Here is a 71,942-nt window from a genome sequence, read left to right on the forward strand (position 1 = left end):
CCGGTGACCTGACCTTGGTGCTGGGAACCCATGTGGTCAGAGGGGAACAGACGCCATGAAGTTGTCTTCTGACCCTAGCATGCAAGCACACGCACGCACATGCACACACACTAGGTAACATGTAGTAAAAATTAGGGGCTGGGGAGTTGGCCCAATGATTAAAAGCACATACTGTTCTTCCAGAGTCTGCATCAGCTCTCGGCACCTACATTTAGCAGCTCACAACCACTTGTAACTCTGCCTCCACAGGATCTACCACCTTATGGCCTTCTCAGGCATGAATGTACATATAGCACACACAGACACATACATAAACATTAAAAAAAATTTTTAAATATAAAAATTAGGGGTATGGGTTCTGAGGCTAGGTGAATGATAGCATGTGCAAAGTCCTTATTGTAACGCCCTACAACACTATCAAAAACCTACAGGAAAAAAAATCAAAACTATGTTGAACAGTAGGATTAAGCATTAATTTCAAAAATAATAAAAAATTTAAAGGACTAATTTAATTTTTATGTTATAATTAGGCTTGTCCATAATTCTCACCTGTTTCAAGCCCATATATGCTTTTTATTTATTTACTTATTTTTCTTATAGGAAGATTTGTCTCATGGTTTGAGAATATAGTCCCCTTTATGGATGGGAAACCATGGCAGAGGTTATGGCAGCAGGAGTCTGTGACTGGCATATCTTTTTGTTGTTGTTGTTTTTCGAGACAGGGTTTCTCTGTGTAGCCCGGGCTGTCCTGGACTCACTCTGTAGTCCAAGCTGGCCTCGAACACACAGAGATCCACCTGCCTCTGCCTCCTGAGTGCTGGGATTAAAGGCATGCGGCACCATGCCCAGACTGACTGGCACTTCTCAACAGGGACTGTTCATATTGGCTTTTGTATGTAGATATAAATTTGCTATTATTTTGTGTCTTAAACTTAAATCTTTAATCTTAAACTTAAGTCCCATATAAGAGTTTGCTGAGTATCTTCTTTTTTGCTTTTCAGGAACATTATGATCCAGAAACATGATGGCATCACAGTGGCAGTGCACAAAATGGCCTCTTGACATCTCATGTCAGCTCTCCAGCAGCCTGTCACACTTAATGACCTGAACCTGTGTCACATAACTTGTAAAACTATTAAAGCTCCAGAAGTTAGGTCATTCACTTAATGTCCAGTGTGGACTTTCTTATTTATATGGCAACCAGTTACCAAGATACTAGTTAGAAAGGACCATACTTGTTTTGTTTGGGCTTTTGTCAGTTTGCTCTTTGGTGACAGCTACTGCAGTCCAATATTGCAGCTCATTGTTGCCTAGAGCTGTGTAGCCCAGGCTGACCTCAGATTTGTGGTCCCTGCTTCAAACTCCTGTGTCCTGGGGTTGTAGGCATTTGTCACCAAGACCCAACTCACTGTATATAGAACTCTGTTGTGGTCAATAAATCTATCTGTTCAGAGAAAAGTTTGGCTCATTTCTGGTTCTTTAAACTCTTACTTAATGCTCATTTCCTTTTTATCAAATTGTGGGGGGTTTTTCACCAAAATGATCTCTATCCCAAACAAACTTGCTTCTCTTTCAGAAGTTTCTTAAAATATCTGTGTTCTTATGCAAGGATGCATGGACCAAACATTTCCCTCATCCTAGGTGACATAGGTAATATCCTCAAGTCCTTAGTAAGACAAGAAACTATGTGTCATTGTATAATACGGTAGGCACTCTTCATTGCCCTCTTCCTTGATAACATCCTTCTACCTGTCATTCGCTGTTTTGTCTGTCTAACTGAAGCTGAGGGATTAGCACAGTCACCACTTGAACGCCGAGGGCCTGCATTCTTAACACCGCCCACACCATCCAAGAAGCTTTTACCATTTCAGAGTAAAGGGAGTCTTCAACCTTAAGCCATTCTCAACAGAGTACTGCACAAGCAGGCAAAAAGACTTGTTCTCTCTCTCTCTGTCTCTCTGTCTGTCTGTCTGTCTGCCTGTCTCTCTCTCTCTGTGTATTATGTTACTTCTTGTATGGTGTGTGAATTCTGACTTCTGTATACGTGTTGGGATCAGAGAACAATTTTGGGGATTTCATTCTCTCCTACCATGGGTTCTGGGGATCCAACTCAAGATGTCAAGCTATACAACAAGTACTTTTATCCACTGAGCCCCAGCTTATTAGTTTAAATAGTTCCTACTGTTCTTTGGCAATTTAATATTTCCCAAATTAAAAAAAAACTAGAATATTAGTGTTAGGTGCTGTTTGTAGCATAAGGACTTTCAGTAAGATACGCCCAGCTCTTGAGCTGGTACTTATGTAGAAGGATATGTATAGATACCCCACTTTAGGTATACATTGTTTATCTGCACCACTGACAAACCTGTTCTGAGAGCATGACCTATGCCTTACATCCCAAGTGCCTAGAACAGTTGTTAGTGCATAGTAGGCACTAAATAAACACTTGCTGAATACACAAGTATAAGGGTTTTGTGGTATAAACGGGGCCTCCTAGAATAGAATGAATGCAATGAGCAAGGGTTTTTAGCAAGAAGAAAGCAATGGCAGGGCAAACCAGAAGGAATACTGTTATGTAACAGCAAAGTCTTCTGTTAGGCAGGAGGTGAAATGACTGGAAGGCAGCTAACTCAGGGAAATGGCCTCTTAAGAATTCTAGACTTGCCAGGCGTGGTGGCGCACGCCTTTAATCCCAGCACTCGGGAGGCAGAGGCAGGCGGATCGCTGTGAGTTCGAGGCCAGCCTGGTCTACAAAGCGAGTCCAGGACAGTCAAGGCTACACAGAGAAACCCTGTCTCGAAAAACCAAAAAAAAGAAAAAAAAGAATTCTAGACTTGCAGAGCATGGTGGTGCCTTTAGTCCCAGTACTCAGGAGGCAGAGACAGGCATCTCTCTAAGTCAAGCCTGATCTACAGAGTGAGTCCAGAACATCCAGGGACAGAGAAATCCTGTCTGGGGCAGGGGAGAAGAATCCTAGACCTAGGCGGTGTATGCTTTTATTCTCAGCACTTGGGAGGCAGAGGCAGGCAAATGTCTGAATTTGAGGGGCCAGCCTGTTTTACAGAGTGAGTTCCAGGACAGCCAGGGAGACAGAGAAACCCTGTCTAGAACTCTGCCCACCTCTCCCTGAAAAAAGAAAATGCCTGACCTAGCCAGGCATCGTGGACCTTGCCTAATTTAATTCCAGCTCATGGGAGATTAAGGCAACTGTGGGTTCAAGGCTAGTCTGGGCTAAATAGTTCCAGATCAGCCTGTCTCAAAAAGAAAAGAAAAATTCTAGGGGCCAAGTTGATTTTTTTTTCCAATGAGAAAAACTGTTTTACTCATTATTCTCCAATTTCTAGCCCAAATGAAATGAACCATTAAAACATAGACACATACCAGGGTCTTGTATCCCAGGATGGCCTTAAACACACTATTCAGTCAAAAGTGACCTTGAATTTCTGTTCCTCCTGCCTCACTTCAAAAGTGCTGGGATGTAAGTGTGTGCCACCATGCCTGCCCCCCCCCTTTTTTAATTGATTATTTGGGACTCTCACATCATGCATCCTGATCCTTCCCAGTCTTCCCATGTAGGCTTCTCCTGTGACTGCCCCCCCTAACCCCCGCAAAAAAGAAAAACCAAGTCCATTTTGTGTTATTCAGTCAAATTCCTAGTGGCAATCCTCCCCCAGAGAAGATGAGTGTTTCTCCACCTGTATCTGCCTCAGAAGCATCAACTGAGGAGAGCAGAACAGTGGCAGCAAGGGGTGGGGCCAGCTCTCTGGCCCCCAAGCCACCATGCCTGGCTAAACAATTCAATCTTTAGTGAGGTTTTTGTATGCTAGTGTAAACTAATTTATGTGTATTTACTTGACTTACTCTTATGTATTATCCCAGTTTAGAACAGAATGGGTTCCATATAATAATCATCTTGGTACTAAATACAGAACAGGCAACAGAGCAAACAAAGGAGAATAGGTACCAGGACAGAATTTTCTGGTCCAGAAGAGAAGGAAAGTGACTGACTTCAATTTCAGCCTTGCTGAATTTGACAGGGCATCCTGGTGACAACAGTGCTCAAGAACACAGTGGTGTAAGTGCTCGCTGCACACCAGGGAGAAGTCCATACTGTCAGGTACCTACCATGACCTGCGAGAACCAACTCCTGCCCGCTGCTTGAGCCACATGCCATGCTACGTCCCTTACCTTACAACCCCTTTCTTTAGAGTCTGAAGCGAACATTTTCTCGTTTATTCACAGTAACCATAAGAAGTAGGAAAAAAGTATGTCCAATTTTTTTTTAAAGATTTTATTTGAGGTATGAGTGCTCCGTCTACATATACATCGGTATGCCAGAAGAGGGCATCGGATTCCAGTATAGATGGTTGTGAGGCACCATGTGGTTGCTGGGGATTGAATCCAGGACCCCTGGAAGAGCACACAGCTGAGCCACCATTCCAGCCCCCAATGTCCAATTTATTAATAAAACAAGACTTGTGCTGGTAAGTCCTGAAAGCTAGATGTCTTGTAACTTTTCTATTGCTGTGATACAACACCATGGCCAAGGCAACTTAGAAAACACAGCCTTTAATTGGATTTACAGTTCCAGAGGGTTAAGTAGACTCCGTCATACTGTAGCAAAGGAATGGTGGTAGGAGCAGCTAAGAGATCACATCTGGTTCCAAAAGCAAAAGGCAGAGAAAGGCACTCTGGGAATGCCAGGAATCTTTTGAAACCGCGAAGCCTACACCCAGGCCATACTCTTCAAGCAATGTTACACCCCCTAATCCTTTGCAAACAGCTTTGCTGACTGGTGTTGGGGGCTGGGGTTTCAAACACTAGCTATGAAGTCACTCTCATTCAAATCACCACATGGAGATAGGGAATTTACTAGTCTGCACAGAACTACAGATGAAATATGGCTAGTTGCATGGGGTTTCCCAAGCATGTCTCCTATGATGGTTAATTTTGTATATTAACTTGCCTGGACCTTGAGATGCCAAGATGCTTGAAGTTAAGCCATTTCTCAGTATGTCTGGACAAGGCCATTTGAATCAATGGGCCTCCTGTGACGCAGTGAAACCCTGAATAGACTAAAAAAAACCATTTGTTTCTTTGACCAGGGCACTGGCCCTCTATGCACAGACTGTGATTGGAACCCACACCTCAGATTTGCTGACCTCATTTGGAATGGAACCCTACCACTGACTTGCAGGTCACAGGCTTGCTGATTGCAGCCATGTCCCTTCTTAGTCTCTGTGCAAACCAATTACTTATAGTAAATCTTACTGTCCCCGTTTGTACGGCCACCTGTCTCTGTCACTGGAGAACATTGTAACTTGGAAAAATCCAGGCAAGTTCCTCAGTATGCTGGACAGTTTTAGGTCAATTTGACACAAGCTGAGGTCATATGAGAGGAGGGAACCTCAGTTAAGAAAATGTCTCCGTAAGATTAGGCTGTAGACAGGCCTTTAGGGCATTTTCTTGATTAGTGATGGACTGGGGGAGGGCCTAGCTCATTGTGAGTGGTGTCATCCCTGGGGTAGTCCTGGGTTCTATAAGAAAGCAAGCTGAGCAAGCCAAGGAAGCAGCACCCCTCCATGGCTTCTGTATCAGCTCCTGCCTCCAGCCTCCTGCCCTGTTGAATTCCTGTCTTGACTTCCTTTAATGCTAAACAGTCATATGAGAGTATAAGTCAAAGAAGCCCTTCCCTCCCCAGCTTGGCCTTTGGTTACAGTGTTTCACTGAAGCAACAGAAACCCTCACTAAGACACTTAGATATGATGATTCATTAGGACTTCAAGGCTTTGGCACTTCCCTGCAATCAAACAGTAAAAGGAGAATTAACAAAAAGAAATGGTGCTTGGGACAAAATGAAAAAGAAATAAGTCACAATGTCCCAAAAATTCTTTCAGCCATGTCACATGGAATGTATTTCATTTCTCCAGCACTGAGTTGTGAAGACATTTATGTAATATCTTCAGCTAGAGATGTTCATTATACACTTAGTGCCCAGAGGAGGCTGATCATGTGAATATTTTCTACTAGCAAATGCCAAACTTCCAGGTTCCCAGAAAGGGGCGTGTTCAGTACAAGTCAGACCATCTCCTCCCTATAGGAACAGTGTTGGTAGGAATCCTCCTGAAGGCTAAGTTCCCAAATGCCAGCTGGAGGCCATTATCTATCCATCCATCCATCTTTTAAAAAAAAAAACAAAAAACAAACAAGCAAACAAAAAAAACAGGGTTTCTCTGCATAGCCCTGGCTGTCCTGGAACTCACTCTGTAGACTAGGTTGGCCCCAGAAATCTGCCTGCCTCTGCCTTGTGAGTGTTGGGATCAATGGTATGTGCCACTATGCCCAGCCTTGTGAGGCAGCCTTTTGTTTGTTTTTCAAGACAGGATTTCTCTGTGCTCTACCATAGCCTGGCTGATGGATAACTTTCTTAATGTAGTGTTGTACTAGACTGAGTCCCAAAAGCTGAAAATTATTCATTAGTCATCTGACAGTAGAATAACAGTAATAAGAAATGATGGTAAATTCTTACCAAATAGCTTTAGAGCGAAGAGGTAAAAGGTTAGAGATCGGGAAACTGATCATGTTTAAGGCCCCTGTAAACTTCATTACGTCAGTGGGTATGGGTGCTGAAATATTAACTAATGTCCCAGATAGCTTAACAATTATTTCTTCTGATTAATAAGAATGATGCATGGGTTTTTGCCTTTTCTTTTTCTTTTTTGGAGTATGGGGGTGGAGATGGAGGAAATCTGATGTAAACCAGATTTGCTCAGACTCACAGCAATCCTCCTTGCTTTCTCATCTGGTGTCCTGAGACTGTAAGTGTGCGCTACCACACATAGCAGTAAGAAGTATTCTTAATCCTAAACAATCTTGCAAAATAGCATTAGACACATTTTATAGCTTTGGAAACAAATTAAAAGAGGTTAACTTGCTCCGAATGTCAAGACTCAAAATGCAAAGCTGAGATTTTAACTGAGCCAGCATTACTCACTACTCCACTATCCCTCGACGGCTTTCATATAAAAGGTGTGTCTGAAGGAGCTCACCTCTGAGGACCTCAGAATCCTCTTAGCCCATATATGACTCTGTTCTACCCCATTTCAAAGCTAGTGCCAGGGCTCCACGCAGAGATATCAGTGTCCAGCTCAACTTCACCTCTTGTGACTAAAGCATAGGTTTGCTTTAAGAGTAGTGAGCATGCCACCAAAGACCTTGAAACAGTTCCATGGATGGTCACTAAAAACATTTTCTGGGGTACATAATTACCACCGAGCTCTCTGAAAAGCATTGCTCTTCGTCTGGGCTTTGCCTTCTGCTCAATGGTTGTTTGATCTTTCCCCCCACCGCCACAAAACTGCATCCTCTTTCTGTGGTTGCAGTCACTGAACATCCTCCCAGACTAGGCTGTCCTTCTGCAAGCAAGCATTCCAATCAAAAGCATTGGAGCTGGCCTTTAAGAGGATGAGAAGCCCCTTGCTTAAAAAACAAAACAACTACCAAAAAAAAAAAAAGTGCAGATTTCCAAATTAAACAAAGAATTCATACTTTGGCTTAAAATACTCTGGTTTAAGATCTGGAAAGTTGGTGTAGGGAGATCAAAGGCGCTTTCTTGTTGACTTTTTTAATGTGGAAGGTGGAGCAAAGGGAAGGAAATTGGACTGGAATGTCGAATTACTGAGGTAATTTTCTAGGACTCAGCCATAATCATTTCCAAAATTCAGTAAGAAAAAAACTTTCATTAAATTCACTGTAAGTATACATCTTTCATGGGAAGTATTTGAAGTTAAAGTAATCGGGTTCAAAAAAAGCAATTAAAATGGGACCTGAAACCCTGAATTAGTAATCATACTATTTAGTCAGTGAGCACAAAAGAGCACAGAGCAGGCTGCACTTACTGAGGACCACTATGTGTTTGCTACCAGGCACTAAGCCCAGGTACCCCAGCATGCTATCACGGAGACACAGCTGCAGCACTGCCATCACGGCCCAGTAACAAGCTTGACCACCTCTGGAAGTCTTTTATGCTTCTCTTACAAAGCAGCCTTAAGACTCCCTGAGGAACTTTGGACAAGTGTTTTAAAAATCTGGACTCCCATCCCCCCCAGGAGGATTTTCTCCTTGGTTTACTCCAACTGAATCTGGCCGGTGGTGAAAAAAGTCTACCTTGTGGGCCGGCTAGAGGCTGGCCTGAGTTGTTCTCAAGTTACAGCCTTCCTCCTCCCTCAGGAAGTAAAGTCCACTGGCGGTAGGATAGGGCCTCAACCGCTGCTCTGCCCTGCTTGACTACAATGCCTGGCTGTTTTCACAAGAAGCGGAATGAAACGCCTTAGAAAAGGAGTAACATTTTAGGAAAAGTAACTAATTTTTCCTCCGAAATTCCCTTGTTTATAGAGGACTCCTCAGCTGAACACATCTTTAAAGGTAAGGTAAAAATGGAATTGGGTGTTGGGTTGGTCATCTCAGGAAATACTGTCATCTTTCTGTCCAGCCTAATCACCTAACAGACATTTTACTCTCTCTGTCTCTGTCTCTCCCCCTCTCCTTCTCCACCCCCCCCACCCACACACACCAGCCTGCTTTAAAAATGGGAAAACATGGTAACATCCATTCCTCAGAACACATACATTTTTTTCTCACTCTTTCTCAATATATAGGTATTTATTTACTCAACTCTCTGATTGAAGGTAGCATACTTTGACATTCTAATCTTGAATACTTAACATTTCCCTCCTAAGGTGGAGACTAGTCTCCTGCAGAATCCTAAGTCCACCCTCATAACCAAAATATCTGACCTCTATACAGTACTATTTCACTTCGCTCATATTTCACAAGTGGGCTTTCCTGTTTCTTCTCCTGATCTAGTAACCAGTTAAGAGATAATGCCCTTTGTTGGGCACCTAGTTCCTTAAAATACCTAAGTGCCATATAAAAGGGCTATTTAAACCCAATGCCCTCACCCATTTTGTCTTTAGAGTCAAGGGCTGGTCCACAAGACTGGAAGGGTAACTAACACACGGCCTCCTCTAGAATTGGCTTATGGCTAGTGGAGATCCTGGGCACAAGTGGAGTGGCTATTCCTGTCAGGGAAGTGAAACTGAGGCCCCCTTTACACCAGGTGGACTTCATATAACTAAGGGGGAACAAAAAAGTAAACTCGCAGAACCATTAGCTTTAATACCATGGAGAAAAATAAAATGTAAAAGTTTATCCATACACATCTATATTCCCAGCTTTCAGGACTGCCATGAGTTCTAGACCAGCCAGAGCTCCTTCGCAAGACCAGGTCTTAAAACCAACCAAAGAAACAAACACAAACCCCACATAAGTTCAGATCACTTTCTTGACTACTGAGGCAAATGTTTTGGATCTGTCACAGTGATCTCTGTGTGCCACACAGAGGAAGCATCATGAGGAGGGAAGAGAACGCCCTCCCTTACCCTAAACCCCTGGACGGAGGATGGGGATGGATGATTGTGTTTCATTTTTTCCTGGTAAGTGTTTCTTTTACCTTTCCAACTGCTGAACTGTCTGAAGAAAAGCTTGAAGCAGCCTAACAATATCTCTTAAGTAATCATGAGATTTGAGTGGAAAGGGAGCCAGGAACTTCCCCCAAACTGCTAAGACCAGAGACTAGCTGGGCTGAACCCCAGAAGCTGAGCTGTCCCCCTTGAGAGAAAGTAGACATATCCTCTTCCAGTCCTCTCTGCCTCTGGAGAATGCTCCAGGCATGACTGGCAGTTCTACCTTGGCAGCATGGCAATTGGGATTTAGGGACATTGCATTTGTGACTTAGCTGGAGCTATCCTGGGCATTCCTAGGAAGTACTCAGTCATGACAGGGGTGAGATCGTGCTTGTGATCCCAGCACTCAGGAGGGGCTGAGAGGTGATTGCTGAGAGTTCAAGGCCAGGCAGTCATACATGGCAAGACCAGATCTCAAAACTAATGCCCATTCAACTTGACATGTATACAATACTTCACAACCCCTGTGCCGGTTTTTGTCTACTTGACACAAACCTAGAGGTATCAGACAGAGGAACTGCCAGAGGAGATGATTCCATCAGACTGGCCTGGAGTCCAGTTCTGCGAGAACGTTTTCTTGATTAAGGATCGATGTGGGAGAGGCCAGCACACTGCCACCCCTAGACAAGTGGGCCTATGTTGTTTAGGAGAGCTAACTGAAGAAAACAAGCCAGTAAACATTATTCCTTCATAGCTTCTACTTCAGTTCCTGCCTTGACCTCAAGTGTTCTGTAAACTATAAGCTGAGATGAACCCCTTTCCTTCCCAAGTATCTTATCACAGCATCAGAAAGCCAACTGAGACGGTCCATGTCACTGCTAGGAACTGGGGACATTTCAGTCTGCTGCTCACACCCCCCACATAACTTAAGCTATATATCTGACATGTGTTGTAAAGGAAAGATGTCTTACCCTCACCTCTGGGACACCTTGGGGGCTGCTATGTTAAAAAAGTGGTGATGTGCATTATCAGCACGCCCATTCTAGAACATGATGGGTAGACCCCCTCATAGCTGTGCCTCAAATAACCCTGTGCACAGTGGTACTAGCCCGGCAATCCTTAAGCATCTCTAGATCATTCTATTAACTTTCAGACACATTCACAAAAGCACCTTTCTTCTTGATGTTCCTCCCCTGCTTGGATTTACAATAAGCAGTCCACACAATAGGAGTGCAAGTCTTGCTCAGTAACAGACATCAGTATGAAACTGAAGGTGGGAAAACATGACACATTCCTCCTCCCTAATGATAGAAAAGGGGAACAGAGGGCAGAGGGCCTCAGCCAAGATCTGTGTATAAAACTTACAAATAAAGCACAATTTGCTAAATCCTGGCTCCATTAACAAAGAATAAGATTTCTTCTCCCACCCATTGAAACATTAATAACAGGAACACTAAAGATGTCTTAAGCCTGAGAGCCCTGCCTGGTTGGGTTCCACTCAAATGGTATTCAGTGTTGCTGTTGTTAAAATCTGGTTCTCTTACTTTTTTTCTGCATTATTCTCAGTGGATGGCAAGTTATTTAATTAGTTGCTTCTAATTAAAAATACCTAATTATCAGGTTACTAATGTCATTTGGGTAATATGATGATGCTTATTGAAGCACAAAAATATACCAAAATGTTAGCAATGAACTTAGCTCACAGCTCACAGTGATAATGTACATCCTTACAGGGCAGTGCATTTATTTCCATGTGAATTACAAGAATACTTTTCTATAAGAATTAAACTTCTGAAAAAGTGAAAAAAAAAATCTCAGTATGCTTTGTGAGCAGGAGGTTACATTGTAAGGTATGATACTTTACATATAACTGTTTCATAACTGTTCCTGTGTTTAATCTCTCTTACCAGACAAACTATTCAATGAGGGTAAGGAACCACATTTACATTGCTCATCAGTGATGTACTGTTACATACCAGCTCTGAATATACAGCCTGAAACACAGTAGCCAATCATCAGATACCTGCAGGTGGTGGGGGGTGGATAAACTGATACACTGTAAGAAGCCAAGAGGATGGATGAAATCAAAGGTGGAGAAGCTACTGAAAACTTAAGAGCCAAGTGTGATAGTGTACACCTGTAATTGCAGCACTGTGGAGGCAGTGGCAGGAGGACCGTGAGTTCAAAGCCAGCCTAGGATGCACAGCAAAATAACCTCAGAAAAATAACCGACTAAGAACATTGGTTGTTCTGAGGGTATGTTTTATTGCTGTTGTTTCTGAGACAAGGTCTCTCTATGTTATCTTGACAGTCCTGGACTCATTTTGTAGACCAGGCTGGCCTCGAACTGACAGCGATCCACCTGCCTCTGCCTCCCAAGTGCTGGGATTAAAGGTGTGTGCCACCATGCTCGGCAAGGGGTATGATGTTTTAATAAAGCAAATTAACAGGAAAGTGTTTCAGAAATACATCTGTAGCTGCAGGGTCAGTAAATGGATTAGGAAGGCTGGTACTTAAGACACAGGGTATAATTTAAGGCAATAATCAGAAATAAATGAAAATAGAGATCTGACCACATTGAGAGGTGGATCTCTAAGATGTGGAAAATCTGACAGCAAGGAATAGGTGAGGGCAGCATTGTTAGCTTAAACACTCTGGTAGGTGATGAATGCTGTTCATTAGTTAGAAGGAACAGGAAAAAAAATCTGGACAGTTTGAATGGCTTAATCTTGGACACTGTCCAAGAATGTGCTTGATGTAGTCTAGATGCATCTCAAGTAGAACAGCCTGTGTCTCCAATATAAACCTTGAAGGCAAAGTGGGTAAAATCACCAGAGAAATGGGGAACAGGACAAAAATCTTGGGGGAGATCCGTGTGGGGATGAACAGAACCATCCAGAGGAAACAAAAACAGCAAAGTAGGCAGATGCCTAGAAATTATCAGGAAAAAAAAAATGATGTGTGGACACTGCTGAGGTCACAGAATAGAAATGGCAACAATCTCCTGGCTTAGCAACAAGGAAGCCTGTGACAGCCTTGGTTGGAGTCCTTAGAGGATGGGTACAAAGCAAGTGAACTTCTGTTTGCAGGGGAATGCAGCAATAAGAGGAAGGACACAGTAGATTTTGAAGAAACTTATCTATGAAGGCCAGGATAAGCTAGGATAATATTACAGAAGGATCTGGGATACAAAGAAGCTGTTATTAAGTAAAACTAACAACTGGCACTGTGATTTTTCCTTCTTCTTCTTCTTCTTCTTCTACTACAGGGTTTCTCTGTGTAGCCTTGGCTGTTGTGGACTCACTTACTAGACTAAGCAGGGCTCGAACTCAGAGATCTGCCTGCCTCTGCCTTCCACCCCGCTGGCGTGCTCCAACACCGTCCAGCAAGCACTTTGATTTCAAAATGAGTTGAGGCTGACCTAGGTTACAGAGAGGGGGCGACCAACTGATTTATGAGTCACATGCCTTATATCCCAGCACTTGAGAGGCAGAGGCAGGTGGATCTCTGAGTTTGAGGCCAGCCTTATTTACAGAGAAGAATTCAAGGATCAAGGACAGCCAGGGCTACACAGGGAAACTGTATCGAAAGACCAAAATCCAAACCAACCAACCCAAAAACAAAGCAATAAAAAGTGCTCTTAAGTTGTAAATTAAGGGTTAGAGCATTCTCAGGTTTTTTTCTTTGGAGGTGAGGCAATCACAATGTCAGATGAAGAGTCTGATGCAGGACTGAATCCTACCAAGCTCAATCCAAGGCATGGCATCAAGATTTACGTAGGGATCTGTCTGATGAACAGAGAGAAAATACAGGCATTGGATGAGGTCTTTAGTATCTTGGGGGGAAGGGCACCCCCCCCCCCCCCCCGGCCAGGGTTTCTGTGTAGTCTTGGCTGTCCTGGACTTTGTAGATCAGGCTGGCCTTAAATTCATAGAGAACTACCTCTCTGCCTCCCAGAGAGCTGGGACTACAGGTGTATGCCACCACACCTGGCTTATTATCTTTTTCAAGTCTAAATGGAAATGAATTAGGAAGTTAAAAATTAAAGAGAGCTAGCTGGGTAGATGTGAGCTCTGCCCTTGCTTTCCTGATACTCAATGAATACACAACTCAGCCAGTTATTGAGCAGGTCACACCCATTTCACAGCTGTCAAAGCCAGGCATCAAGAGAACAAAGAAAAGTTCTGACTGGAGACCAATGGCCAGCCAAATTCAGATGATTAAGGGCAGAGATATTAACTGAGAGTGATGGTGTTCACCTTTAATCCCAGTACTTTGAAAGCAGAGGGAAATCTCTGTGAGTTCAAGACCAGCCTGGTGAGTCAAGTTGGTCTAGGGTCTAAATCTTAGCACCTGTACCATCTTTGGCAACTCTTCTAAAATGTCAACTCGCACCTATAAAAAATAGTGATGCATCCTTTTCATAGACTTAAAATGGAAAGTAAATGAGATACTTTCATGAATGTGACCCACGACTTTAAGGAGGAATGAACTGCTTCTCTCACCTCCCCATTAGATAACCAGAAAGCAGCGGTAAGACAAATGGGTAAGTACTGAGAGGCGGGAGCAACAGAACAGCTAGTAACAGCACTAGGCTACTTTCCACCTAATGAGGACTCTGGTATGCTTTGGTTTAGGTAAATGTGTTTGTGATGGGAATGACCAAGACATTTGCAATTTTCTTTGTGGTCTTCCAAGAGGAGTTTGAAGGCACTTCAGAGCAAACTGGCTGGATTGGATCCATCATGTCATCACTCCGCTTTTCTGCAGGTATAACTGGCAATAAGCTTGCTGTCCGTGCAGAATGATCACAAAGGTCCATGGTGACACTGTCGTTCCTTTAAGGCTGAAGTAGTTACCTTCCTTAAAGTTCATTTATTAATATGCATTAATATCAATATATAATATTGAAAGAGACATCACAGTGTGTAAGCTCTCCTTAACTTGTTAATTACACTGGGAAAAATTAGGATTAAAATGAAATTAAGGCCAGGTGTCGGTGGTGTACGCCTTGAATCCCAGCACTAAGGAGGCAGAGGCAGGTGGATCTGAGTTCACGACAAGCCTGGTCCAACAGCCAAAGCTACAACAGAGAAATCCTGTCTTGAAAAAGACAGAAAAGAAAAACAAAAAGGAATTAAGAATCCAACTATCAAATTCATGACTGGCATTTTTCATGCTTTGTTTCTTTCTAGTCTGGTAAGACTTCAACCTGAAAGTGAAACCATTCAGCTCTAATTATGTGATGATATTAGAAGCAAACATTAAGCCAATTTCTCTACTTCTAGTTGGTGCTGTAATATGGAGATTCATGACTCAACTTTGTACAAAACAGAGGCCACTGGTACAAATACAACTTTATTTTGAATATATAGTATCTTACAGTCTTGCTTTACTCTAACCATTCAAATCACACATAGGGTCTAAGGGATGCCAGAGCACACTAACCTAGCACTTCCCTTTCTTCTCTTAAGGTCCACTGGCTGCTACTATTTGTGACATACTCGGAGAAAAAACTACCTCCATTCTTGGAACTCTCCTTGTTTCTGGTGGCTATCTGGTCAGCAGCTGGGCCACAGGCATTCCCTTTCTTTGTGTGACTATGGGACTGTTACCTGGTGAGTCCACTGTAAACAGACTATGAGAGATGAAACAGTAAACTTTATTGCCTACGGATGCTATATATATATAAAACTAGTAACCTAATTGGAAAGTAATTTCAAACTTGTTTTTCTTTTAGGATTGGGGTCTGCTTTCTTGTACCAAGTAGCTGCTGTGGTAATTACCAAATATTTCAAAAACAGATTGGGCCTTTCTACAGCAATTGCCCGTTCCGGAATGGGACTGACATTTCTATTGGCACCTTTTACAAAATTCCTGATAGATCTTTATGACTGGACAGGTGAGTCAGTCTAAGTTTCTAAACCAACAACACTAAAAATTTAATGTTTAACCTCTCCTTTGAATACTGGAAGTAAAGTTTAAGGCAACTTCCTCTTCCTTGTTCCAAGGTCATTATGAGACCCTCTCAGGTCCAGGACTTGCCAAGTAGACCAGGCTGTCTTCAAACTTGTAGCTATGCTGAAATTACGGGTACAAGGCACCACATAATAATTGCAGAAGACATTGCTTTAGCATGCACAAGGCTCTGGGTTTAAACTCTAGCACTGAAGATGTGAGGGGAAATAGGCATGATACTTAATAGAAGGATATCCCCTTCCTCAGAGAATATGAGAGAGCTTCCTTGACCTGGAGGCTTTACCAGCCCACTCAGAATTTTTGGAATTCAATGCATGAGGTGCAACTGGAAACACTGTGCAGTAACACCCTTAGAAAAACAATGTTCTTCTTTTTCCTCCAACCCTTCACTAAAGCCTCCACTTTCATATTTTCCTCTTAAGAAAACAAAAAAACAAAACTCTGCACTTATAACAATCTGAACTAGCTGGATGTGGTGGCACATGCCTTTAATCCCTCTCAGGTCCAGGACTCGCCAAGTAGACCAGGCTGAGGCAGGCGGATAGCTGAGTTTGAGGCCAGCCTGGTCTACACAGCGAGTCCAGGACAGCCAAGGCTAAATAGAAAAACTCTGCCTGGAAAAAAAAAAAACCCTAGTAATAAAAAAATTAAAAATCCGAAATAAAATAAATTAAATCGAGCATCTGTAAAAAGATTGTGTTCCTATTGGGCAATCTTTTACATAATTATCAATTAGGAATTTTCAAAAAATCATTTCATAATTTTCTATCTGAAATATTTTAGTAAAATGTGTTTATTCCTATCTTTAAAGTGGTTCTGATGACTCTTTCCTATGCAGAGCACTATTCAGTAGTTGCATGGTGGACAGGAACCTCCAGCTGACAAACCTCTAAGAAAGCCCACACAGCTTGTTCTCTCCACAAACACGAATCATAGCTTTGTTCAGGGCACCCTGAAACCAACCAAGCAGTCACTATCAAAGGCAAGACTAGCACATCTTGTTTCAAGAGAATTTTAAAAAGCATCATAGGCTGAAAGGCTATCCCTTTTTCTAACATTTTTTCACACTGCATCTCAGCAGTTAACTGTATTTCCTATACCAAAATCCAGTCACTGGAATATACTTAAATACCTATTTAAGATGTATTGTAAAGTTGTGCCATTCAGATTATCAACCTACCTTCCAACCCACTCCTACCTTTTAGCAAAAAATAATCCCCTTCCATATGATTTCTTGGTCCAACTTCCTAGTTTTCTATCCCCAAAGTATTACATTTTTATAGCATGTATATTGTCAAGAGTTAAACGCTTTCGCTAACTTGAGAGGCAGGGAAGGATATGGCCCAGCAGTTAAAGGCATTTGCTATTCTTCCAGATGACCAGAATCCCATTCTTAGCACATACATCAGACATCTCACAACTGCCTGGAACTCCAGCTCCACGTGATCCGATCCTTGCTTCTTGCTTCAGTTGGCCACAGGCATACACGTGCACAAGACACAAATGAAACATGTTTTTAGGAGTAAACACGGGAGGCACAGTGCTAATTTCCAGAATTATTGGACTCTTCTAAGCCTATGAATAGACAGTACTATGAACTGAAGTTATTCTTATCGTCTCAATTTCTCTTCTATTTAGGTGCTCTTATATTATTTGGAGCTATTGTATTGAATCTGGTGCCTTCCAGCATGCTCTTAAGACCCACCCATATCCGAACAGAGAACAATTTTGATACTAAAAACAAGGACAGCAGTTTGTCTGAAACTGGACCAGAGGTCTCCTATCGGACAGAAACACCATACTGCAACGAAACACAAGAGTCCTGCATTGAAGGCAGCACTATGAGAAAATCGGGAGAATTTACTAAAAATTTAACTGTCTTAGAAAGTCAAAGTGAAGAACTCAGCAACAGGCCACACAGGAACATCCTGCTGCTTATGAATGATGACAAAAGTTACAAGAAAAAGTTTGTTTCATGGAACTGCAAACAAAAACTTTTAGATACGTCTCTCTTTAGGAATCCCTTCTTCTACATATTTACCTGGTCTTTTCTCCTCAGTCAGTTAGCATATTTCATCCCGACTTTTCACCTGGTAGCCAGAGCCAAAACGCTTGGAATTGACATAATGGATGCCTCCTACCTTGTGTCTGTAGCTGGTAAGAAAACCCACTCCAAACCTCCTACCTAGAAGGAAAATGAACTCAGCTTGGTAAATGCTTATTAAATTTTATTTTTAAATGAAAGCAAGGAGAAAGGAGGGAGGAAGAAAGAGAGTGACCATAAATGGACCGTGGAAAGGCTAGAAGCCAAGTTTCCTCAGGCTAAACAGCATACTGTGCATCTCCTCATGCACATCTGTCAACTGCTACCTTGCAGATTCTAGTGGGCCCCAACTCGCCTTACTCATTTTGGGTGTCTAACACAGTGATATAAATTACTCGTTGTGTAAAAATTTAATTTCAAAAAGCTGGTACTGAGTATCAACAGCTACTCTGGGAAGAAGGACACCTCAGCTAGCAAACAGTGTAGTGACTGGAAGGATTGATTCTGAAGCTTGACTTCCCTGGTCAGGTTCTTGTTCTCAATTTCCTTACTGTGGGAGGGATTCTCCTCTATGCCAGGATTTCCTTTTCCTATTTATAGGATAGGATAACAGCCTGCTTTCCTTCATAGCTGTCAGCATATGAATGTGATGTACATGTAATTTAGCCTAGTACCAGGCTCACAGTGAACACAATGTTCCACTGATATCTGATGCTAAGTAATTTCCTCTTGAAATAATTTTAAGAGATAAATATGACCATCGATTTAGTCACTAATCCATAAGCTTGTTTAAAATAAATCAGAATGTAAGTTTAAAAAGCAATTATTTTATGTAAACACGAAATGTTAGACAATGAAATGCTTAAGTTGTAGATTCAACTGACAAAACAGGGAGTCTGTAACAAACGAAAAGGAAGAAGATTGAATCCGCTTTGCGCTAACCCGACAATTCTCAGCAGTTTGACTTAACTTCTTCTACACTTTCTTAGGGAAATATCAACTTACCAAGCCCTTATACAAAGCTGAAGACAGTTTCCTATGTTCTCACTGCAGTGATGCTTCAGTCAAAAATTGCTGCCACACAAAAGCAGCTTCAGTTATCCATTTTCTTTCACTGTCTGAGAGAATCCATTTAGGTCAGATTAAGGCTATACAAATTAGGCCCAAAATCATCATATAGCCTCAATGTGCATCCTGGAGACTGCTACAAAAATAGTTTCCTTTTTTACTCTCTTTTAATGGACCTAAAACTCAAAGCAACTGGAGGTCATTCTATTTTATCTTGAACGTGGGGCCTATTCACGCTGGGGAAACACTGAGCCACTGAGCACTCGATCCCAAGCCTTGCTCATGCTACTTTTTTGAGACTGGGTCACACCGTGGTGCTCTGGCTGTCTTAGAACTCACTCTGTAGGTTAGGCTGGCCTGGAATCCCCCAGAGATCTAGCTCCACCTCCCTAGTGTTGGGATTAAAGGCATGAGCCACCACACCCATGATATTCTTGATGGAAACTTCTTTTGATATTTTTAACTGATGTCTTGTAACAGAGTAAACAGTAAAAATGCTGAGTGGAAAACACAAAAGAAAAAAAAACTGTGGTTCTTAAATTTTACTTGTTACACCACATGGTAACCTATGTCCCAAATAACACACTTAGACTTCATACATATTTTCAAATGAACTATAATAACCTTTGGAGGTCCTAAATGCCATGGTTTCATAAACAAATACAAGAGTCCCAGTGTCTGTCTTTTTTAATATGAGGTTTTAATTTTTCTTGTTTCATCATGACTCCTCAGGACACTTTTAAGTTTCCTATCCTCACTTGCAGGACCTTTGAAGAGACTGTAAGAACACTTCAGCCCATGGTCTTGTCAACAGGGATTCCACACACAATTAGAAAACACACATGACAATTTGATGGGTTCATGCTCAGCTGGAGGCAGCATTTTATTAGATATGTTTAGATATGGTATTTTATTAGATATGTTTAGAAAAGTTAAGTTATATATCCTATTTCGGTATGAAACTATTTTTCCCTCATGTATTCCGGCCTCCAGATGGGATCCTACTATTGGACAAAGATGTACTTCTACACCGACATTCGACAGATTGCCTGACTATGTATTTACTGTTCCAGGTATCACCGAGACAGTCAGTCAGCTTATTTCTGGATGGATTGCTGACCAAAACTGGGTCCAGAAGTATCAATACCATAAGTCTTACCTTATTCTGTGTGGTGTGACTAACCTGCTTGCTCCTTTAGCCACCACGTTCCCACTACTTATGGCCTACACTATCTTTTTTGCCATTTTTGCTGGTGGTTACCTGGCACTAATACTCCCAGTATTGGTGAGTAGACCAATTCATTAGTAATGCTAAATTACTCAGTAAAAGTATCAGTAGCAGCTTTCCTGAGAATTAAAATTCTGTATTAGTTTATCACTAAAAAAATTACATAAAGCTGGGTGGTGATGGCACAGGCCTTTAATCCCAGCACTTGGGAGGCAGAGGCAGATGGTTATCTGTGAGTTCAAGACCAACATGGTCTACAAAGGGAGATCCAGGTAAAGAGAAATCCTACCTCCAAAAATTAAAAATAATAAAAGTAGGTGAGACCCAGGAAATCCTGTTGTCAGCTTTATCATCATTATTTACCTTACCGTGTAAGGAAGAGACGCTAGGAGGACCACACAGTACAGGAAAAGGAGGAACACAGAGACCAGCAAGATTCTAATTACCTTCTGTTCACTCCTCTCCTTCAGGCTCCAGGGGTCTCTGGCTCTTTCTAGAACACAAGCATATAGGTCTACTAAAAGGATGGCTTCTGTATACTGCCTTTGGACCTGTGTACTTTAAGGACATTGTTTTAAAATTTTCTCCATTTTTATCTCAAATTGACAAACTGTGAATTCAAATGGAACTGAAATTTAAGTTTTGTAGAATAGTGTATGAAGCTTAGACAAAATTCCAGGTCCCCAAGGCTGAAATCAGCTTCTGTGCTGCCAGATTTCTTATAAACCTATGGTTGGTAGTCAGCCACAGGTGGATCCAATTGTTACTGTAAGTGCAGACTGCTAAATATTTCCTAACGGAGAGGAAAATCATTAAGGTTTGGGAGGTAAAAACACTCCTGAACCACAGAAAAGGTTAACCTACCAAAACCAAACAGCAATGTTCCACAGTAAGAAGCTGAAAACCCCACCCTGCCTACCCAAACCACTGTTCCTTAGTTGACTTCTATTCTGTTCCCTAACACTGGGGGCAAACAGCCAGCCAAACCATCCCAGGAGTCACACCTTGCAGTATGATATTTTGTCACCCTGTTGTCAACATAAGACACCTGAGAAGTTCTCCCTGAAAATGGCTAACCCTGAATTCTCGTTCCCTGCAGGTCGATCTATGTAAGAATTCTAGCGTACACAAGTTTTTGGGATATGCCAGTTTCTTTGCTGGGATGGCTGTCCTTTCTGGACCACCAATAGCAGGTAACAACTGAGCCACAGTGAGCAAATTTCAATGAAAACAACAGAAACCTAGGATCAATGACAACAGTATCAGATTTAAATGCTATATTTGACTTTCCCATGTGTGTCCTACTTGATCACCAATACAGGAAAACCTGAGTTAAAATTACGTGAAAGTGTTCTGTTACTTTACTGGAAATAACCAGTTTTACCTAAATGGTATTTTTTGCTTGCTGAATTAAAATTTTGACTATTTGCACAGAAAAAAAATATTCCCAGGGAACAGGCTTAAATGTTAGATTCAAACAAATCAAAGATCTAATGTATTGATTAATCTGATTGCTATACTTCCATTGTTCACAAAAAGGAACTCACCTTAAAATTCACTTTGCTACTTTTAAATTATCTGTTCTGTTTTTGATACAAGGTCTCATTTGCCTAAGGCGTCAAACTCTTAAGAACTTTCTGATCATTCTGTTCCCACTTGGGATTACACGTGTGAAATCACTAACTCAGGTTATGCTGCAGTAGTGGGGAATCAAATCAAACTCAGGGCATCCATGCTAAACAATCTGTCAAAGGTGCCAGCTCTCAGTTTTGCTACTTCAGACAGTAGTGGCGCACGCCTTTAATCCCAGTACTTGGGAGGCAGAGGCAGGCAGACCCCTATGAGTTCGAGGCCAGCCTGGTCTACAAAGTGAGTCCAGGACAGCCAAGACTACACAGAAAAACTCTGTCTCAGAAAAACAAAACAAAACACAAAACAAAACAAAACAAAAAAAAACACCCAGTGATTCTGCCCTATCTTTGTACCTTTAAATACCTTAATTTATACCTTAAATAAGTAAGACAAATTAAGGACATCTCACTGAGTGATATTATATGGCTAAGCACCTTGATGAAGGGAGAGGTAGGATCTCACGTAGCCTAGGCTGGCTTTAAACTCACTATTTAAGAGAATGCTGGCTTTGAACTTCTGATCCTTCTGCCTCCATCTCCCAAGTGCTGGAACTACAGGCATGTGCCACCATTCTTGGCTTCTATTTCCTTTCCTTTTTATTTCCTTTTTTTTTTTTCTAATGGAAAAAAAAATAGACTACAAGAGAGCAAATTAGAAAACATAATCATTTTATTGTGAAACTTTTACTTCACACACACACCTAATGCATTATAAAATATATTTGTTTTCAATCAGTTAGAAAAATGTTTATAGACTTTTCTTACCAAAGCCTACAATACTTCCGTTTAGATGTAAGAATAAATATGGAGCTCCTGATAAATACTTGTATCCACTAATCATAAGATTGTTACTTGGGCAGTCATAGTAAGTTCTAACAAGTCAAAGGTAGTGATCAGTCTACTGATAAAAGGTCATGTTAATTTTTAGTCTAGAAATTAGTTGCTCACAGTATCTCAAGATTATGATAAGACAAATTAAGGACATCTCACCGAGAGTGATATTATATGGCTAAGCACCTTGTTGAAGGGAGAGGTTTCAGGGAAGCCCTTGTTTCTGTAAAGTCATTCCTCTATGAAATGATAGAGATAACTTTATAAAGACCAGCGGATCTCTTCCCAAGTTCTGACTTCAGCAGCAACTATCAAAGAAACTCTACAAATGTTGGCTTTCAGATTAACTCAGTTCTTTGTAATAAAGATATAGTTCAGTGGTAGGCCTAACACAGGTGAGGCCCTGGGTTCAATTCCTAGTACTTGAAAATCAAAATAAAAACAGGTTACTTGATTATTATGAGGCATGGAAAATTATGTGACTGTGTTCACCTTTAAATGTAAATGTATGCTGGTAATTTTCAGAGCTGTAAGAGATTTTCACTTTTACTTACCCATCTCTATTACCAAATGAAAAGCAGAAATTCCTATGAAAGAATATAGGCATGTTTAAGTAGGAATCTGGCAAACAGTAAATCCTCAGTCAAAATGTTTGTTTAAAATGGAAACAGTGAATACATAAACAATATATTTCTCCTTCCTGTATGGGGATGAAAAAGAAAACAAAAGTTAGTTCTATACAAACTTTAATAATTCTAGGAAAGAAAAAAAGCATAGGAAACTTATACAAACCATGTATTTTTTTAAAAAAATACACAAAATTAAAAAACTTACAAATATAGCACAAGAGGAATAAAATTATTTATAAACTTTTATCATCATGGATATGACAAGAAATATAGCAGCAGCAAAATTCCTTGACATAAGACAAGAATTCAAAAGACAAAACCCCACCCTTCCACACATGTTCTCCTCCATAGAAAACTGCCTTTGCCTACTCCAACCATACTCTTTCTATCCTCTTCCAATGACTAGTAACCAGTCCAATTTTATTTAATACTATGGCTCAAATCAGACTTGGCTCCCTGGCTGAGGGTTGTTAGTAGACTTAGGTTAAACGTCATGGCACACCCAAACCTGCTGGTCTTTTTTTGATAGACAACGTCCAGAATTCCACTTTAGCACCAAGATTGTAGCCTTGAAAGCTTGTAGAGAAATGATAAGAATTAATATTTGAAACCTTGTAATATTTCTTGGAGTTCTCCCTACTCCTGTTGCCTCACAGGTATTTCAACCTTTTAAGCCAAAGATAATAGAGACTGGTTACCTTTCACTTGCTCAGCATGTTACAGGAAAAGACAATGGATAAAGTGTAAAGTCATCTATCCAAGGAGGTCTCTGTCCCCTTAACAGATAAGCTATGTCATGAAATGACAGGTCATTCCCCATTTCCAGTCCATCTTTACTCAAACACAATACTAAACAAAACTTCTATCTGATCCTTGCTCTACCGTTTACCAAATTACTCTCTAAAGTTTTATCAGTTATGTTGGTTTATTAATGGAGAATTTCTCTGTGGCCTAAAAATTTACTAGGAAAAAAAATAGTTCAATCTTGTTATCTGTTATAGATCATTGTGGAGCCTGGAACGAGTGAAAGACAGTGAGAACACAGAGGAAAGTTCTCTGTATAAAAGGAATGTACTAACACTGAAGAAAATATGTAAACTCTTCATTAACAGGTGGTTAATTTCCCTCAAAAACATCCACCAACCCAGCTTCCCTCTGTCTGACTCGGCATTCCTAAGATTAATGATTATCTAGGAAAACATCAAAAAAACAATTCTAAATGGCTTGCTCTAGTGTGGTTTAAAAAGAGGAAATTATCATTCTGTCGTTGCAAACGCCAAGACCGAGTGTCCAAATGCTAATCCTCTAATGAAACAGAGCAGAGAGCCAATGCTTCAGTGCTCCTAGTAAATCTTACTGCAAATGTCTATCTTGGGGCCATTAGCGAGTTTGTGTCTTAAAAGACCCCAAGATTTTAATTTGCTAAACCATTATTTCCCAAGAATTATTCATATCATGGCATATATAGAACACATAAATATCTTATAACACAACCAAGCTAAGAAATATAACTGCAATTGAAGAGGCAAAAAGATCAGAGTCTTACCAGGCATGATGGCACACACCTTTAATTTCAGTGCCTGAGAGGCAGAAACAGATGGGAGCTCTGTGAGTTTACACAGCCACTTGTAGGCCACCCAGAGCTACCTGGTGAGACTCTCATCTCAAAATAACAATAAAATAAAATCAGTATGCCCATCCATCTTGGATGTTTGCCACTAAGGCTCCTATACAACAGAAGTTGTTCTCATGAAGCAGCAGAATTCCCAGCCTCAGAGCTGAAGTTCCATCAAGGAACTTTGGGGGTTAAGGACTTCCTGGTTATATATTTCAAGTTCTAAATTGATGATAAATGGAAACATAATAGCAAGCCCAGTAGAATTCCTTTTTCATAAACATATTTCCTTACTAACTTTATGAGTGCTGTATGTATGAACAAGCATATGCCACAGTACATGTGGAGAACAGAAAACAACCTGTGGGAATCAGGTCTCTTCTTCCATCATGAGTCCCAGGGATGGAATTCAGGCCACCAAGCTTTGCAGCAAGAACCATTTGCTACCTGTTAAGCCTCCTAATAGGATTCTTTTATTTATTTGTTTGTTTGTTTGTTTATTATGTGCATTGTTGTTTTGACTACATGTCGGTCTGTCTGAAGGTGTCAGATCTTAAAGTTACAGACTGTCATATGGGTGCTAGGATTTGAACCTGGGTCCTGCTTAACCATCTCTCCAGCCGTCCCACCCCCAATAGGATTCTTAACTCCGCTCAACAATTCTGAAACACATGCTAATGCATTCTTCTTAGATAGTAAATTCCTTCTTTCACAACATTAACTCCTAAAATCATATAAAAAAATGTGTTGGTTGAGCATTTCTAAATCCAAATACATCTTTGCGGATAGTGAGATGATGTCACAGTGGCCAAATTTCCTACCATCAGTTTGTTTTACATACAAAAATATTAAAAGTATTATAAAGGGAGAAGGAGAGATGGCTCATTAGTTAAGAGCATTTGTAGCCCTTGCAGAAGGCTCAGGTTCAATTCCCAGCATCCACATAATGGTTCACAATGACCTTAACTCCAGTTCCATAGAATTCAATGCCCTCTTCTGATCTCTGAGGAGCGCGCATGCGTGCGCGCGCACACACACACACAAATTGCACATACATAAAAAGATAAGTAAAATTTTAAAAGTTATCTTCAGGCTGTGTATATAAAGTATATACAAAACATAAATGATTTCCCCCCCAAGACAGGGTTTCTCTGCGTAACCTTGGCTGTCCTGGACTCACTCACTTTGTAAACCAGGATAGCCTCAAACTCAGAGATCGGCCTGCCTCTGCCCTCCCTGAGTGCTGAGATTACAGTTATGCACCACCGTACAAGACTACATAAATGAATTTTCTGTTCAGACTTGGGACTCATGCTTAAGATACCTTATTATGCATATGTTAAACACAAAATACTTGATATACTAGGTATCTTCGGTAAGATCACCCCTTATTAGCCATAATAATCAAGTTTTGATTTAAGTGGCTCCTAGGTAAGTTAAAAATTCAAGCTTGATTGGTATTAAAACATCTACTTGGGCCAGGTGGTGGTGGCGCACGCCTTTAATCCCAGCACTTGGGAGGCAGAGGCAGGCCGATCTCTGTGAGTTCGAGGCCAGCCTGGTCTACAAACTGAGTCCAGGACAGTCAGGGCTGTTACAGAGAAACCCTGTCTCAAAAACAAAAAACAAGCAAAATAAATAAAACATCTACTCGGGAGTAGTGAACCTTTGTCTCCCATTAAAAATTAAAGATTATATATTTGGTCTGGATCTCAACTAGAATTTTAAAGATGTTGGTTTCTCAACTAGCAAGCATAAATAGGGAGAACATTCAAAACAAAGTATTTCATCCAACTTGAAATTTGCCAAATGATTTCCTTCTTTGATTAAAATATTAAGTATATTTTAATTCTTAATGTTTCAAGTAAATATTCTCTTTAAAGTGTATGCGTGAAGCCGGCCATAGTGGCGCACGCCTTTAATCCCAGCACTCGAGAGGCAGAGGCAGACGGATCGCTGTGAGTTCGAGGCCAGCCTGGTCCACAGAGCGAGTCCAGGACAGCCAAGGCTACAGAGAGACCCTGTCTCAAAAAAAAAAAAAAAAAAAAAGTGTGTGTGTGTAAAATGAAAAAGCTTATAAATAATTCTCTTAAACCCATTTCACCTGTGCCCTCTTTCTACAAGCAATATCTATATCACTATCAAGACCCCATAGTCTTTTCCTATGATGCTAACATTTGAAAATCATCAGAAATTCACAGGACATATATGTACACACATAAGAGGAAGCGGCTGCTGCTCCATCTTCCCTCCTTTCTAGAAAATTCCATAGCTACGATTAGTGACTTATTTCTTAAGGAGTTACAGGTCAAGTCACATACATAGAATCACAAGATTCATCAACATCACTCCACTCCTTCAACTTAACCTCAAGAAACATTAAATTGTGGTCACTAACCAAATAAGGAATCAATAAATAAACTCCTTAAAGTTAGCTCAATTTGAAAGGCTATAAAACATTCTATTTCAGGCATTACTGGAGTATAGCTCAGTAGTAGAGCACAGGCTTAGCTTGTCTGTACATGAAGCCCTGGGTTCAATGCCCATAACCAACTAACAAAACCCACAAACTTTGGAAGTCAGAGGTGAATAAGAGAAAAGAAGAAAAGGCAATAAACAATTACACTAAATGGGAGTTGGGGGAGGGTAGAAAAAACCAACACAGGCACAGAGTATTTCCACCTCTCTCCTCGTCAGTATATCATCCCCAAACCTAGACCCATACTAGCATGCACCTCTATCTTTGTCACACTAAGGTTGTTTCCAGAGTACAGACTTTTATATGGACATCTAAATGCCGTTTTCTTTCTATCACATAGTGAAACAGACATTTCTAAGATGTTTTATTTAAGTTCTAGTATGTGTTATTGACCAAAAGATTTCAAGGCTTCTCCGGTTCTTATTTTAAAGAACATTAAGTTAGGAATGTAGTTCAGTGGCAGAGTTCCAGGAGGAACTCCTTTGCATTTAGATTTCAGAAGAATTCCTTGAACACATTTACTTATCAAGCAGTGATCATGTGATCACAGACCCACCGCACCACCAAGTCTTCCCTTCATAGAATTTATCAAATATACCAGGCGTGGTAGTGCACGCCTTTAATCCCAGCACTTGGGAGGCAGAGGCAGGCGGATCACTGTGAGTTCAAGGCCAGCCTGGTCTACAAAGTGAGTCCAGGACAGCCAAGGCTACACAGAGAGACCGTCTCAAAAAACCAAAAAAATCAAAAAAACCAAATATACAAATGAAATGGTTAAGTTCTATTTTCCACTACACTGTAAACACTATGAGCATAGGGACCATTACCTGGCTCAGTGCTGTCCTTGACGCACAGCGTATTTTTAGGACATGGTAAATACTCAAATGTTAGCTCAAAGAAGATAAATCTTTTTTCTTTGAAAAAAGTAATTCATGATTACTTTCCTTGTAAGAAGAAACAGTAGCCTTTTAAGTCACCATAAAATGAAGTGCTGTGTCCCTAATTTTCTCCAATCTCTAATACATTTGAGTCCACAATGACTTTTAGTGATGTAAGTTTCTACTCGGATGAAAATGATCAAGTTTCCTACAACAGGTGAAAAGCTCTATTAATTCTAGTAGCTCATGATACAGACCGGGAAGAGAAGGCCCCTTCCTTCAAAGTCTAAGACCTGCTGGAGAATCACAAAAGGGAACGGTTTCACTTGGCTAACAGAAATCCCTCCTTCCTTCCAGGCTGGATACATGACCATACGCAGACATACACAGGCTCTTTCTACTTCTCTGGCACCTGCTATCTCCTCTCTTCAGTTTCCCTTTTCTTTGTACCACTGGCTGAAAGATGGAAAAGCAAACAGGCTGGCCTTCTAAGGACTACAATCAAGTAAAATCTTAACAAAAGAAAACTGGAAACAAAAGCTTAGAAGGAAAATCATTGTAAAAATGAGAAGTAAGCAATGTAATTATTAAGATTCTTTCTTACTTTACTAGTACAATGTCCAATTGGTGGGAGGAGTAATAAATAACAATTTCAATTGTTAGTACTTAATCAAACAGGCTAAAAAGTGAATCCATCAAAGTCTTATTAAATGAAAATCAGAATGTACTATAATAAATAAACTCAAACTTTCATTTATACTATGGTAATTCTGTCACCAAAATATGTGAAAATTATAAACATTTTTTTCTTTAATATAGTAATTGGTTGACTAGAGCTCTAGAATCTTCATATATAATGTCTCACTTAGTGACAAAAATGTTATATTCCCTCCAAAACAAGTTTACTGTTGTTTATTCATTATATGTAATTTTTGTTTTCTTATTTTGTCTCTTGAGTCTCTATAGTGTACTGCTATCTAATAAAAATAAAACTTGCTAAAATAATCTTTATTTGAACATCATTTGAATGCTATTACTGTTCATGTAAACAATATTATCTTTTTACTACATTTAATTATCTAAATGACTCTTCAGACTATAAGTTTCATATGGAAGCTGAAGAGGTAGTTTTAAAAGGAAATATGTTTAAATTAAAAGGTGTGTGCCATTTATGGATAATTAATAGTGTCCCCCCTCCCCAAAACAGGATCTCTCTTGTGTAGCCTTGGCTGTCCTGGACTCACTCTGTACACCAGGCTGGCCTCGAACTCACAGCGATCCGTCTGCCTCTGCCTCCAGAGTGCTGGGATTAAAGGTGTGCGCCACCATGCCCAGCTTAATAGTAGTTCTTGCACTGAGCACTTACATTGAATGATCAACTCTTGGGTGGTTGGGTGATCTTTAGAAGGATAAAAAGGGTTTCCTGAGCAGAGCATGGTGGCATATACCATAAGTCCCAGGAGTCAGAAGGAGGAAGCAGGAGCATCCTGAGTTTGGAGTCCAAAGAATACACAGAATGGACTGTGCCCAAAATGAAAACCATTTTCTGCAATACAACCTCCCTTAATATCTTTCAGAATAGTCCAACTATTACTATTTCACCCTTACTCCTCTGTCTAAAATATCTATTGATTCCTTAATAAAGAACAGCCCTAAACTGAAAGCTTGAATTTAGCTCTAAGATGCACACCTTGATCCTTTCCAAATAAGCCTTTGTGCAGATTTGCCATCGGCTCTGAGTCCAGCAAGGAGCCTTCTGTGACCAGGCCCATTCCTAACTGCCATTTATAACCCGCCTCATTCAATACCTTTCCCAGCATGTGGACTCTCATCTAACTTCTTTACAGTGCTGGAGACTGATCCCTTAGCACAGGCAAGCGCACGACTACTAAGCTCCACCCCCAGCCCCCTGCCTAACTTCAAACTGAGCACTCTATGGGGATCTACCTACTTTAAGAAAGCCTCGATATACATATGTGTATACATTAAAAATTAAACTGAAAGTGATAATTCTATTGAGTCCATTCGTTTAAGAAATGTAAAGTCAGCCGGGTGTGGTGGCACATGCCTATAATCCCAGCACTCGGGAGACAGAGGCAGGCTGATCACTGTGAGTTCGAGGCCAGCCTGGTCTACAAAGAAAGTCCAGAACAGACAAGGCTGCACAGAGAAACGCTGCTCAAAAAAAGAAATGTAAAGCCATTTCTTAAAAGTCAGAGTCACTAGCAACATAAATCCATATTTAAACCCTCATTATATGTTTAATGACTTGATGTCAGCGTCCCTCAAGGGAAAATTAAGTTTCTATTTCAGAACACTTTACCACTCATTCCTATGTGGAACCTGATACCAGGCCATAGTTGGTAAGATATGGATTTATAATATGGAATCAGAAGAAACTTACCCTTTCCCTCTGTGCAGCTCTGACTTCCAACCCAGTTTCTATAGAAACAGGAGGACAATGTCAGTGCCAGAAGTCTGGCAATTAGAACTCCTCTTTTAGTTGCTGAGTAATAAAGCCATATCCAAAAGTCAGCTCTAGGTTTTGGCAGTAGTTCCTAAAAAGAAACCCAGGAAGAAAAAAGACATTTAACTAATTACTATACTCAGAAGGCTACCTTTAAACCCGGCAATTAAAAAAGTGGAGGGATTCAATGTCCTATATTTTTAAGAAATTATATATATATATAGTTTCATTCAGTTCAATCATTCCTAAGAAAAGTAAGCAAAACAAGGTGTCTCAAAAAACAAAACAAAAAAACAAAACAAAAAACCTACAACAAAAGCCCCGATCTATTTGATTCTCCACTAAAAATAAATCTCTCATTTCTGAAGAGAAATCAATCATAGTTTTATAAATGTATCTTTGAAAGATTTCCCAGAGAAGCTGACATTACTGAGGCTGATGAAAATGCCCCTTAAAGCACATACAACAAATTTAAAAATAAAAACTATAGAGTATGAAAATAATCTGGCTGCAATTTTCATTGGATATCAACATGACTGCTTGGCAAATATCCGTCAGAGCCCTTTATTGTTAAAAACCTATACATTAAAAATAGCATTCTTGTACCTAAACTGTTATAATGCAAATTAATAATATTCTCTGAATATTATACTTGACCACACCCTTTAATATACATGAATATTAGTATTTGTTTTCTGTTTGCCTTGGCTGAATATTGTTTCTATGTGAAGAAAATTAGCCTGTGAAGTATAATTTTAAACAAATTTAGGAACCATTCCTCAATTATGCCCATATCCATCACCTTCCTAAACTTCTAGGTTGGAGCAAAGCTCAGTGATAGAACACTTGCCTCCCATCTCCCATGCAAGCCCTGGGTTTTACCCATAGCAAAAAAACAAAACATAGAACAAACAAACAAAAACATAAATCCATAATAAATCACGGGGCATCTAGCAACACCTTAAATATGCTCAACATCTGCATGAGTGTGTACATGTGTGCATGCGCACGTGCATGCACATCAGGGTAGATTCTATCTCATGATATGCATGAGACAGAACAGGAAAGAAAGTAATATATAAACCTAACAAAATATTCAGGAATCAACAAGTACAATGGGAATAATCTTCCTATCTTTCTGTTAACTAAGGCTGGTTATTTCCTGCCCACCTGAAGTTGACCACAGTACTCTTATTCCTACTTTCCTTGCAGAAAATAAGTAAATATTTTATACATGTGTGTGTGTGTTCCTTTTTTTGGTTTTTTTTTGGGTCATTGTTGTCTGAAACAAAGCAAAATAATAAATGCTTCACAGTAATTCTCATCAGTGCAACTTTGGGACTTATGCACAAGGAATAAGATTATAATTATGGGCTGGGGAGATGGCTCAGAGGCTAAGAGCACTGGCTGCTCTTCCCAAGGTCCTGAGTTCAATTCCCAGCAACTACATGGTAGCTCACAACCATCTATAATGAGATCTGGTGCCCTCTTCTGGTGTGCAGGGGTACATGTGAACACAACATTATATACATAATAAATAAATAAATCTTTAAAAAAAAGATCATAAGTATTCATTTTTATCACACAGAATACTGTATCTAGATCAAAAACAGTTTCTTAAAAGTGTGTGTGCGCGCACACCGTACATGGTTTCCAGGCTCAAACCCAGTGCCTCCCACATGCTACACAAGCATCTGTCAAATGTTACTGTATACATGGATTACCTGCACATTCCCACCCCACCCACCAGGTCTAAGATGAGACTCATTGTACATTCCTACCCACCTTCCGAGTGATGCTAATGTGATGTAATGCTATTAGGCTGGGATCCTGTAAGGTAAATAATATACGATTGTAGCCAACTAAAATTGTGTGGAATTTTTTTTTTTTTTTGGTTTTGTTTCCTACCAATTCTTAAAAGGTTGTGTATTTCTGAGTATGTACCAACTTTGTCTCCAGACCAGTGGCCCTCAACACTGGCAGCACAGTGGAATTACAACAAAGGTAAAAACACTTCCTGAGGCTTTGCTGAGTCACCCTATCCACCCCAATTCAAACCAATCTGAGGAAGAACCTTAAAATTAAAATTCCCAAAGTTCTTCAGGTTGAGATCTCTGCTACCGAATGCAGAAAAATCCCAATTAAGGTGTACAGTTTACTGATGTGTTTCTATAAACAAAGATATGACGGCATATCCCAACACTTCTGGTCACCCTTGGATATGTGAAAAGTTCTAGGTCAGTCTAGGCTACAAGACACTTTGCATAAAAACAAAAAATGTATACTAAACTATAAGATACTCATCTTGGGAGACAAAACTATCAATATACAATTTCTAGGAATATACGATTTCTAGGAAATCTACTAGTTACCTGAGAACTCATACAATTAATATACACAATTTATACAAGTAAAAAAAAATCTGCTTTGTATAGATAGCAAACATGGGAAAACTCTTTAAAGTTTTCTTTCTTTTCTTTTTTAATGACAGTCTCATTTCGTATCCCTGGATGGCTTGTAACTTGCTACATAGACCAGGGTGCCCTCAAACTCAGAGATCCATATGCCTCTGCCTCTGGAGTGCAGGGACTATAAATGTATGTGCTACCATGTCCAATTAGACTCTTTAAATTTTAAAATAAAAATTTAATTTGATACCACTAGAAAAAAATCTAAGTTATGAAATATAGAAATTATACTTCAGAAACTATGTATAAATAAAATAGAAATTGCTACAACAATTTAATAAAACAGAAAGACAAGCAGCAGCAGCAGCAGATATACTAGAAAGAAGACCACTCTGAAAGCTCAGGGTGGGCAACAGTTAAAAGCCTTAAGCAGTAAAGCCCGAGTAGCTATTAAAAAACACCAAGTGAAACTTCAATAGTACACACTTAAGCATGCTGGAAGCCTTGGTCCAATATCCACAACATAAAATTTAAAACATGCTAAAGAGGACCATCAAGATGGCTCAGTGGGTAAAGGCACTTGCCGTGAAAGCCTGGAAACTTGAGTCCACAGGAAGGTAGACAAGGAAAAACAACTCCACAAAGCCACACTCTCACCTTACCATATGTGCCTACACACATACCCACATATACACGTTTTTATGTATATGGACGTTCCGTGTATACATCTGCCCATCACATGCCTGCCTGGTGCCTGGGGCCAGAAGAGGGCATCAGACACCATGGAACTGTTGTTATAGATAGCTGTGAGCCACCATGAGGGTGCTGGGAGTGGAAGCTGTGTCCCTTGGAAGAACAACCAGTGCTCTTAACCTCTGAGCCATCTCTTCAGCTCCAATTTAAAAAACAAAAAGAAGCTGGGCCTGGTGTCACATGCCTTCAGTCTCACACTCAAGAAATCAGAGACAGGTGAAACTTACAGGCCTCTGTAAGTTCGAGGCCAGCTTGGTCTACAGAGTAAGTCTAGGACAGCCAAGACTACACAGAGAAACCCAGTCTTGAAAAACCAAAACCAAACAAATAAAACAAAAACCCTGAAAACCAAAAAACCCAAAAGTAACAACAACAACAACAACTAAAAGCACACAAGCCAACTTTTCTGGTGTCTCTTTAGCATTTCTCCACCACTCTCTTCACCACCTCCTTCCCCTCCTCCCCCACCCCATGTGTGTGTGTGTGTCCTTATGCACCCTATGGCAAGTGCTCAGTCACAGGCTACATCCCCAATCCTTCAAGCAGCCCTTCTTTGTTGGTGAGGCAAAATTAAATATTAAACAATGAGCTCCTTGAAGAAATAAACTGTTAAACTGCTACTTAAATGACATTCCCCCACACCCCACCCCCGTTGTTTTATTTTTGAGACAGGATCCTGCCATTAATAGCAAGACTGGCCCTCAACTCCATCCTGCCTCCCAAGTACTGAGCTTACAGATATGTGCCACACATCCAGAACTTAGGTAGCAAATTTAAGTGAGAGTATTTTCAGTTTTTTTCTGTTTGCTCCAACAATTTTGAGCTTATCTTCTGAGAGCTCGTCTTCTCAGCTCTGAAACATAACACTTTTTGATGTCCTACTTACACTTTTCAAGTACCATCTTTTTCAATCCTCAAATGTGATATGCTCTTAGGTCAGTGTTTTTCAACTCATAGGCCAATGACTACAGAACACAGCAGAATTATCTCAAGAGCTTGTAAAGGAACAAACCCGAGATCATGGTGGTTCTAACAATCTAAAGTAGCTAGAATTGGAAAAGCAAAAAGCCTATTTCACACATACTGTTAATACAGTATCACTTGCACTCAAGTTTACAGCTTTCATCCTAGCTATGGCCTCCAGAAAAGGGAAAAAGTAATGAGGCAAAATTAATGAGCATGAGAACTCTGACCAGGACAAAGGCCTGTTGGAATCTTGGGTCCATAGTGACAGATTAGAATTAGAATGTAGAAAACTTCAATGAGGCAATATGCATACAACACTTTGCAGAATGCTTGATATTAAGTATTTAGTAAGTGGTTGCTGTCAATATGTTGCAATTGATGATCCATCTCCGCCATCTCCTCATCTTTGCTTGCCCACTGTAATTTATTTTGGTTGACCCAATCACCCTACAACTTTTCCAGGATTTAGTCTGTATATATTGTCCATTTACCAAGTTACTATAATGTTTTTTTTTTTAATTTTTAAGACTCGTTAGAAATCCGATGCGCTGTCTGTCCATTGCGCCACAGAGCCAGGTGTAAGTACTATCCTCTTACTCATGTGTAGATGCCTGACCCACCCATCACAAATTCCCTCCAGCATTCCATAGTCTCTTCTAACAAACTCTTTTGTTAAGCCTTTCTTAGCCATCCCAGCTTGAGATACATACCTAATAATAGCTATATCCATTATTATCTACAAAAGCGTTAGCAACTGATCTGTTACATCTTTCCTATTATCTTATACTGCTAAACTTTTCCCTGGTGGTTAGTTACCTCTTAATACCTAGTTCCTTAATACTGTATAAACTTGGTGGAAAAACTACATGATACTTTCTTCTATTTCCTACTTTCAGAATCTTGGTTCCTAATATACAGTCAATATTCAAACTTAAAAATTTCAGCTGGAAGATGAATATTACTTTCACTGAGTTAAAGCATGGTAAGTACTTTAAGCTCAAATCCCCCCCTTTTTTTCCTGCCAAGAGTTAGCTTCTCTGAGGTTTGAAGCTACACAATAAGTCCCTGTTAAGAATTTAAAACTAAAGCCAGCAAAGGGTGGGGCACACCTGTAACCCCAGCACTCAGGGAGGCAGAGGCAGCTGGATCTCTGTGAGTTCCAGGCCAGCATGGTCTACAGAGCAAGTCCAGGACAGAGGCAAGGCTACAGAGAAAGAAACTCTGTCTCAAAAATCCAAAACAAACAAACAAACAAACAAACAAAACTAGCTGGCTGATGGTGGCGCACGCCTTTGAAGGCAGCACTTGGGAGGCAGAGGCAGACTTGCCGCTAAGAAGCCACATCTGCTATACAAGGTAAGTTAAGAGGACACCCAGGGCTACACAGACAAACCCTATCTCAAAACAAAAATAAAAATAACCAAGGAAACAAACAAAAAGACACTGTAAAGCCAGATGTGGTATCACAGGCCTGTAACTGTAATCTTACACTTAGAATCAGAAGCAGGGAGATCTTGAGTTTGAGACCAGCCTGAACTTCACAAGCAAGACTGTCTCAAAAAAGCCTCAGTAAGCAAAAGCTTGTAACCAACTGACTTAAGCTATGGAAATAGCAATTTACAAAATGCAGCTTTACTTAAGGCAATACTTATTTTCAATTTTAATCAACACTGCCAAGCTTTTAAAAAATGAACTCAAATTAATTCAGAGGTCTTGTAGAACAACATGCTACATCTAGACTATACTAAAGACACTGGGAAACCATACAAATAAATTCAAAGAGCAGTTTCCACATTTTAAAATCAGAACACTCCACCAGTTAATTTTTCTTCAATGCAACTAATACTTGATTTCATGAATACCAGTTTCAAAATGGTGTTATTACACTGTGTACCTTTCCATTTTGCATATGGTTTTATAAAATGCATTTTTAAAACACTGATTTTAAACACTTTTCCCTCATTCTTGAGATGAAGCCTGAGACCTCAGAAAGTTAAACACGTAGAAATGCATAAGCAATGCACCACAATCTTCTTAAATCTCCACAGTTAAAGTATTTGACTACTAATTGGTTAACTACTTAAAAAGATTAGCAAGAGTGCCAGGCGTGGTGGCGCACGCCTTTAATCCCAGCACTCAGGAGGCAGAGGCAGGCAGATTGCTATGAGTTCGAGGCCAGCCTGGTCTACAAAGCAAGTCTAGGACAGCCAAGGCTACACAGAGAGACCCTGTCTCAAAAAACCAAAACCAAAACCAAAAAAAAAAAAAAAAAAAAAGACTAGCAAGAGAGAAATATACAATGAAACCCAGCATTTCCAATAGGAATAAACTGCTTAGATATGTAAAAATTGAATTAGCAAAGCTTTAAGGTTAAGCAAACTTGGCTTAAAAACACATGTAGATAATACACCAAGCGCCTGAAAAGGCCTGATTTCCTCATTTTGACCCTCTCACGTATCAGTGTCATATATAAGCTGTACAGCTAAACCATTCAAGGGGCTCAAAAACCTAAGAGGAAGAGTAGCCAGTACAGAGGAGCTACTATAGTTACGAGCTCCCCTAAATCTGTGGAAGAAGTTATGAACAGATCAGATCCCACTTAAAGCAAAATGAGGAAGTTATATGATATACAAAGAAAGCTGTGCTTGCTCATTCGATTAATGTACAGGGAGGATGCTCAGGCTGCTAGGATAACTGGACAACAAAAATGGTAAGACAAAAGTCAGACTTTTCAACACTATTCATTTCCCTCAAGTTGCAGTTGCCTCAATTTCATAATATATCTCTCAGAGGGACAAAAAAAATATGATCATTTTAGATAAAATATCATTTTTTAAAAATCCTTGAATGTTTTGATAGCCGTAAGGTCTCTTGTACCATTAAATCACAACGAAAGGCGAACACCAGGGTTACTGGCAAATGTCAAAAAAAATTTAAGACTCCAAGGTTCAAATCCATAATCAAAATGTTAACACTTTGTCTCCCACATCAAAATATTTTTTCATACGATAAAATATACTCAAAAATAAAACACAAAATGATTATCAAGAACAAAGTTGCAGAATTTTGTAAATACCCAAGTGAGGGGAGGGTGCTTGCTAACAGCAGCATTGCCTAAAGACTTCCAAAAAGATTAACATAACCGAAGCGTTAAATGCCCTCTCCCTGGTAATTATACTTTTGACCTCTTAAAAACCCTCTTACCTGTTTACAAGTTTATACAGCTGTTTACCACTGGAACACCACCTTGCAGAGTATAACCGTGGCATCCTTGGTTGATAATCACCTGTTGCCTAGCAATCATCATCCCGCATGAAGACAGGACAGCACTAGGGCTCTTCCATCCGAGGTTAAAATTCAAAACAAGCCCAGCAAGCCTGCATGTCAAGGTGGTCTTCGTCTGCAACTATTAAGTTTAAAACTGGCAAACCATGGTGTCTGAAGCCAAAGGTGCAGAATTGCTGGCTTCCTCTTGAACTCCAGCGTTGTCACTGTGCACTGAAGTCTCCTGCAGCAAACAGGGGAGTTTTTCTCCTGTACTGGGAACAGGCTTCCAAAGCTCAAGAGGCCCTGTACAGGATAATGCAGGAACTAAAGGCAAACAAAATCCTCCTTAAGGATGCCTCCATTTTTTTCCTCACAATCTGTACTACCAACCGAAGTGACTGGGCCTGAGTGTGCGTTCGAACCTATGAAACCGTCACGGTGCATGCACATCCAAGGCATGTGGAACCACAGGTCAAATAAGGCACAGATACCAAGTAACGGTTCTAATTACAAACGCTAGCTCTCAGGAACTCTTCATCCATTCAGAACTAAACCCATCACTGCATAACTCTGGTAAGAAGCCCCTGGAGACGGAGGAGCTCCTCAAATGTGTCAGGAAAGGCTTTATTAACATCATCATTAACATTTAAAAAGCAACCGGAGCATTTCTCCTTCTTTTGGCAATTTTTGGTGCAAATGTTAAAAGTGCAAGATAATGCAATTTCAAACTTTTTCTTCAAATTAAAAAATGAAACTAAAGCCAAACGTGATGGGTGAACAAAATAAATCAAAACTTAAATTTCAGGAACTCCGGCTCTTCAAACCAGCAAAGCCCCCGACTCGTGCACTGTGGTGAGGCTTAGAGTGCTTGCCCAGCTTCTTGCACACCAGGGAACAGCACCCTCATCCTGTTGAGGACCGAGAAGCAAAGGACCCCCTTCGCTGCAAACAAAGGGGGTCACTGTAACACTATGATCCTTCAGAATTGACACACTGTGATAGTCAACACGAAATTGATGGTCTCCCTGCTTCTTGCTCAAGACATACAAGATCTGAGCAGCAGCAAGTACCCCCTCCGCTGCAAACAAAGGGGTCAAGGTTTGCCGTCAATTCACTTCCAGGCAGAAAAACATTTTCCTCAAAAGAAACAATTTATTTAGAATAAAACAAAAGCAGCTCAACTGTGAGCCCATGTTTGAGTGACAGCTACTTTTAAGCTGTGTGAGCCATAAAAAGGGTTTTTCTTTACTTTTCCAGAAATCTTGTGTACACAGCACAAAGCAAAGAGGTCATTTTTTTCCACTTAAAACACCGGCATTGGCATCACAATAGCAGATACACAATGTTAAGCTGCCATTTTAGTAAAATGCACAAAATACTAAACAGATTAGCTTTCTTCCATCAGAGGCCCATGTAAACTCCACATAAGCCACAGCTTCTCTTCAAAAAGGTCCATTAGAGCTTTGAATTCCGTATCTTCATCCGCTGTTCACCAGTTTTGCTTGCGGGAGGGGGAAAAAAAGGTTATTCAGTACAAACGTTTACAGTATTAAAAATATATATATTTCCCCTATGCCATTATAGATGAACATAGTATTAACAAGACCTTCCTGGATAGTCCACTTTAACTTCAAAAAGCACCAATAATATCCACTGGCACAAACCTTGAAATGAATTTACTATATGAATACACAAAATACAAATAGAGCAATAGGGTTTGATTTTTTTTTAAGACTGTCATCAAGGATTAGAGGACTAAAAATATCTCCATCCTTAAATAACTGACTAACACATGGCCAAATGTTCAGGAAAAAGCAAATTTATAATTAACCAATATCTTCTAAATATAACTAAAAAAGTGGAACAGAAAGATGGAGTTTAGGCAAACTTTTGACCCTTCTACACTTATTTTGTTATTTATATGGAGTAATAAAGACTACTCCATTACTGTAGATTAGGGTCAAATCTTCAAAGCCATTTACAAACCACCTTTACCAAAAATAGGAGGTGTTACCTTCTGTTAAGAAAACACACATACAATTTGCTAAGCAGTCAGAAAACACTTCAAGACTCATACTTCAATTCTGCTCAAGTTATTATACATATAAGAACTCTTCATCAAGCTTAACATTTTACTGTAGTTACCTGAAGTCATTTCCCATTAAGGGCATCACTTTAACCAGAAAGTTAACAGGGCTAACTCTGGGTTTTGTTCTCATACCTTACTCCTATTTCAAAACCAGACTTTGTGACAAAGACAAGGGGGGGCGGGGAGGAAAAAAAAAAGTCCAAAAATTATCTCCATTTTTTTTTCACTGAAGTCATTAAGGCCCTCATCGATAGAAAAACCTCATAATTCTGTTACTACAGAAGTTTTGATAAATGGTTCTTATGTGGATAAACCTTAGTTCAAGCTGTGCCTGCAAAATGAGCAATTTTACCAGCTTTGAACAAACAAAAAAAACCACTTAATTTTAAAAAAAGAAAAAAAAAATCAGTGACCATCTGCCCATAACATAGTTTTTAAATAAACCTGGAAATGTCTGACTCTGAAAAACACCTTTTACTGCTGTGTATCAAATGATATAAGTGAGTCAGTCACAAAGAGTTTACCACCTCCAAAATATAACAAAAGCTTATATAAGCCAGAGGATGTACATTTTAAGAGGTTAATTCTAAATGGAAAACTACCTTCAGTTTGATAGTGTACAAGTACACATTAAAAATTTAGGTTTCTGTATGAAAAAAATTCTTTATAGGAAGAAATCTCTCTATTACAACTGGCAAATAGTACTCCACGATTTAGTACTCCATTTGCTAGAAGCTGAGTGATTGCTTAACTTTCCATAAACTTTGAAGCTGTGATCATAAAGTCTTAATCTTATTTTTACCGGTTTATTTAACACATAAATAGCATATTTAAGAAAATTTTTCATTCATTTTAGCTGAGTTTTTGAAAAAAAAAATCAGTTACACTAAAGTACTAAATTAATTAAAAAAAAGAAAGAAAGAAAGAAAAGAAAGATGGGCTGTTGAAATAAACATTCACGGAGGCCAGAGGAGGATGGAGCCCCTGGGACGAGGTGCTGGGAACCAAACCCAGGTCCTCTGGAAAAGCAAGCCAGCATGTAGTACACAAACATCCATGCAGGCAAAACACCCATATGCATAATTTTAAGAATATCCAATATGGGATTCTGGTGTGGCTAATAAGATCAGAAACAGATTCAGACTTCTACTTTCAATCAAATTCTGAAGTTTTAAGTGGCTAATTGACAGATATTATGAACCTGTACAAGAGTAGGCAACACAAATAAGATGGCACTTTGTAGTAAGCACCAAACTAATTTACATAATACATACATTTGGAAATGGCATCAAGCCACTGTTTCAAAAATACTGAAGCACTAATCAATCAGATCTAACAAAATGTAGCAATGTCAAATCAGGGTTCAAAGACAGAGCAAAAATCAGTACTCAGTAAGCTGCTAACCAACCAAGTTTTTAAAAAAAGAGCCATCACAAGACATTTGATTAATAGTAAGATTAGATGTCACAGACTTCACTCTCTAACAGCAAAATAATTTGCCCAACTATCTTATTAAAAAAATATATATGCTAAAAAGTTAATCGCTAATGAAATTATTTAAACTGGGAAAATCTACCTAACTAAAAACTGTACTTACACTTCATGTACAAAGACTACACTTGAATCAGTTTCTGAATAGATGTCTATTTCATGCCTACTGCTGTTGGTTTTTTTGTTTTTGTTTTTGTTTTTTGGAGGCAAAAGACACCCAACTCTTAAGAGGATTTCAGGTACTTTTCCTATAGGCACACCAAGGACCTCTGTGCTTGTAAGCCTAGTACATTCTTTTTCTCAAAAACCTCCAAATTAAAATAAAAATCATAAATATATAGTGAAAAACAAAAGTATGACATAGTAGTGATGAGGCTTTCATACTGACATGTAGTATACACCTATCATAATGAATAATTAAAAGTATGTGACCTTTTTCTGGGTTATTATTGATGCTATTTCAAATCTATGAGCTTTCATAACAGAAAGAAAACAGTTGGGTTCTGCAAGACTTTGAGTAACTCATGTTCACAGAACAGAAAAACTGACCATGATCAAAAACTCAAGTTCCTAATCGTAACTAAATACTGGGCCCTAGTTGAAATCCTCAGTATTTAAATTATAAAAGAAAACCATATTTAATAATGGCCTTAGAAATTATAAATGGTGGCAGAAGGGCACATAAAACAAATAAACATTATTATAAAGTAACAGAAGCCCTTATTAAGACCCAGATGTCATATCCTCAGCTCTTTATTTTGGAGAAGAGGGCTGGGGGGTGGGGGTGGGGGTGTTGTCTGTGAAGTTAAGTTACTTTAATTGTAAGTACCTGGGAAATCAAAAGGGAGGTGGGCAGGCTAACGCCAATATTTCAAGCATCTACAGCCAGACAGCTGTCAAATTTAAACATTAAATTTCAAAGACATTCAAAACACTGTCAACAATGTAATGCCACTACTCTTGTTTAAACATAAAAATAAAAATTTTTTTAAATTTGAAAATTTCTTCAAATATATCATGGGCACTTTACAATAACCTTTAAAAAATCTGTAATTAAAATGTTTGATTAAATGTGCACTAGGGGAAAAAAGGATTACTTATAAGCCTGCAGGAAACTCTTCTTTCTATTACTGAAACCAGAAGTTTCTTAAACGGATACAAAAAAGCTTCATTTTTTGGTTTTGAAGTATGTACAATTAGAATTGTATTAGCTACACCTCTCAGTCAATAAAAACACCACTATGCACCTCACTTACCAACCAATTCTCATTTTAAAAGCACTTACTCATTTCTTGCATACCAGCTGAAGAGGTAATGGTTCATAACACAAGCCTCAGTTTTTACCAATCACTGCTACAAACATGGGATACAAAACTCAAAAACTAATGATATGAGCGTTAAAGCAAACTTTCTGGGGATAAACTGTGTATTTAAAGAAATATTCAAATACCTGATTAAAATAATTGGACTTTGCAATACTTGATCAAATTTTAGTCAATGTTTCTAGTATAGAAATTACCCATGCACCAATCAAACCATTTTTTCAGAAGATTAAATATTATCAGAGGCTCTTTTCTCCAAATTATGATTTTTAAAATTGTGGGTTTTATCATTTTGAGGATTTTTTTTTAAAACTCAAGATTGAAAAAGAAACACCTGAAGAAAAAGAAGTTACTTGACGATAAGATCTCCTAATTAAAGCAAACCTATCTTCCTGCTACCTTCAGGGCATCCCTTTCACTTAAAATAATAGCAAAACTGCCCCAAATATCTATTTTAAGGAGGTTTACAAAAATATATATATAAAAAACCCAACTAAACTAATTGAAAGAAAGTTTCATCTGATGCTGTATCCCATTTTACACATCACAAAACAAGGAACCATGTCAAAGTAGTAAATACAAGTTACACATGGACTTTAGGACGCACCACGGACAATGATCATGACCAGGTAATCTTCTTCTGATTTGGCCAGTGCCTTGGCAGAGGAATCCAGGAACTGCTGAGAGAACTCACAAGGTGGGAAGGCATGAAGAACCCCGGTGTTTTCCTTGTCTTTGTTGCCTCCCACAGGGAGGCTGATCACCCCAGCTGCCTGCTTTTGCTTTAAATAGGACACAAGGTTCCTAAGTGGCCTCTGAGTAGAGGTGGCAGTGTCTGATGTGGCTGAGGAAGAGGAAGATCGGCTGTCAGAACTTCCAGGTACAGCCAGAAGAATGGCATAGCCATTAGGCCCTGCCACTTTGATGCGCCGAGTTACTTCATCCAACTTGGGCTGGTCCAAACGGAGCCGCTGGGTGATCTTGAGCTGGGCTACTTTGCCTCCAGTCGAGCCCTCCACGAGTAGACTGCTAGCAACTTGGAGGTCACCCTGCAACAGATGCATGTTGGAAGGGAAGTTGCTGTTCTTCAGAAGAAGCATGCCCTGCCAAGCCAAACAGAGTTTGGGAGAGGATGCTGCCACAGGAGCTGTCCCTCCATCCTGTTTCTGGGAAGGTGGCTTCTGCTTTGATGAAGAAGTGCTGGCACTGGGTGCATTGCCATCAGATCGTTCTTCCTTTTTCAGAGTGTTTTTTCCCTCTGTGGGAGCAGCTGTCCGGTGCTTCCTATCCCGTTCAGCTGATGCAGAGTTTTTACGGTCTCGCTTGTCACTCTGGCTCTTCTCCAAACTGCCCCGTCTATCTCTGATTGGAGAGGGCCTTTCCAAGAGAAGAAGACGAGATGATCGGTCATTGTCACTGTTGTAGCGATCTCTGTTACTGCTCAGTTCTGGACTTCGGTCAGGAGAAGGAGTGCAGTGACGTTTTCGAGGCCGTTCACTCTCGGGTGATCTATCCAGATGCCGTCCTCCACTTTCCTCAGGCAGCCTTCGCTTCCTTGGCTGATCCCTGCTGCTCGGCAAATCCCGATCACCTCTGTCCCTGTCCAATGACCAGCCATCTCTCCTTCGATCCAAGCTGTCCAGTGGCTCGTAAGCAGTCACAGCACTAGCTGCAGCCCGAGCACTGCGCTCTCGAACTGGTGGTGGGGGTGGCACCCAATCGGAATCAGGATAAAGGTCCCTATCACGATCTCTGTATAGCAGGGGTGGGGTACGATCCCGAGCACTCCTCAAAGGGTCAGGTGCTCGATGTCCAAAAGTATCTGTCACTAGTTCATAATGAGTCAAAGGCAGAGGCTGAAGATATTGCTGCTGGTAACGATGTTCTGTGTCTGCAAAGTCTACTCTGAGGCGACGATCTGGGCCGCCAAGTGGGAATCCACGCATGTGCGTCCAGGCAGCATGCGCGGCATCCAGGCTTTCATACTGTATATATGCCCAACTGTCACCTTTTCGGTAGTCTATTGTTCGAATGGTGCCAAATCGGTCAAATTCTCGTGCCAGGGCAGCAAGAGGCACCCAAGGTCCCAGGCCACCCACCCAAAGTCGGGTAGTGGGTGTGGCTTTACCATACCCAATCTTGATTGGATTCCGAATTATAATTTTGCCAGACATCGCTAGTTTGGCCCTGTGAGACATGTCTAGATTCTCAAATTTGAGAAAGCCGTAGGTACTGGTCTGGCCACGAGAAGGCCTCTTAATGTCCACTTCCGTGATGACTCCGAAGCGATCGAAAGCCCTTCTGAGATCACTTTCTGTCACAGTGATATCTAAGTTGCCCAAGAAAAGTGTCCGGTTGGCACGCTGGTCATCCTCGGGTGATATCTCATCCACTTCTCGGAAAGGAGCAGCCCCCGCCCCGGCTCCCACCCTCGGCTCAAGGCTGTAAGCTGGGCGCACTCGGTCATAGAACGGATAGTCTCGGTCTCTTTCCAGCTCTCGGGGCAAGGGCGGCGGGGGTGGAGGAGGCAGGCGGCCAAGAGCCAACTGCTGCAACCGGTAGTCTCTGTATCCCAAAGCAGCCCCGCCGGGGGAAAGTGACCTCTGGCCTCCACCTCCTCCAGGGGCGTGCCGGTGGCTACCCACGGAGGTCCCCACCACGCTGGACGACGGAGGGTAAGTATCTTTGTCTAACGGGGAGCGGCTGCGGCGCCGGCTCACGTACACGGCTTCTATCTTCAGAGGCCGGTCGTAGAGCACCAGGCGGCCTCGGGCGTGCTTGGCCGCCCTCGCGTCCTCCGGCCTCCGGAAGTTCACAAAGGCTACCCGCTCGTCCCCGCTGCCAGAACCTGAGAGGTGACTGATTTTGACACTCACGTCACCGAAGCGCTTGAACTCGTGAAACAGCCCGTCCTCCACCGCCTCGTCACTCAGCTGGGACCCCAGCTCGCTGATCTTCAGGGTCTTGTACTCCACGCCGTCCCCGCCGCCAGGCGCTGAGGAGGCGGCCCCGGAGGAACGTGACTCCCCGCCTCCACCCCGGGAGCTGCTGCGCGACTCGCCCCCGCCCGAGGAATTTTTGGTGCTCGGGGAGCTGTAACTGTGCAAGCGGCTCCCGGAGCCGCCCCCGCCGGTGTCATACTCGCGGCTGCCGCCCCGGCTGCCGGACTTGTCCAGGTGGAGGCTCCGCCGCGACCCGCCGCCGTCCGCCTTGCCGCTGCTGCTCCCGTTGCTGCCGCCGGAGCCCCCTAACTTCTTGCTCCGCTCCCCGCGAGAACCGGAGTCCTCGCCACCGCGGGAGCGTTTGGGCTTGACCGGCGAGCGCTCCTTCCCTTTCATCGTGGAGGGTCGCCGGAGGTCGTCCCTGCGGAGCTGACTAACCCGCCACCCCGCGCTCGTTTCACACAGCGGACTCGCACGCCGCCATCTTGGACTTCGCCGCGGCAAAGGCTCCCGCCCCGCAGACCTCATTGGTCAGTTGACTCCGCTCCTCGGCTTTCTCATTGGAAAAACTCTTTGTCCGTCTTCACATCTCCCCGCGCTACGGGAAGGCGCCCGCCCCGACGCGGTTATTGGGTTCCCAACGCCCTAATCGCAGTACCTCATTGGTTGCGGTCGTTGTCTATCTTAACGGTTCCTCGCGCCAGGCCGTAGCTCCGCCCCCGCTCGCACTTCATGGTCACCTGACCCAGAGCCTCGAGGCGTTGATTGGACGAAAAGCCTGCCCTGTAACGGTACTTCTGGCACGGCGGAAGCGACGGTCCCACCTCCTCGTCCTTTTCATTGGTCTGTGGCCACGTCCTTTAAATCACTTGCTTGGGAAGTCTGGACATCAGTTCTGGCGTGGGTTGTTTTTTTTTTGTTTGTTTCCCCTGAGAACTTGGCTCTGCCCGATCTCGCGAGAGACAAAGAGCTCGCTCACTCACTCACTCGCTCGCCCGCTCCTTTTTTCGACCCGAGTCTTCCAACTTGTCCGGTGCCTGCGGAAAGTTTAAATCTGATTGGATGCTGGCGAGGAAGGTGATAGGGCGAAAGCGTTGTCCGTCACTCAACTTTTAAAGGCGCAGGCCCCGTAAACCAGAGAAGTCTGAAGGTGAAAAAAAAGAGTAAGAGCACGCGCCTGCCGTGCGACGTCACTTTAGCTGTCGCGAGATGGTGACAGTGAGTCAAAGGCCCGCCTCCCCGCGCTTTCGGCGTTCTCTTGAACACTTGCTAGGGTCCCACGGCGTACTTGGCTGTGCTTCTTCGGTCCTTGGAGTCTGGGACTTGCGGGGTCCCCGGCACGGTCCTGTCTTAGGCGGGACAGTGCGCTCCGTCGTCCTCCCGGCTGGTGGCTCTCGATCCGCTTAGGCAAGCTGTCCCGGGAAGTCCAGCCGACACCATCTTAGTTAGCAGTCTGAGAAAGCCCCACCCCCTCCCGTGCGCGAGCCAGCGCCTGCCCGGGTCTGTGCGGCTGGCTGGCCGGCTGCAGGGGCGGTGAGTTCAGGGTTCACTGAGCCTCTGGGTCACGCTGACGCCCTGGGCGGGACCGAGTCACTGCCCGCCCGCGGACACAGGAAACGGCGCGGCGGAGACCTGGCCGCTCTGGGCGGCCGCCTTAGGGCCTGCGGTGACCCTGTGCGCCCAGCCTCCGGGCTGGTCGGACCTGCGATGATGGCCACAGCCGACCTTTCTTGCTTCCTGCTTTAAGTTGTGAAGCCGTGTAGGGCTTGCTTTTTATAAGAGTTGGGGAACATCAGTTGCGCTTAGCTTTGATGTGTAATGCTTCTCACCGTGGGGGGACATTACATTTTTCTCTTGTTTCTTGGACCTTAACACTCGGATTAATCCATATTAGGATCCACCTCCCTTTGAGTCATTTAATCATGATCCAGGTCTAAACGCAAGTCGAGTAATAATTATGAGATTGGACGGATAGTCTATACCACTGGCATCTACCTTCTAGTGAAGGAAAATAGGCTTTCTGCACTCTCCCCCAAGAAAGAGCTTGGTATTCGCATCTAATGAGACTGAGTAAAGAATGTGTTTTAAAACAGGACATTTTACAAGGTTATAATAATGCCCTCTCCACAAAAGAACAAAACAAAATCAAACAAAAAAACCAAAAAACCCTGAAATCTAAACTTTTAAACTGCTCGAAAATTAGATACAGCAACCTGGTTTGCCTTACTTTAACTTTTATTTTGTCAGTATTTAATCCTTACTTGGTGAACATTCAGCCCAAAAATCTCTTGACCACATCAGAGGGATTTGAAAAAACCCAATATGTAAGCCATAAACCCCAAATACTATAATGCACAGACATACTTGTATTAAAAAGTAGCTGTTGTCAGACTGGAGTGGTGGTGCACTCTGAAACAGAGGGAAGCAGATCTGTGTGAGTTCAAGGCCAGCCTGGTCTACAAAGTGAATCTAGGACAGCTGGAGCTGTTACAGAGAAACCCTGAGTTGAAAAAGTTTAATTAAAAAAAAAAAAAAGGTGCTGTTGTGGGGCTTTGTGGAACACCTGTAATCCCAGCTACTTCTGGGCTAAGGCATCACAAACCACCCACACACAAAAGTCTGGAGACAGCCTCAGGACACTTTGCCACCTATGCGAAGCTCTAGGTTCAGTCCCCAGTACTGGAAAAATAAAATAATTTTTATAATATTTATTTATTTTATTAGCAGGGCATAAAGGTGTACCCCTTTAACACACACAAACACACACACACACACTTGAAAGAGGCAGGCAGATCACTGAATTCAAGGCCAGCCTTGTTGTCTACATAGTGAATTCCAGGTCAGCGGGAACTATACAATAAGACCCTGTCTTATGTGAATGTCTACATGTATAGTACTGTTCTAGTGCCCAGAGAAGCCAGAAGAAGGTGACAGGTCCCAGAAGCTGAAGAGTCAGGGTTGTGAGTCACCAACCTGGGCCCTGGAAAACAAATTGCAGTCTTCTGTAAGAGTAGCAGGAATTCTTATCCCAGAACCATCTCTCCAGGCCTGCAAAAATAATTTTTTAAAACATTGTTTACATAAAATGCCATCAGTCAGAGAAAAATGCATATAATAAACTACCAATTGTGGTTTTTAAATTTATGTATTATAGGGATGAGCTAGTAATTGAGATGTAATATGAATAAATTAATAAAATATTAAAATTAAAAATAAATTTATGTGTTGCATACATATGCTTATATTTTTATTGAAATTATTACAGAGATTGCTCTTGGGGGCAGGACTGAAGATCTGGAATTAGCAACAGACTTTTCAGTATGATAAATGAATATTTCCCTTGTATAATTTTGGTTTGAAAATATACAACAGTAGAATGGTTTTGAAGACCATCCCATGCTCTGAGCACACAGTCTCAACAATTGAAAGATTATGTTACTGTTTTTCTCTTAAGTCTACAACCCTATTTCCGTTCTCCCCTGCGCCATTATGTTGTTCCCGGCATGCCTGATACATTTTCACTTCAGCTGTGGAACCCACCATTTCTACAAGAATATCTGCTTCTCTTTAGTGAAAAGTGACATTGAGGGGGCTGGAGAGATGGCTCAGCCGTTAGGAGCACTGACTGCTCTTCCAGAGGTCATGAGTTCAATTCCCATCAACCACATGGTGGCTCACAACCATCTATAACGTGATCTGATGCCCTCTTCAGCACTGTATACATAATAATAAATTAAAAATTTTTTTAAAAAATAAAAAGAAAAGTGATAAAGATAAAAATTTGGTGAGCTGGACTTGGTGGTGCACGCTTGTAATCCCAGCACTTGGGAGGCAGAGGCAGGCAGATCTCTGGGAGTTCAAGGTCGGCCAGGACTACAAGAGAAACCCTGTCTCAAAACAAACAAACAAAACAAAAAATTAATTTATATGAATACTACAAAAAGGGAATTGAAGTTAAGCCTTAACCTGATTACTCAATGTTATAGACAATCCAGAAAAACTTGAAAGTAACATAAGTGACTCCCTGATCCAAAGCCATGATAAGGACCAATAAAACCACGTGTAGTTTCCCCGACCTCATGGCAGGGGGTTGAGGGTTCACTAGAACCAAGAAAAGGAACTGAAGGAGATGAAAAGGGACAATATATGTGGTGGTGGTGCTTGAGGTGTGCCAAAGCTTAGTGACTTTCCCTTTGGGAGCATCAGGGACCTTGATAGGAGCTCCTTTCCCACATCTGACAGGGTTAAGAAGGGGAAACTAGTAGCCTGCTTGGAGCAAAGAGGAATGGTCATTTTAAAGCTAACAGTAAAAGGCCATCACCTTTAGACAGTAAGAGTCAAAACATAGCCTGTATAACATGTCGCCCATGTCGGAACAGAATGACCTGAGAAGCACATGCATGCTTCTTACAAGTATAATCTTTTTATTCTGCTTGTATTTGACCTTAAACAAATGTTCACTGAAATAGAAAGCAATCGTTTAGAAGCCGTGCTGTGGTTAAGTGATGTATTTCCCTTTCACCTCCTTTGTATTCTTTGAAGCATGAAGCTATTTAAGTGAGGCTTTCACAGTCTGTATTTACACATGTACTTTGCAGAGGGCCGAGAAAGGATAAAAGTGACCCTGGTTAAAAGGACAAGCACTTGGAACCCTTCTTTGGATTTCCTCTTGCATTCAAGTGATCCGTGGCCAGATCCATGAGAGCAGCTGCCCTGGATGAGAATCTGTCCATGTCTGTGACTAGAGTTAAGCTAGCACAAATTCCCCCATCATAGCAGCACAGCAACACATCAGTCAATCTGTCCTTTTAGCACTCTGCTAAAACCCAAGAAATAGTGCTTTCATAGCCCATTTTTGCCTCAGTGCTGGCTTTAAGGAAAAGCCACTACTGGCTTTCCCTATAAAGTGTTTTCTCCATCTCGTTTAAAATCAATTTTAAACAAGGAAGGAAAAAGCAAAAAAGTTTATGCACAACTTAAAAAAATATATCAGCACAATTTCAATGTTCTTTCCTTCTGTTTTTCCTAGGTTTTATTGTTTGTGTATCCTCAGTGCACACGCAATTATGATTGCAATATGACTTTATAGTTGAAGCTGAGAGCTGTTTAATTTCCTGATATATACAAACAGGACTAAAACTGGAGACTGAACATTTTTCTCTTCCATAATAGTAGATTCAATTTTCTTGTCTTGTCTCCTAAAGTAAAGTGAGTGCTCTCTTGACAGTGAGGTTTGTTTTAGTAGATTCCATGAGGAGTACATATTTTACCCATGAGTAATCAATCATGGTGAGACCTGGTTTGCGTTATAAAGTGATGAACTTACTTGTGGTTTGTGGGGAGTTTTAAAAACAGATTTCTATATGGGAGACTGGGGCAGAAGGACTGTTACAAATTTGAGGCTAGCTTAGGTTATGTAATGAGTTCCCAGGCAGGCTGGGCTACAGAGAAAGACCTTGTTGCAAATATATATATATGTGATTTATAGCATAAAGTTCATCCATTTAAAATATGCACTTCACTGAGTCTTAGTATACTTTGCATGTATTCCTTTTACTATTGTTGCAAAAAAACAAAAAACAAAAAACAAAAACCACTATGCTGTAACTAAGCCCTATTATAATTATATCCTTTATTTATATTCCTTATAAGGTAGTGATGAAGTCAGTTTGAACTAATGTCAGCTGTGCTGTGGGCCTTGGAAGGAGCTACCATTAACTCTGGACTTTGGCTTTATTATCTATCAAATAGGAATTATCAAAGAGTCTAAATAGTATTATCAAGGAATCTCCTTATTGAGGTTAAATGAGTTAGAACATATAAAGAGCTTAGAAACAGTATTTGCCACATGGTAAGTGCTGTATGAATGTGTTGTACGACACTTGCTAGGCAGACATGAACAAATGTCTGCTTACTTCAGATAGGCAACCAAGTACAAACCAAAGTAGATACCACCCAAGTCCAGTTTGGTGAAGTGATGAGTCTTACTGGCATTCCTTACAGAAATATGGGTGAGAAGTTAAATATAGGAACAGAAATGACTCAAAGATAGCTGTGTCACCAAAAGCCCAGCCCAGCACACTACACAACCCACAGGTAGCTCAACAGGTTGGAGAGTATTCTGCCCAGGTTGTTTTGAGCCTCTTCTGGGCAGTTCATCTGATCTCTTCTTGCAGGCATGGCGGATGATCGGCTTCTTTCAGGCAGCTTTTCTCATCTGTAAGTATCTCTCAGTAGCCCTTGTAGCTTATATGCCTGGGAAAGGAAGGGCCTAGTGTATTCAGTCAGTTGCAGGAACTTTCTGAAGCCTTTGAGTTGTTTACTTCCTGTGTTAACAGGCTTCCCCATGGGGGTGGGGGGAAGGAATGTTTTACCTTCCCTTAGACCATCCTGTTGTTTCACCTCCTTTCTAACAGCCAGTGGTTTATTTATATATATTATTATTATTTTGGCTTTATTTCTGTTGTTGTCTTTTTTCCCTTTTTATTAATTAATTTATTTATTCACTTTACATCTCTGTCATAGCCCCCTCCCCCTTCTCCTCCGAGCCCCGCCCTCTCTTCTCCCTCTCCCCTCCCCCCTCCCCTATTCCTAAGAAAAGGGGATTACTCCCGCCCACCCACCCCCAGTTCATCAAGTCTTAGTATACTTTGCATGTATTGATTGAATTTTTCTTCTTCCCCTGTGGCCTGGCAAGGCAGTCCTGTCAGGGGAAAGTTATCAAAAAGCAGGCAACAGCGTCCATGTAAGAGGCAGCACTGCCCCCTCCCCCCTGCTCCCCTCACTAGTGGACCCACATGAAGCCCGAGCTGCCCATCAGTTACATCTATGTAGAGGATCTAGGCATAGGCCGTGCATGGTCCTTGGCTGGTGCTTCCGACTCTGTTGGTCTTCTTGTGGGGCTCCTGTCACCTCTAAGTCCTTTTATACTCCCACCCCATACTTTTCTACTAGACTCCCTGTGTTTTGCCTACTGTTTGACTGTGACTCTCGGCATCTGTTTTGCAAATGCTGCTGGGTGGAGTCTCTCAGAGGACAGCTATGCCAGGCTCCCGTCTGCAAGCCTAGCAGAGTGTCTTTAATAGGCTCAGGGTTGGCTCTCTCCCACAGAGTAGGTCATGAGTTGGGCCAGGCATTGGTTGGTTGGACATTCCATCCATCTCTAGCTGCTCTACCTTTATCCCCGCCTTACTCTATCTTGTAGGCAAGGGTAAGTATTGGACAGAAGTGTTTGTGGGTGGGTTGGTGTTCTCCCTCCACAGGGAATCTTGTCTAGTTAGAAGGTGTCCTCTTCAGTCTCCATGGTCCTTGCTGCTAGAAGTCTCAGCTACAGTCCCCCTCATGTCCTCCCAGAGGCCTATTCTGACTTAGGGCTCCAGCTTGTCACAGAGCTGGCCCCACCCACAGTTTCTCTTTTCTCCCCAGGCCTTCTGTCCTGCCCCTGCTCTCACCGGCTCTGCTCTCCACCTTTATTTCTCTCTGCGTTCCCCTCCCACCTTGTTCCCTCTCTTCATCCTCTGCCTCTGTCTATTCTATTTCCCCTTCAAAGCAAAGGGCACTGTCAATAGAATGAAAAGGTAGTCTACAGATTGGGAAAAGATCTTCACCAATCCTACATTGACAATATCTAATAGATATTTCGATATCTAATAGGTAATTGACTATATACATATCATAAAGAACTAAAAAAAAAAAAAACAACAAAATAGCCCAATTAAAAAATGGGGCTCAGGCCAGGCATGGAGGCAGAGGCAGGCAGATGCCTGTAAGTCCAAGGCCAACATGGTCTACAAAGAGAGTTCCAGGACAGCTAAAGCTATTGCGCAAAGAAACCCTGTCTTGAAAAACAAAAGAAAACAAAAACGAGGCTCAGAGCTAAACAGAATTCTCAACAGAGGAATCTCTAATGGCCAAGAAGTACTTAAAGAAATGTTCAACACCCTCAGTCATCAGGGAAATGCAGAATGACTCTGAGATTCCATCTTACACCTGTCAGAGTGGCTAAGATCAAAAATTCAAGTGACAGCACATGCTGGTAAGGATGTGGAGAAGGGGGAACACTCCTCCATTGCTGGTGGGAGTGCAGACTTGTACAACCACTTTGGAAATCAATCTAATGCTTTCTCAGAAAACTGGGGCTAACTCTACCTCAAGACCCAGCTATATCACTCCTGGGAATATATCCAAAAGACACTCCACCATATAACAGGGACATTTGCTAAATTACATTCATAGCAGCTTTATTTGTAATAGCCAGAATCTGGAAACAACCTAGATGTCCCTCATCAGAAGAATGTAGAAAGAAACCATGGTATATTTATACAATGGAATACTACTCAGCCATTAAAAACAAGGAAATCATGAAATCTGCAGACAAATAGGTAGAACTAAAAAAGACCATCCTGAGTGAGGTAACCCAAACCCAGAAAGACACACATGGTATGTGCTCACATATAAGTGGAATTTATCCATTTAGCACAGGATAAACATACTACAATACACAGATCCAGAGAAGAAAAGTAACAAGGAGGACCCAAGGGAGGATGCTCAAAACACCCTGTGTTTTAAAGCTTCCCTCCAAGCTGGGAAGTTTTGATCTGGGAGGAAATTGCTACACCACAGAATGCTTGAAATTACTAGCATGTTCTCCTTTTCAACCTGATTACCTAAAATTTGATTAGCCACAACCTTTATATTATGGCACAAATTCATACATAGTCTACAGGACTTTACATTTTTTCATTATTTATCCAGTAAGATGCCAAATATCCATGAACTCAGCCCTCTACCAAGCACAAAGAAACAGAAAATTATCAATAATTTGTATCTACCTATGTGCTTCTCTTCAGGTTGTATGTATGTATATGTGTAAACATACATACAATATATTTGAGTATATATATTTATATATGCTCAATATAGTTAACAGTCTTTACTTAAACATTTTTAATAATTACGCACATGTATTTATGTGTATATGCTTGCACACACATGTCCCTTAAAAATTCTCTGTTTTGCTTATAGATGATTTTGTTTCTCTTGGGACAAGGTCTCATATAATCTAGGCAGGCCTCAAACTTCCTGTGTAGCCAAAGAAAGCCCTGAAATTCTGATCACATTGCCTCTACCGCTGTAGTGCTGGAATTAAAGTTTACACCATCATGCTTCGTCTATGCTGTGTTGGGGACTCATGCATGCCAGGCAAACACTTTACTACACGAGATACGTCCCCAGGACTTGTCTTTGACTTCAATCATATGTTTTCTTATACGTAAAGTGGCCCATAGCTGGGTTCGTTGGCGCACACCTTTCATCCCAGCACTTGAGAGGCAGAAGCAGGTGGATCTCTGTGAGTTGGAGGCCAGCCTGGTCTACAGAGCGAGTCTAGGACAGCCAGGGCTGTTACACAGAGAATCCCTGTCTCAAAGACAAAGCAATCAATAGTAGCCCATAAGACTAGCAACTCCCTCCTTATAGTGTACAGTGTGTATGTCTGTTTGTGTGTGCCTGTGTGTGTCTCAGTATGTGTATGTTTGTGTGTGTGTGTGTGTGTGTGCATGCACATACAGAGGTCACAGGACAAGCTCTGATTCTTTTCTTTCATCCTGTGGTTTCCAGGGACCAAACTCAGGTCGTCAGGCTGAGCTAGCTAACTGACCATTCAACAAAACTTTTATTTCAGTATCATACTGTAATTTTTCTGTTATCATACATAGCTATAGTTTATGTCCACTGCTGTAAAATATTACGTTATGCTGAAAAAACAAACAATGCTGTTTACGTATGTGTCCTTCTCTGGTTACGGGTGTGGGTGTGCCGGGAGCAATCCCTTGCTGGATTGGCAAAAGCAAGCAAGCGAGCTTCCTGGAGGCAGCCCACGTCCCAGTTTTTGCATGCCTGGTGAACAGGTGTATCCCGGGGTTAGGCAAAGCCCAGAGATTTTGCTTCAAGACTGCTTACTGTAGCTATATTTCCTGTCTGTGCTTGTCTCATATACCTGACCATGGTATAGAGAATCCCCCACTGCCTATTGCTCCATCAATCCCTGAATTGATTTAAGTAACTCTTTACACTCTTGCTAATTAGCTAGAAGCTCTGTGAAGCACTTGATTTACACCAAGAAGGAAAACAAGACTGAAGCAAATTAAAATTGAGGAAATAATATTCATCCTAGGTTTCGTCCAGGGATAAGGCCTGGGTGTACACCATGATAAGAAAGACCACATGAATGTGGAAACAAAGACTAAATGGTTAGCTATCCAAGACACTAAAGACACCTGTTTCTTGGAAAAACCTTGACAAAGAAAACTCTTGTTTTGAACACATAATGTACATACGAAATAAAAGAGATAAAATTTCTACTTTTAACTTATAATGAGAAAATAGATAAAAACTAGTGCTTTAAACTTATAATGAGCCAATGTATCTAGTTAGATACAGTTTTAATGTAAGAACTTACAATCAACACTCCTACTGTAACTCCCATTTTATGTAATGATTGTATCTACTTTTGAATGAGGTAATATTTTCATACATAGAGAACCGTTGTTGTAGATGGTATAAAAACCCAAGACAAAAATAAATGTTTGTTGAAGCCCCCTACTTCATCCAAAAATGTGTCTGATTGTGTATGTTTGTATGAATGATCTGTGGGAGCTTCCTGTGTTTGTGTGAATGTATGATCTTCTTTTTTTTTTTCCTTCTCCCTGCGACCAAATAGCTCCAAATAGCAAGGCTACCGGCCTGAAACTTTAAGAGTTAAGGTATAGAGTTTCTCACCGTGACCAGCTCCTTTTGGCCTCCATCACTGCTGCTACTCTCCGCCTCAGCCACCCCTGGACCCTGTGATATAAAAGTTTGCTTTTTACATGCACGAATTCTAGGATTCTGTTTTGTTTTCTATTATAAACAGTGAAACTATGCCAAAAATCTTATTGTCTGGAGTGGACTGGGGAGGTGAAGGGTGGGGAATACATGGTGGATTTACTGGGTTCAAGAGTATATTGAATCACAGGGTGGTGGTAGCGCACGCCTTTAATCCCAGCACTTGGGAGGCAGAGGCAGGCAGATCGCTGTGAGTTCAAGGCCAGCCTGGTCTACAAAGCGAGTACAGGATAGTCAAGGCTACACAGAGAAACCCTGTCTCAAAAAACTAAGAAAAAAAAAAGTATATTGAACCAAGTATAGCAGCACATGACTGTAATCCTAGTACTCAGGAAGGGGCATCAGGTGGACCTATATGAGTTCAAGTCCAGCCTGGTTTACACAGTGAATTCCAGGCTAGTCAGGCCTCGAACTCACAGCGATCCGCCTGCCTCTGCCTTCCAAGTGCTGGGATTAAAGGCGTGTGCCACCACGCCTGGCGATTGATTCATTTATACTGACATTATAGCTTAAAAATAATATTTATTTTTATTTTGTGTGTACGGGTATTTTATCTGCATGTATGCCCATGCATGCAGTGCCCATGTAGGCCAGAAAAGACATTAGATCCTCCAGAACAAGAGTCATAGTCAGTTGAGAGCTGTCATGCGGGGGTTGGAACTGAACCCAGGTCTTCTGGAACAGCAGCCAGTACTTTGAATGACTAAGCCCTCCCTCCAGCCTCTGTATCTTTTTAGCCAAACAAATGAGTATAAAATTAATTCTCTCGCTGGGCAATGGTGGTCCACACCTTTAATCCCAGCAGTCAGGAGGCAGAGGCAGGTGGATTTCTATGAGGTTGAGGTCAGCCTGGTGTATACAGATTGAGTCCCAGGACAGCCAGGGCTATACAGAGAGACCCTGTCTCAATAAGTTACTCCTCTCTGTGTTTATGGTGTTTTATTTCCCTGACGACTACTAGATATTCTGTCTATTGTCGCATAACTCTGTTAAGTTTACATCTGTATATATTTCTTCATCTACAAAAAATGTATTTCAAATCTTTTGCTCATCTTATAAATTATATCGTAAACATTGAAGTTTTCATATATTTTTTATTCTAATTATTTGCAGTGTACATGTGTAGCAAGATGTTACTATAGTTATATATTTATGGGTTCTCTTTTCATCTACTTTAAGCTCATATTTATTTTGAATTTTTTTTGGGGAGGGGTTAGCTTTTATTTTTTTTGAGACAAGGTTTCTCTATGTGGCTTTGGGTGTCCTGGAACTTACTATCTGGACTAGACTGGCCTCAAACTCAGAGATTCTCCTGCCTCTGCCTCCGGAGTGCTGGGTTAAAGGCATGCACCATTGCCATCCCCAGGCTAGTAAGCTTATATAAATTAATTCAGGATTGAATGTATCAGCCCTTTATAATTAGCACATTTTATATCTTATTTAAAATTTTTCCTCAGTACTGTCATTGGTATTTCCTTAAGTTCTGTTCTTTCTTACAAAGTTTATAATCAATTCATGAAACCTTATGAACAGATGTCTGTAATTGGGGTTTCATTAAATATACCAATTGATTTAGAATAATGTGACAAAGAGCAAACAAGACTAACTATCATTTCATTTAATTAGGTTTTATTTCATTTTATTTATCAAATTTTTTCTTTTGAGAATACTTCATCAATACCGGCGGGTCTGGACCCGGGAAGGGGGGGCAGGGGCTGTACAAACTGTTGTACCAACCCAAGACAATGCATGCAGTAAAGTAAACCTAGACCCCAAGTTCAGATCTAGCCAACGGACAGCACATTCTTTGTGGTTGTGGGGAGAGCAGGGACTGCCTCTGACATGAACTCTGGTGCCCCCAATTTGATCACTTCCCCTTGGTGGGGAGGCCTGGTGGCACACAGAGGAAGGGGATGTAGGCTATCCATATGAGACCTAATAGACTGTGGCCATATGGTGGGGAAGGAGGTCCCCTTCTGTTAGGGGTCTCAGGGAGGGGAATGGGGTGGAGGAGGGTGGGGGATGGGAACAGGAGGATATGAGTGAGGGGATAACATTCTGGATACAATCTGAATAAATTAAATTTTTAAAAAGAAAAGTGATGCAGGGTAATGGAAAAAAAGAAAGAAAGAAAGAAAGGAAAGAAGGAAGGAAGAAAGAAAGAAAGAAAGAAAGAAAGAAAGAAAGAATGGCTCCCATAGGGTAATGTGTTTGAATACTTGGCCCTCAGTAGAACTATTTGGGAATGACTGGCAAGTGTGGTTGGTGGTTGATTTTGAGACAGAATTTCACTCTAGCCAAAGCCATCCTGGAACTTGTTTTGTTTTTAAAGGGAAAGGCAATATGGCCTAGGTAAAAATGGCAGTAGCAACATCCTGGAATCCTAGCTCTCTAGATTCTCTCTTGGAATCCTGTGATTCCATGTTCTTTTACATTTCCAACCTGATTTAGAAATCTGCAAAGGGGTTGGAGAGATGGCTCAGTGGTTAGGAGCACTGTCTGCTCTTCCAAAGGTCCTGAGTTCAATACCCAGCAGCCACATAGTGACTCACAACGTCTATGATGTGATCCGATGCCCTCTTCTGACCTGCAGGTGTATATGGAGATAGAGCATATATAAATAAATAAATATTTTAAAAAGAAATCTGCAAAGCTTGGGGGCTCGGGGGGCTTGAGTTCACCCACTGCCACAATGAAAGACTTACCTCTGGACCCTGTATAAACCAGGCTTTTTGAAATGCCATGACTCCTCCATAGCAACCTGTCCTTCCCACAAATATAAATGTGAACAGATAAGTCTTGTGACATAACCCATTCATCAATAGGCAATAAAATAAAGCCAGTGCTTTGCTTTCCTGAGCATCTACTGCATACCAGGCATTCTGCTAAAGCTTTCTTCACATTAGCTTATTTTACCCCGGGAGACAAGTGGCCTTTTATTTCCAGTAACGAGTCTGAGGCTTAGAGATCCTATATATTTTACAATATTTAAGACTATACGTACCGTGGAGGCTATCCCACTCCTTATTCTATTCAAACAAATTAGTTTTAAGTCATCTTCACATATCATGGGTGGCCCTGATGGTTGCCTAATCAATATCTCTTCTTACCATTGTTCTAAATAGGTATACTTTTAAAAATTGTGTTTCTAAATAGCTTACAAGGCAGCTTAAGGCATTTTCTCTTTTTTGAGAATGTATGTGTTTTTATCTTATGTGCATGAGCATTTGCCTGAATGTATGCCTGTGTACCATGCATTAGCTACAAAGGATGTCAGATTCCCTGGGACTGGAGTCATCGGCAGCTGTGAGCCATCATTGGGTGCTGGGAATTAAACCCTGGTCCTCTGGAAGAGCAGCCCGTGCTCGTAACCACTGAGCTATCTTTCCAGCTCTCCTCCTTATGATATCTTCACACATTCTTTGTTTTGATTGACACCTTCCTCTACTCCTTTCTCCCATTTCCCTGCTCCTTACCCCTCCCCCACACTTGAACACATCTACCACAATATTCCCACCTCCACATCACCCGTGATTCATTACCTAGTCAGTCCTGTCCCTGAAGCCTCTTAATTTCTCCTTTCATGAGACCTTTTCTAGTTTTCTGGCCCCCATACACATTCATTCCCATTTATATATACATATATAGTCTATAATATACTATACATTATATAGTAAATGTTAATATTAAACATATTATTCTTAATTAAATCATTATTAACTATATAGTAAATTAATTTATAGTTATTATAATATTAATATAATAAAATATTGATTAAATATTATATATATATTAGAAGCTAGGATCAAAATATGAGAAGGAATTCCAATGCTTATCTTTCTGAGCCAAGGTTACTTCTCTTAACTTCTCTTAATGTTTTTCAGTTCTATACATTTTCCTGAAAGTTTCATAATTTCTTTTTTTTGAAAGCTCAATAAAATTCCATTATGTATAAATACCACATTTTCATTATGCCTTTAGAGCTGGTGGACTTCTAGGCTGATGGCATTTACATGATGGCATGTCCATGGATGGACAGGTTATCTCTGTGGTATGATACAGTCCTTTAGATGACAGGCATCATGTTTTAAGAATGGTCTCTTAAGCTCTATTAAAGAGTTTCTTGTGCCTGGACAACATTATGAGAATCCCATTTGGAATGAAATTCTAACCACCATGAGAGACTATTTTGTGTGATTATAGGCAACTCAGAAATGTGAATTTGATGCCTGGCAATGGAGATTACTGGACCAAGTCCTAAAGTGATAACCAGTGAAGACTTGCTATGCTGCTTGCTGCTGGGTGTCGGTCAACATCCTCTTGCTGTTCCCCATGTCTTTCCGGGAACCCAACTTAAAGAGCTCCTGACAGTGTAATCTAATTAGTCTTGTTATCACTCACATCTCAAATTCCACCTACCTGTAAATGTTGGTATGGTTATAAAGTTGATAAAATGTAATTGTGTTTGTTCCCAGATATGTTAGACATAGCAGTTAGACAATGCAGTAGATCAGATTTTTCCTGGAGTCTAAAATCTAACAAAAATCTGACAGACTAAACTTGTGAGTACAGACAGCCAAAGCATATTTCTATGACATTTTAAAGCTGTGAGCTACTTCGGACAGCTAATTATTAATAATGTTCTATGAATCTACTCCAATGAAAATATAGGAAGAAAATTGTATGACATAATTCCTATCCAGAATTTGCTTGGATAGGGCCAAACCCCAGGCATATTTAAAGCTACTGAGAGTTTAACCCTTTGCTGTTGTTTATCTTTTTGAAACAACCTCTTGCTCTTTAGTCTAGGCTGTCCTCTAATTTATGATGATCCTATCACCATTTCCCTATTTTATAGACACGTATTATCATGCCTGGTTCTAAAATAAACAAATTTACACAGGCTAAAAAATATTAAACTTAAGCTAGCTCAGTGTAAACGTTAATGAAAGAAAAGTTCAGCGCAAGCCAGGTAGCCAGGAGACTTACATGTTTATTCAACATTTGGGCTATGCAGAATGCACCAAGTACAATTCTGAGTAAGTCATGCTTTGTTAAAGGCACTAGCCCTAAGATTTTCACTGTGTAACTCTGGCACAGAGGCTTTTGTGAGCAATTGTTAGGGGTGAACTGTAAGATGTGTTAAAAGATCTCAGAGGCTCGGGAACAGGACGAACAAATAGTACCCGGGGCCTAATCATTACTGTAATTGTGGATGGAGTTGACTCTTGCTCCAAATGTCTTCAGATATAGAGATGAAGTTCTGCCTCCCGAGTGCTGGGATTAAAGGTACTTGCCACTACTGCCCAGTGGATTTAAGAGTCTTAAACATGTGGTGGCAGCAGAGGCAAGCAGACCTCTGTGAGTTCAATGCCAGTTTGGCCTACAAAGTGAGTGCCAGGACAGTCAGGAAAACCAAAACCAAACCAATCCAAAACAAAAAACAAAAAACAAAAAAACGCAAAGTCTTAAAAGCAAGCTCTGTAATGAGACCTTGAAGCCCTGACTGAAGAGCAGGCAGCCCCTTACCACTCACTGAATGCTTGCTCAGTGAGTGAGTAGAGGGAGAAGGCAGTGAGGGTGACTAACTAATGGTCTCAAGGCTTCTCATGGGAAGAAAACTGTGCAGTTAACCCTCATATTAAGATGTGAATGAGAGATCTTAAAACCTTTTACGCTTTAGTAGTTGGTGTGGGCATTTTAACTAGATAGTAAAGACTGTAGCAAAACACACATACAGAGTTCAAAGGCATTTACCTAGCAACTATACTTTATTACATGTTTTAAGGTGTGTGTGTGTGTTGAGGGGTGGGTATAGGTGAGGGACAACTTGCAGGATTCTGTTGTCTTCTACCCTGAGGAGCCTTGGAGGTCAAACTCAGGTTTCCAGGCATGACAGCAAGCGCATTTTCCAACTAAGCCATCTTGCCATCCTCCCACAGTGTCCCCCCAGTAACTAGATTTTAAGAGTTATGGAGCTGGAGAGATCACTCAGTGGTTAAGAGCACTTGATGCTCTTGCAGAGGACCTAGATTTGGTTCCTGACACCCACATGGTGGCTCACAATTGTTGGTAATTCCATTTCCAGGGATCTAACGCCCTCTTCTGACATCTGCAGGACCTAAGTATGCACATGGTGGTGCACTTATATACATGTAGGCACATACAATGAAATGCACATAAAATGGAATACATCTTTTTAAAAAAGAACTTTAAGAGTTGTCATGAACACTTCAAGAGTAAGCAAATGCTGATCATGGTTTTGTGATAAACATTGTCCATGGCCACTTATTCTAGGTTTTACTATTAATTTCCTTTTTTAAAAGATTTACTTGCTGGAGGAGAGGGGGAGTGGTGGTGGTGGTGGTGGTGCATACCTTTGATCCCATCAATTGGGAGGCAGAAACAGGTGGATCTCTGTGAGTTCGAGGCCAGCTTGGTCTACAGAGGGAATTCCAGGAACTCTGTCTTGGAAACAAAAAAGAGTTCCATTTATTTTATCAGAAATGGGTGGCAGAGCCCTTAGAATTGGAGTTATAGATGGTCATGAGCACCATGTGGATGCTAAGAAATAAATCCAGGCCCTCTGCAAAAGCAACAAGTGCTCTTCATGACTGAACTGTCTCTCCAGGCCACACTAACTTCCTTCCCCCCAGTGCTCACTTCCTTTGATCTTTGGTATCTTTTTTTTGACAGTGTTCAATAACCCCTCCTCCTCGCTTCTCTCTGTCCTTGTTTCTTGACCTGTACTTTGAATTTAATTTCATTTCAACCAATATTTATCGGCCATCTCTGATGTGCCAGACACCAGGCTATCATCATTCGTATATTAGCTCATTCATCAACATTAATTGAGTTCCTACTGGCTTTTGGGCTGTGTGCCAGAGACCAGGATCCAGAGATGAACAAGCCGCAGTCTCTGGCCTAAGAGGCTGCCCCTCCTGGTGAGGGAGACTGCTAACTGTATCATGGAGTGCCGAGGTGATGAGAGGGTAGAACTCGAAGCCTGGGGCCCTCTGAAAAGGAAGCAATTACTTGTCTACAGGGGACATGGCTCTAAGCACCATGCTTGGCGTGTGCCAAACTTTCAATAAATATTTATTACAGAAACAGAATTCCTTCTAGGCAAGGAGGATAGCACAAATCAGGGAGACCTTGCTGGAGAAGTAGCGGCTTCCAACCCAAGGAATAGAGATGAGAAGAGGAAGGGCGTGATGATAAAGATAATGTTTATCAGAAAGTTGCATTATTCTGCTATTACCACTTGTAAGTTCTGTGCAAAGACATATTTAAAGCTATGTTACATACAATATTAATTTATAAATCCAGCGCAATACATTTATAACTTTGTTTTGTTTTGTTGTTTTATTTTGCTTTGTTTGTTTGTTTGGTTGGTTGGTTTTTCAAGACAGGGTCTCTCTATGTAACCTTGGCTGTTCTGGACTCACTTTGTAGACCAGACTGGCCTCGAATTTACAAAAATATGCCTGCCTCTGCCTCCCAAGTGCTGGGATTAAAGGCGTGCGCCACTGTACCTGGCTACATTTAAATACAATACAATTATTATACAATTGTTATAATATAAGACACAGAAACTAAAATAGGAAAGCTGATATATACATGTAAACACTACAGAGTCTTCAACAAAGCCACTGTCCTCTTAAAGCTGGTGGTGAGATTTTTATGTTTAACAAAACTGGGAATGAGCTGCTGGGCTGTAAAGGAATGTATTTTTGTAGTGTAAAGTTTGTCAACCATGCTAGATTCAAAATCACTTGGGATCTCATTTTTAAAAAGAAATTCCTGGGCTCTGGACCCTAGCCCCTATAGTCACAGGGCTCCAGAGAAATTAGAACCAATAAGAAAATGCCATGTGTATATACATGATTTAATTATATTATGCATCTGGCATTTAGATAAAACATATGTATTTATTATATACGGTACATATATGTTATTTATTATAAGGAAATTGTTCAAGACAAATTTGGTGAAACATACTTGTATCTCATTTACATAGAAGGGTGAGGCAAAGGCCAGTAATCCTTGCCAGGGTGGCACACGCCTGTAATCCCAGCACTCACGAGGCAGAGGCAGGTAGATCTCTGTGAGTTTGAGGCCAGCCTGGTCTATAAAGTGAGTCTAGGACAGCCAAGGCTAACACAAACACTGTCTCAAAAAACCAATAAAATAAAATAAAAATAAGAGTGAGGCAAGAGGGTCATGAGTTAAAGTTCAGCCTGGGATACATAGCCCAATTCCATCTAAAACAAAACAAATAAACAAAACCCCAAAACCTGATGGCACAAATTATAGTAGTTGAGAGGTCCTAAGATCAACACAATCAGCAAGCTTGATGCACAAGCAGCCAAGGATGTTAGTGTAACAGGAATCTGTCAGACTTGAGATCCAACAAAAATCAACGTTTTGGCACGCGTCTGAAGGCAGGGAAAAGCTCCCGACTGTCTGACACACTTAGGCAGGAGTACCCTCTCAGCCTTCTTATTCCCCTCAGGTCTGTTGTCCCTTCATACCTCACATATACTGGGCTCTTTACTCAGTAATTATTTCAAATATTGTCATCTTTAAAAAAAAAAAATCCTCACAGCTACATCAAGAATACTGTTTAACCAATGACTGAATATCCTGTGGCCCGGTAAAATTGACACATAAAATTAGCCATCCATAGTATAATACATTCTGAAGTCAGAGGCCCTCTGCAAGCCACTTGGAACCACAGACTTTCAAGAAGGGAGTGACGCAATCACACTAGCTTAAAACAAATGCTTAAGTACAATGCCTGGTAGCTAAGTGGGAGGTAGGAGGCCATGGGGTAGGGTAAGTGGGGGGGGGGAGGGCAGAGCAAGATGGGAGGAAAGGAGGAGAGGAGGTCACTGTGCTGGACACAGTGATGAGGTCCTACTCTTTCCTGCTCTTACCCCTGTTCCCCTTCCTAGTGGGACATAAGGAACTTCCCTATCTGCAGACCAGGGGTTTGGAAAGGTCACACTTGAGGTCTCCCATGTCACTGAGGACAAATGTTGGCTGGGGCTTCAGTTCTCGCCTCTGGGCAGAATATCCAAGTTGGTTCACTCATGTTCGTCAGTTGGTACCAGCTGTCATCTCAAGTACAGAGCCTCTTCAGCACAGTCATTTGAGGATACTGGGACTTCTTACATGGCACCTGGCTTTATTCCAAGGGCACTAGGCAGAAGCTGCCCAGTTTGGCTGGCCTAGACTCAGAAACCACACAATGGCTCTTGTATGCACTCTCTCGGAGGAAGCAAAGGCCTGTCCAGATGCAGCTGGGTAGGGATGAGACTCCACTTGATGGGACACAGCCAGTTCACACCACAGAGGCAAATGTGAGATGGTGGACATTTGTGCTGGCTGTAACACATTAGTGATTAGTGCTGAGATGCCGACAGTGCTTCAGGGTCACATCAAGGAAAGACATAGAAGCCTTTCCTCTGGGACTAGTTTAACCAAGTGTGAGTCCAGCCTTGCATTCTCTGCTTCATGTTCCCTGTATTTCCCATCCTCTGTCTGCCTGCTGTATGAATCTGAACCCGCGCCTGCCTGAGGGCTGTGTGTGTGTGCGCATGTGCATGTGTGTGTGTGTGTGCGCGCGTGCCTCTGTGTGTGTGTGTGTGTCTGTCTGTCTGTCTGTCTGTCTGTCTGCCTGCTGTATGAATCTGAATCCGTGCCTGCCTGAGGGCTGTGTATGTGCGTGTGTGTCTCTCTGTCTGTGTCTGTCCCTAGCAAAGGATTTATTGAACAGTGTAGACAGCATCACATGGGGAAGGAATGTGGTACTTTACAGAAATCTTTAACAGTTTTACCAGGGATGAAATCACTGGATCCAGCTATCCCAACTAACCAGATAACAAACATGATTGCTGATCAACCAGCATCCATAAGTGGTTACTTTCAACCTTGATGGTAGATTTTAGGAAACTGCTTCCAACTTCTCTATCTGCTGCTTTCAGCAAACAATACACATACATTATCTGGGTCGGGGCATGGAAGACTACATAACTTAAGGTTGCAGGTAGGCGTTAGCTCAGGTTGTCAAAGTTTTATACGTGCGAAATCCAAGGCAAGTAAGGTTGATTGTAACATTGCTCTCTGAAAGGCACATTAAACAGTAGGCACAGTGCACAGTAGGCCAGCAGTCTTAAATGTTTCCGTGACCTCAAGATGTAGTATTAAATTTGACCGTGTGGTCCAGCAAAAGTTCCAGTCTGTTAGAATGTAAGAGATATTTTCAGAATATTGCATCACCACAGACATTTTTAGCCCATCTTTGGGAAACACACTCTGGCACAGCTCCCAGTTGACCTCTTCCCGGCTGACCTCTTATCTCCTTTCCTGGTATATCCATACCTTCCTACTAGATGTTTCCTCTTGGATGTCTGCTCAACTCAAAGTCAGTTCTAACATATAATTTATCATAACAACACTCATTCCCTGAGCGCTTATGATTTTGGTAATGTGATAACTTGACAAAAATAGACAAAAAGCCTTTTGTCTTTGTGCTTTCCTTTCTGAAAATAATATGTGACCTTTTCATTCCTTATTCTTTGACATTTGCTTGTGGCCTCACTCCATCTGTGCCATCACTCTGCTGCAGCTCTTTCCCACCTCTGGACGGTTCCTAATGGAAGCCTATTCTTTTAACGGTCCACTATTGGGTCTCCTGGGAAGTGAGCTCTGAAACCGAGTTTGGTATACGGGAAGATGTTTCTGAAGGAATGACTTTGAGATGGACACCTGTAGAAGAAAAGGGGAAGTTGCAATACAGATCCAATCACAAACTCAGCCGACCCGTTGGGGGCTCTCTGGGTAGAATCCCCACCCCCTTCAGAGCTGTCCCAGGATGAGAATACCAAGATGGCTGAGTCATTGTGTTTGTGTTTCGTTCCGCCTTGAGCTGGGCCACTGTGGAAAAGAGCATAAGCGTGTTGGGAACTGTAGCTCTGCGCAGTTGAGGAAGTCTTCCATGGAGGGTGATGGCTAGCTGTCTGCTCTCACCACTCTCAGGACTCAGAGTCACAAGTCCTCCCTTCATTCAGCCTTCAGCAAACTTCATGTAGTCTCTCTGCTTTGACCCGCTCTCGGATTTTATAGTTAGGTGTGTGTGTGTGTGTGTGTGTGTGTGTGTGTGTGTGTGTGTTCATGAGTGATGTGTGTGAGCGCAGGTGCCACAGCACAGGTATGGAGGTCAGAAGACAACTTTGATGAGGCAGTTCTCTCTTTCTACAATGGGTTCCAGGGACCAAATCAAGTTGTCTTCTGCTGGGTCACCTCACAGGCCCAGTCCAACCCTACCCCCTGATTTTTTTTTAATGGACAATATCTTGTTTTTCTCCCCTCTCAGGGTAGGTTATGAACTATTTCCATATGGTCAGCCCAGGAGGGAGAACACACATATGTATAATCAGGATTTAAGAGGTGTGCAGGGCCAAGACGGGCGTGAGGCTTAGAAGGGCCATCGTTGTGTTTGAGCTGTGCCTGAAGTCTGACTCCACCTCTTTCCCCAGCACCCAGAAGATCCTTTTTGGTCAAACAGGTTGATGTGTGTGTTTAACTAATTGGTGGCTATAAAGTGTTGCCTAAATGCCAACTGTAATTATGGTGAGCAATTATTTTTGCCCAGAGGGGAATCATTCCAGCCACTATGGAATGAGGGAATGTTAAAAGATAGTGCATTTTCTTGGGCCTGTGGGAACAGGACCTGTTTCTTCTGCCCTCTCAGACTCAGGCTCTGAATGCGGATCTCATTCATAGGGCACGCCAGGCAGTACCTGCCACATACTTGTCTTTTTCTTTATAGACCTGTTGTTGTTTGGGGGAAAGGCAAGGCATCCCCAAGCACACTGCTTGCAACTGCCATAGACTGACATTCATGGGGACCTGTCCTCCTTTGGGTCCCAAGGGGTATCTCTGCCACTCCACGGTGTCTGAAATTTAATAATAGCTTCCACCATCATAATAACACATTAGAAATAAAGCACTCTGGAGCTCCTTAAATGGAAATTTTTACGTGGTTTTTATATTTAGAGTTCTGTTTCTCCCTCTGGGCAAATTTTATAAATAACCATTGGGAATGCTGAACAGAATTCAATTTCCATATTGATTCCGTTTCTCTTTCCATGTAAGAAACACCAAGAAATTTTATATTTGTGACCTTTCTCCCTGAAGGCTTATAGAATTATATAATGTAAATAGACAGGGGAGGTATGTAAATGTAAATATATAGGAAATGAAGCAAGTAAGGAAAGAAAGGCGCAAGATCATGTAAACAATGGTTAGATTAGGGAAACTGGATACATACATACATAAATACATACATACATATCTTTCAGTACAAGATGTTGAACCCAGCATGAACACATCCCAGGCAAGTACCCCACCACTGAGCTGCACAGCCACCCTCCCTTCTTCCATGTAATAGCTGGGAATACATCCAGGCTCATCTCAATATCGTCACCTATCACAGCAAAAGGTGCAGGCTGCACTACTCAACATCAGCTGGATACTCACTGTGTGCCCATTCTGAGCTTGTGTGTGTCTTACCTCACTTACATCTCACTCTAGCTCTGGAAGTAGCTACTACTGTTACCCCATCTTATAAAGCAGAAATGGAGGAGACCACAGGGATTAAGTGATTTGCCCTCAAGTAGAAAAGTCTGGTCCCAGAGCCAGGGCTCCGAATCACTCTTTGCTGTAAGATGAAACACACCGTAGCACGCAGGGCATCTTACTTCCGTAAAGGAGAGCCAGGCAGGCTAAGGTCCTGGGGTCAGTGAGGATACCCTTTGCGCCAGTTATCTGGAAACTGGGAGAGCATTTTTACCTTCTTCGGTGAGCACTCAGAAGTTTCTCGGCAAAACTTTTCCATTTCTTTTTTAGCATCTAATATTGAAGCTCAAACCGAGAGCCTCTTGATGCTAGTCCCAAGTGCTACCGCTGGGCCCCAGCACCTTGGTGGAGTCTTTCTCCGCCTCCCTCTGAGTTTTGCCCAGGAGGTCAGAAGTAAGTACTAATCCTCTGAGTGAAACTTGAGGCCACGTCCATTGTTCTGCTCACTCAGGGATGACTTTTGGCAAAAGTGTTCTCTCAGGAAAGGGAGATGCACTTCTCTTTCCATTCATGCCCTACCCTACTCCCAACCTGACGCCTAGCATGCACTCCCGGAGTTCCCTCCATAGCGCTTGCTGCGTTTGTCCAGTATCTCTCAGCAGCTCCACCAGGACAGCATTTGAGTCTGTGTCACCCTGTGTAGCATCCCAGGAATTCACACAACGTGTAGCATAGATCAAGCCCCAAAAAGCTGCCGGAGAAGTGAAGAATACTATCAATGAAGCTACAAAAGAAACCTGCTTTTCTGAAACTTTATATATCTAGTTAAATTTTCAGATAAAGACTTTTCTTTTTTTTTTTTTTTAAGATTTATTTATTTATTATTATGCATACAGTGCTCTGCCTGCATGTACACTTACACCCCCAGAAGAGGGCATCAGATCACTTTATAGATAATTGTGAGCCACCATGTGGTTGCTGGGAATTGAACTCAGGACCTGTTGGAAGAACAGTAGGTGCCCTTAACCTCTGAGCCATCTCTCCAGCTCCCCAGATAAAGACTTTTTAATATGCTGTTTTAATAATTTCTGAGCTAAGAATGATAAGCAGCTTTCCATCATGGTGAAGAATGCCAGGCAGGGAGTTGAGTGGGTTGGTTCTTCCGTCCAACTCCTATCACTTCCTGCATAGTGGTAGTCAAGTGTTGGGACCTGGGCAAAAGGGGCTAACCTCGTGGTCAAAACAACGGTAAGAGATAAAAATGAGTCAACACAAGTCTTCAAAACTATATCTGGTGTGCAGGAACTCCCCATATGTCTTGACTCTTACTATCAGGGTGTTATCAGTTTGAGGCCCACTCAGGTCTGCTGCAGGTTTATGTTGTCCCTGAGAACAGGATAGGAAACCAAATGAAGGCCAAGGATCATCACATCTGGGTTCTAGATCTCTCTTGTTCACTTTCCTCAAGAGGCTAAAGAGAGCCTTCCCTATCCCCAAGTGTCATTCATCCAGTGCGATGGGGCCCTGCTCTTGGGAAGCAGTGGCTTCCTGCTCTTCTGAGGCCTCTGGTGAAATGCCTGCTGGATCAGCTGCCTGGTTGCACTATATGCTCCAGAAAATCCTTCTGATTCCGGTAAGGTCACAGAGAAACTGACTACGCGCAAGGCTCAAGTCCCACAGCAAGTCATCCGTTCGTCCCTCTCTGCTCCATCTTACTCCAACCCCCTTCTTCAGCTGGATATTAGGATTCGTCCCTGCACAGGGTGGCCACCGCCTCACCTCACTCTGCAAAGCTTGTCACCATTACCTCAAAAGGCCAAAGATTACATAATATTTACCTCCTTGGGTGTAGCAATGTTAACTAAGTCACAGTAAAAAGCCAGACACCATGCGCATTCTTGTGATCTTTACAACATGGGGGCAGGAGGGGCAGGAGCTCATGTCTACCCTGGGCTACAAAAACTGTCTCAGACTGTCTCAGAATGAAGCAAAGTTGGTACCTTCCTTCTACAGGTTATGAAACTCGGTGAGAAGAGAGGTTGAGTAATGTCCTGTCCAAGGTCACAGCAGAGCCAAGATGGGAACCAGTTTCTGCACTACCCCTTGATAAGCACACTAGGCCACTTCTGTAGAACCTTCTCTGCCTCCTATTCTCTGAGGAAACCCCCTTTAGCTTTCTCACAGTACCACATGCAAGGCAAGTGGAGAGAATCACAAAGTGGTGTGCACAAACTCAGGCAAGTATGGAACAGCTCGAGTCAGCTCTGCAATCGTGGTGCAGAGGGTTGTGTGCTGGAAGGAGTTTCTGTGTGTGTGTGTGTGTGTGTGTGTGTGTGTGTGTGTGTGTGTGTGCGCATTTGTGTGCACATATGTTATATAATATGCATGCCCACATGGGTATGGGTACTTGTGCATACATGTGGAGGCCAGAGGTCAATATTAGCTTAACCAGCTTGTTTTTTGAGACAGGATCTCTGTCCTAGTTAGTTTTGATTGTTAACTAAATACAGTCCAGGGAAGGAAAGCCGTGACGAAAGGATTGCCTAGATCACTGGCCTGTGGGCAAGTCTAAGAAGATTGTCTTGATTCTGAATTGATGTAGGAGGGCCCAGGCCACTGTGGACAGTACCGCTTCCTGGGAAGGTGGTCTGAGCCTGTGTAAGAATTCTAAGCCCAAGCCTGTAAGCTAGCAAACTAGAGAACATCCTCCTCCAATGGTTCCAGCTGCCCTTCCTCGGCGGTGAGTAAGGTCTCTGGTCAGATGTAAAGCTGCAAAAAACAAAACCAACCAAACAAACAAAACAAAGCAAAACAACCCAGGGTTCAGTCCCGTCTTCCTGTTCCTGCCTTGACTCCCCTCCATGCAACAGACAGGAAACAGAACCTGGAGCTCCTGTTTGCTAGACTGGCTAATAGTCTCAG

At 41.6% G+C, this 71,942-nt stretch overlaps 3 protein-coding genes and 1 long non-coding RNA gene across 9 annotated transcripts in view; 2 read left to right on the forward strand and 2 right to left on the reverse strand.

Annotated features, from left to right (window-relative positions):
- The window catches only part of LAMTOR5 (late endosomal/lysosomal adaptor, MAPK and MTOR activator 5), a 6,667-nt gene extending 5,209 nt beyond the window's left edge, over positions 1-1,458 (forward strand). The window contains exon 4 of the mRNA XM_084756830.1: positions 1,002-1,458. Coding sequence (XP_084612956.1) covers positions 1,002-1,062 — 61 coding nt within the window. The 3' untranslated portion in view covers positions 1,063-1,458. The remainder of the gene's footprint in view (positions 1-1,001) is intronic.
- Positions 1,459-8,218: 6,760 nt separating this feature from the next.
- Positions 8,219-28,851, forward strand: SLC16A4 (solute carrier family 16 member 4). 6 transcript variants are annotated; one of them, XM_084756824.1, is made up of 9 exons: positions 8,220-8,424; positions 9,380-9,494; positions 14,102-14,234; positions 14,939-15,082; positions 15,205-15,366; positions 17,082-17,600; positions 19,629-19,840; positions 20,883-20,976; positions 28,204-28,851. In XM_084756824.1, the coding sequence occupies exons 2-9, from the start codon at positions 9,411-9,413 to the stop codon at positions 28,353-28,355; spliced, it is 1,500 nt and encodes a 499-aa protein (XP_084612950.1). In that variant the 5' UTR covers positions 8,220-8,424; positions 9,380-9,410; the 3' UTR covers positions 28,356-28,851. The 6 variants fall into 6 exon arrangements, with proteins under 6 accessions (XP_084612955.1, XP_084612950.1, XP_084612951.1 ...); XM_084756825.1 differs by having other exon boundaries at positions 9,401-9,494; XM_084756828.1 differs by lacking the exon at positions 17,082-17,600.
- Positions 28,852-31,548: 2,697 nt separating this feature from the next.
- Positions 31,549-33,901, reverse strand: LOC311583335. The gene is made up of 2 exons (XR_014774459.1): positions 33,849-33,901; positions 31,549-33,815 (listed from the first exon to the last, which is right to left on the reverse strand). It is a non-coding gene; the product is annotated as an uncharacterized lncRNA (long non-coding RNA).
- Positions 33,902-38,839: 4,938 nt separating this feature from the next.
- RBM15 (RNA binding motif protein 15) lies at positions 38,840-48,309 on the reverse strand. Its single transcript, XM_084756823.1, has 2 exons — positions 43,217-48,309; positions 38,840-39,208 (listed from the first exon to the last, which is right to left on the reverse strand). Exons 1-2 carry the CDS (start codon positions 46,077-46,079, stop codon positions 39,186-39,188), a joined length of 2,886 nt encoding a protein of 961 aa, XP_084612949.1. The 5' UTR covers positions 46,080-48,309; the 3' UTR covers positions 38,840-39,185.
- Between the last annotated feature and the right edge of the window lie 23,633 nt (positions 48,310-71,942).

The sequence above is a fragment of the Acomys minous genome (assembly GCF_964271855.1).
Source record: "Acomys minous genome assembly, chromosome: 14".
NCBI classification, from domain to species: Eukaryota; Metazoa; Chordata; class Mammalia; order Rodentia; family Muridae; genus Acomys; species Acomys minous.

Excerpts from the sequence above, each read along its gene's own strand:
- SLC16A4 (XM_084756824.1), top strand. The coding sequence starts at position 9,411 with ATGAGGAGGGAAGAGAACGCCCTCCCTTACCCTAAACCCCTGGACGGA. Across the intron at positions 15,367-17,081 it reads AGATCTTTATGACTGGACAG|GTGCTCTTATATTATTTGGA; the intron begins GTGAGTCAGTCT and ends TCTTCTATTTAG. Across the intron at positions 19,841-20,882 it reads CACTAATACTCCCAGTATTG|GTCGATCTATGTAAGAATTC; the intron begins GTGAGTAGACCA and ends CGTTCCCTGCAG.
- RBM15 (XM_084756823.1), bottom strand. The coding sequence starts at position 46,079 with ATGAGGTCTGCGGGGCGGGAGCCTTTGCCGCGGCGAAGTCCAAGATGG. Across the intron at positions 39,209-43,216 it reads GGTCATGATCATTGTCCGTG|CAAAACTGGTGAACAGCGGA; the intron begins GTGCGTCCTAAA and ends CCCTCCCGCAAG.